General features: G+C 41.6%; 2 protein-coding genes across 11 annotated transcripts in view; one reads left to right on the top strand and one right to left on the bottom strand.

Annotated features, from left to right (window-relative positions):
- The first annotated feature begins 354 nt into the window (after positions 1-354).
- On the top strand, positions 355-26,383 carry tmem65 (transmembrane protein 65). 2 transcript variants are annotated; one of them, XM_017718398.2, is made up of 9 exons: positions 355-816; positions 3,828-4,130; positions 5,886-5,945; positions 15,549-15,593; positions 17,809-17,876; positions 20,226-20,280; positions 23,196-23,238; positions 24,278-24,383; positions 25,787-26,383. In XM_017718398.2, the coding sequence occupies exons 2-9, from the start codon at positions 3,869-3,871 to the stop codon at positions 25,907-25,909; spliced, it is 762 nt and encodes a 253-aa protein (XP_017573887.1). In that variant the 5' UTR covers positions 355-816; positions 3,828-3,868; the 3' UTR covers positions 25,910-26,383. The 2 variants fall into 2 exon arrangements, with proteins under 2 accessions (XP_017573887.1, XP_017573888.1); XM_017718399.2 differs by lacking the exon at positions 5,886-5,945 and having other exon boundaries at positions 356-816.
- Positions 26,384-32,250: 5,867 nt separating this feature from the next.
- Positions 32,251-60,948, bottom strand: part of syngap1a (synaptic Ras GTPase activating protein 1a) — a 168,980-nt gene continuing 140,282 nt past the window's right edge. For 6 of the 9 annotated variants that reach the window (XM_037542329.1, XM_037542332.1, XM_037542333.1 and 3 more), the window contains 10 exons: positions 57,938-58,174; positions 56,711-56,912; positions 55,231-55,412; positions 53,172-53,370; positions 51,081-51,677; positions 48,244-48,696; positions 47,099-47,272; positions 45,163-45,374; positions 42,649-42,721; positions 34,400-37,101 (listed from right to left, as the gene is read on the bottom strand). In XM_037542329.1, coding sequence (XP_037398226.1) covers positions 36,811-37,101; positions 42,649-42,721; positions 45,163-45,374; positions 47,099-47,272; positions 48,244-48,696; positions 51,081-51,677; positions 53,172-53,370; positions 55,231-55,412; positions 56,711-56,912; positions 57,938-58,174 — 2,620 coding nt within the window. In that variant the 3' untranslated portion in view covers positions 34,400-36,810. The other 3 variants (XR_005130896.1, XM_037542331.1, XR_005130897.1) reach the window with 3 other exon arrangements.

Raw genomic sequence — 60,948 nt, 5'->3', positions numbered from 1 at the left:
TTCACCATGCACAGAACCGTTTAAGCATGAAATGGTTCTATACAGAACTCTGATAGAACCGTCGTCTTGTACTTTGTTCTTTCCAACCACAAGGTGGGGGTATGTGACAAGCTCAAGCTGAGAGGAGGCTGTGTATTTTGTGTTTATCTGTATGACATTTAAAGTGCGTATCCTTCCATTTCCTCGCTGTCCGGTTAGCGTTTTACCACAAAGCCGTTCGTTCATTCATTCACTTGTTTATTTGTTTACTTTACTGAGGCGTTGTTCTTTGTGAACAACGGTACATGGGTAATGTAGTGCAGTGTGGAGCGTTTCCGTTGTTGCTGCTCGGGAAGCGTACTACATATCCCATGATGCAGTTTGCAGCGGGTGTGACGACACGCAAACGTCTGAGAAAGTCTCCGAACCAAAACACAAAATGTGAAGTGTTTCGGTTCGGCTTTTCGGCGTCCGTGTGTGTGTGGAAGCCTCGCGGACGGGCGAGGGCGTGACAGAGAGTGTTTTTATCGCGCGGGGATACGTGGGCTCGTGTTAAAAGGGGCCTGGGATAGTCATAATAATAGCCGCAGTGAAGGCGCAGCGTGCTTTCCACTTGAGTCACTGAGGGTTCAGGGAGTGAGCTGGGCTGAGATGGCGGACTGAGTGCCCCGAAGTCGGCCTGCTGGTTTGGTTTTAGGCCGTGTGCTCACGTTTAGCTCGGTGTCTGAGTTGTTTCTTAATGCTGTGCTGTTCACAAGAAGAGCTGGGCACACACTGGCTTTGGGAGAGCGGAGCAGCTGAGCAATGACGGGCTGACGAGCTCAGGAGCTCCTCGAGGTAAAGAGTGAGTTAAGGTTCCGAGAGAGGCAGAGAACCGGGACTGTAGCTCGTGTGACTCGGATCCCCGTCTCATTTTATAGCGTACCGATGTGTGAACGGCGGCAAAGTACAGGTGCAAAGTCCTTAGCTGCTCAGGTTAAAGTGGAAATAGCCGTAGTTTAAGGATTACTTGAGTAAAAGTGCAAAGAAGATGGTTCTTCAAGGGTTCTTCAGTAACGAAAACGGCGTAATGCAGAACTGTGGCCACTCAGAGAACCCTTTGCATGATTAAGTGGTTCTCTGCACCATGATTGATGTGGAATGTGTTGTATATGGTTCTCTGTAGCACCAAAAAAGGGCTCTGCTGATGTTGTGATGTCAAGCCTGTAGGAATAGAAGAACCCTTTTTGGTGCTAAATAGAACCTTTCCCCAAAAGGTTCTGTATAGGACTATATGCAATACGTTTTCCATCAGTCTGAAGAACCATTTCGCCATGCAGAGAACCCTTTAATCATGCAAAGCGTTCTTTGTGGTTCTATATAGAACCGTTTTCTTTACTGAAGAACCGTTGAAGAACCATATTTTATAAGTGTAAAAGAGTGAACAAAACTACTTGCTAAGGGTTCTTTAGTAAAGAAAATGTTTCTATGTAGAACCACAAACACACAACGATCCCTTTGCATGACTGAATGGTTCTGCAGATGGATGATGTGTTTTGTGTGAATATATATATATAGAACCTTTTTGAAAAGGGTTCTGTATAGCACCATAAAGGGTGCTTCTATTGTTACAGGCTTGATGCTTAACAATAGAAGAACCCTTTTTAGCACTATGTAGAACCCTTTTCGAAAAAGGTTCTATATAGAAGCATCTACAGCACATTCTCCATCAGTCTGAAGAACCGTTTAATTAGGCAAAGAACCCTTTAGTTGTGTAAAGCATTCTTTGAGTGTTTGTGGTTCTATACACCACAGTTTGCTTTCTAAAGAACCGTAATTTTTAGAGTGTAGAGTTCCGTATTTTTTAAACGCCCCACCATCAAGTCCCCCTTGCTTGTAGTTTTTCATAAGCTCCTCCCACCGTCAAGATGCATCATCAGAAGGGGGTTATTTTAGTTTTTTAATAGAATATTTCACTCTAGAACCTAGTGTGGCACCACTTTAGGGGGTGAGTAACCATGTTTGCAATCACAGTGTCACTTTATTAGAACATCGCACAAGGTCTGTTACTTGGGGTCCTTTTACTTTTGATACTTGCGTGCATTCAGAATGACTTACTCCTGTGCCTTTATTCACGTACACGCTTAAAAAAGACGGTTCTTCATGGGTTCTTTAGTAAAAAATGGTTCTATATAGAACCATAAACACTCGGTGAACCCTTTGTGTGATTAAAGGGTTCTTTGCATTGTGAAAGTGTTCTTCAGATTGACGGAGAATGTGCTGTAGATGGTTCTATATAGAACTTTTTAGAAAGGGGTTCTATGTAGCACCAAAAAAGGGCTCTGCTGATGTTGTGATGTCAAGCTTTGTAGCAATAGAAGAACCCTTTTTGGTGCTATATATATATATATAACCTCTCCCTAAAGTGTTCCTGGTTCTACATGGAACCATTTTCTTTACTTAAGAACCTTTGAAGAACCGTATTTTCTAAGTGTGAAAGAGTGTACAAGACTACTGGCTGGTGGATGTAGTTAAGAGTCAAGGCTGACGGTGATTTGAATGATTATAGATGTTCTACTAGATGTGTTCTGTTCTATTTTTCTGCTGGTCACCTTACAGGGACATTCTGCCCCACACTTATAAAGATGGTTCTTCAAGGGTTCTTTAGTGAAGAAAATGCTTTTATATAAAACCACAGACACTCAAAGATCCTTTTGCATGATAGGAGTTCTTCAGATCCAAAGAAAGTCTGATTTATGTGATGATATATAGAACCCTTTTCAAAAAGGTTCAATATAGAAGCATCTGCAGCATGTTCTCCATCAGTCTGAAGAACCATTAAATGATTCAGAGAATACGTTAGTCATGTAAAGGGTTCTTTAAGTGTTCATGGTTCTATACAGAACAGTTTGCTTTCTAAAGAACCTTAATTTTCTCTGCTACTCAATAACTTGGAGTGCTTTCACTTTTGATACTGTATTCAGAATCAGTTACTTCTGTGCTTTTATTCAGGTACACCCTTAAAGATGGTTCTTCAAGGGTTCTTTACTATTAATAAAAGTTCTATAGAATCATGAACACTTGGTTAACCCTTTGCCTGATTAAAGGGTTCTTTGCATTGTGAAAGGGTTCTTCAGATTAATGGTGAATGTGCTGTTCCACTGTTGTTACAAGCCAAAGAACCCTTTTTGGTACTATATAGAACCCTTTTTACTACAAGTTTAGAAATATGGACATAATTGTCGTGCTGTTATTCAGGAGAGTGTCTGATTTTACTCACGTAGAGAAGTATCGTCCGCCCCTGTGCTGAAACGTGAAGGTCGATTGTTGATCTTGAGCTGATTTATGGCCATTTTCTTGGGAAATGAGATGTTGACCACCTCAGAACCACTTGGTGGCTGAAGTTTGAGACGCAGTACCACAGTCTACCATCATTAATTCATTTTTTCCCTGGTTTTCTTTATTTTAACAGGAATCATCTCTGATATATTGGTCCACACTTTACACTCAAAAATGGCTTTTTTAAAAATACAAATCAAAGTAAATATAACCGAATGCTGTTTTCACTAATAAAACCTTTAATAATTCATGCATAAAGTGTTAAGTTCAATTGTTAACCCTCAATAATGTTGCCTCAGGGCAACCAACCCACATTCTTCGAATAAATTAAATGCTTTTACTTGGTAAATATATATTTATGTCCACTTAACGATGGGGTGACCAAGTAAAACCATTTTATTGGATTAGCTTTTCATATAACCCTTCACAGGAAATGTGTATCATGCCATTGTAAAATGAGTGAGTTTGTTGCCCTGAGGCAACATTATGCAGTGAAGGGTTAAAACACATGCTGCTTTTGTCTTTTCCAGTTTCAGGTTCTGCCCAAGGCCGACTCCTTTTTCCTTCCACAATGCTGAGGTCCTGTTTGCTCAGAGCTGTGCAGCCATGCATGCCGGGTCTGAGAGGGCCGTATGGGTGCACCAGTCCCAGGCATCCCGCCCTGCTGTCCCTCCTGCAAAGATGCTCCCTTGGAACCCACAAGCACAAAGAGAAACTAGAGCTGCTGAACTCTCCCAAAGGAGCCAAGGACTTTATCTATAGTCTTCACCCCACGGAGCGGAGCTGCTTACTCAAAGAGCTTCAGAGCTTTGAGTCCATGGCCATCGCTCAAGGTAATAACGGTGTAGCGCATTTAACACAACACACTTTACAGAGAGCTTCATTTTTGCTGAAATGATAATATAAGATAGATGGTTGGGCCAACAGGTAATGACTGACTGGCTTTCCTGGAGCCTACATGTCAAAGAACAGCTTATTGTTTTGGAGTAAACACAGGTGTTTGGTATTTCCACATTTATCAGTGGTTCCCAGCCCTGGTCTTGTAGTACCTGTGTCTTTCTGTGTTTCGCCACACACCCATTTCAGATGAGTCACAGAAAGAAATAAGGCTGAGATATGCAGAACACCACGTTAGGAATCCTTTGTCTTTACCAAGCAAGAGAGGTCAGAAGAACCTGATTGGAATTATGATTTTCTTTGAAGAGGCTCTGCCACCAAGCCCAGTCTGAACAGCTTTTTTTGTACATAGGCCTTTATATCCAGTGCCCCCCCTCTCCCTGCACCAGGAGGCTTCATACAGGTCATAAAGGACATATGTATGTATGTGGAGGATCTGATTCTGTTGTAAAAACTTTAGTTTGGTAAAAGAGCAGAGTCAGTGAGTGTGTTTTATATTTAATAAGCCTTAATAAGCCGGTAATTCCAGGGCTCTGTGAGTCAGACAGTGAGCAATTTTCTGCTTCGCAACCAGCCAATAAACTTGTGACATAAACATAAAGTAAAACTCAAACTTCATAACAATATTCAAGTCCTTTATTTGCTGTTTGGTTTCAGCGCCGCTCCAAAAGTCGCTGTCTGTTTCGGCACATGTGCAGACTGAGAAATCCGAGAGAAATCAGAGTAAGAGTTCACATGCTCTGAGAAATCTGATCACTGAGCTAAAATCCAGCTCGAACTATGGTGTTTACATGACTCTTTGAATAATCAGAGAAGTGCAGAAATCTGGTTATGATTGGATTAATGAGTGCATGTAAACATACTCACTGTCAAACTATGTTTATTAAGTTATTCACCTTGTTTAAGAAAAAACACATGTAAAGTACAGATACTCATTATTTATACAGTCACTCTACTGGAAAACAGTAGAGATAAAGAGGGCAAATTCACAGATTTACAGCAAACCAGCAAAATAGCAAACATGCAGGTCGATATCTTTTGTGTTGGTACATAAACACATTTTGGATCGAAGAATAGTGCTTGAAAATGTGCATCTAGCATCAAAAGGTTACAGGTAAAAGCAAAAAAAGGTAAAATCCTGGATTTAGAAATGGGTTTTGAAAGCTTATCTCTGAAGAAAATATGGTGCCCCATGTCACCTGAGTAAAAGAGTAATCACCATAACTACTCCTGCACTCGCTGCCCCTGCCACCCCTTCATGTCTTATCAATCATAAGCAGGTTAAGTGGTTGAGAGAGAACTTTAACCTCCGTCTGCTGAGACGGCTTTCAGGGTGGAGTGAAAAAGGGAATTTTTGTCAATGGATCCTGTTTTGCCACCTCCTCTCTGTTCACCCGTGAGTATGTCTTGTCCTGTCTGCTACCAGGGGTGTGCAGACTTTTGCGTTCTCGTGTCAAACACATGCGCTAGGCCTTCTTGTCTGTAGTGCAGCTGTGACACTGAATTACAGTTCATACAGATTCGTGTCTGTATTATGGAATGAATGTAGTTTTTCCCTTTTTTTTTTAGTTTTTCAGATGGCAAATTCCATCCATCCTTTTCTGTCTCTCTAACTTTACATCCCTCCCTCTCTTATTCCTTCCCACCCTTTTCCTTCTTTTAATCTCTCCGTCCTCCTCACCCTTGGCTAGAGAGCGCCCCCTTTAGGCGAGGGCTCAGCAGGGACAAGGTTCAGGCGGAGGTGACTGAGGGTACGTAGCTGAGGCTCAGGGCCCTGTTCCAGTCTACAGAGGGATTAAGCCTCCACTCTCTTCCCAGCTCACTTCCAAATCTGGTTCTTTTATTTTGAGTTTATTCATCAGCAGAAAGGTCCTGTTTAGCATTAGGAGTTATAGATTTAACACTGATCGTCTCCCTCAGTGTGGATTTCAGCAAAGCGAAGTGGCCCTGGGGAGTGAGCACAGGCTTAATGTTTGTGATTGGGAAAGGTGCCCGGGACTCTGCAGGTGCGTGTTTTGTGCTTTTGCTTCAGAGCTAATTCCTCCCGCTGTGCTTTTTATTCCGTTCCAGGCTGAGATTCACTGTACTGCTTCAACACATGCCCTTCACTAGGAAACAGGAATGGCTTCCTGTGTGACACAATTACTAGATTATGGGTAAATAAGCAACCAATAATTTCTGTGTTAGTGTCCTGATACTCATTAAGCACTTCAGAAAGCACAGAAGGCTCAGAAATCATCAAATTACAGAAATAGAGTGTAAATATAAGAGCTTTATTATATAATGCAAATAGATAAATAATAGAGAGCAAGTATAGAGTGTTTGGGCTTTTTTGCTCCACAGCCACAGCTGTAGCTGAAAGCATCCTCTGAGCTGAACGGCAGTAAAGCACGTGCTTAGCACCAGACGTACTGAGCACTTCTTTGTCTGCACTGTCGAATGCACGATTTGCAATAATGGAAAAACCAATAATGCTTAACTCGGACCGTAACCAGCACAGCTCTGCATGCTGCTAATGTTATAACGTTTGTGCCAACAAATCGCTTCTGTCACACTTCATATGTTTCAGCTCTGCAGGCCAAAATCTGTTCTCTGTGCTTGCTGTGGACGACTGGGGCTATCATGTCTCACATTTGCCCATTTTTGGCCCCTGCACTTTTTGCTCTTACCAGTTTTAAGGCCTTCATATGTAGCACTGTGTGCAAGTCTAGTAGCTGAAGCAACTAAGAAAACTGTTTATTTTCAATGGCTGTTTTGTGAAAAAACTAATTTTCCTTACTTTTTTAAAATAAGTGTTGGATGCAGTATGTAAAGATTGCTAAAGACTCTCAAGGTACTGTTCTCTCCTCAATCCTTGCAGTCTATAAACGGAAAGACAGCTGCAGAAACAGCCTGGTTTAAGTTCACTGTTCACTGTGATGTCATGAAAAGTGACACATATCTGCACATCCGCCTGTTCAGCCTGCAGCAGTTTAGCTCGTTCACACTGAAGTTATAAGAAGTGTTTTAGTCTGGAACGCTTTTAAGTGAAGTGCAATGCAGAGCAGCCAATCAGATCTCAGATCGGTCTTAAAGTCACAGGAATGGCCTGTTTACTTCTGAAAGTTACAGAGAGGTTGAAAATAGTCATGAAAAAAATTAATTATGACTGTTTGGAACATAAAACTACCCAAATGTCAAAAGTAGGAGAAAAAAATCTGATGCAGAATATTGGATATGGGTCTTTTAATGAAAATAAACATTAAAATATAATGCATGAAACAGTTTGTGAAACATTTTTTTAAATCTGCATTTATTTTGCTTCTGTTTTTGTTGTTAAAAGCTGCAGCCCAGATAAATGACTGTACAGATTCTCTGGTGCCCAAGACTTTTGCACAGCACTATCTGTATATTAAGGAAAGAATGAAAGGTTTACTGTCACAGCTCTTTCCCTGCTAAACACACACAGATTTATTGCTCTCTACATTCGTGTGAATGAAAAGTAAAGGGAGTGGTAGTGCTGCTCACTACCACAGTAAAGTAGACATGAGGTACCCGGCTGTGGCTGAACAGCTGAGATTTCTATTTTTAAGAAAACGGTACACAGACTTGGAACATCTGAATTCCCTCTTACAGGATAAGTGGGCTAATAAGGAGTAAACAAGAGCTCACTTACCACTCCCTGTGGGTGAGTGGGCTGTGTGCTCTCAGTTAAGGCCAGAGAACTCTGCACTGTGGAGAACTGGATGCTGTGAGATTTAGCTTAGTACTAGACTAAAATGTCTCTCGGAGAAGAATTCCCATTAGCGATGGAAAGCTTGCTTTTGACCCTTGTGTGGTGTTCAGGTCTGTGGGACCCATTTTCAATGTTTACCAAAAGAAAAAAGTTTTTCAACCTGAGATTCCTTGGTGCTCATTTTCTGTGAAGAACATATAAAATAACCTGTTTTCAGTGCTTAACTCTGTTCACCCCCCACACAATTATATTACACACGTGGTGTTGGGCTGAACCTGTGGGGAGTAAAAGTGTGGAGGTGCTGTGTCCTTCACTTTGTTCTCCTCCTACATGGCCTGCTGTTTGTGTGTGTGTGTTATGGCTGTATTGATTTAAAAAGCAATAATGTGGTGGGTAAACCAGACCACTGAGTAACAAACCCATCAACACCACACAAGGGTTAAACTAAGTGACATTCAGTCTGGAGAACTCTCCTTCTGTTGTTCTTTCTAGTTTGGGGGTGAGCAAGTGTGGCAGGAAGGAGTGTGCCCACTAAAGGTTAGAGGTCAGAATGTGTAGTGCTGGGGCTTTGGCTCTGAGATAAGGTCTGTTTCACTGCTGCAAACTCCGTGACATAAAGGTGGCCCGTATCATGAAAGGCTGAGGCAATTAGAGTCTGGTGTGAAATGCTCTGTTCTAGAGAAACTTAAGAGTCAGAACTGTTCACAGTGGTGCTCTTAGGAACCAGACGTCTGAAGGCAGAATAGCTCCAAAATAAAACTTATTTTCCAGATATGCTATTTTACCATAAAAACCCAGAAGACACATGTAGAGTCAATGGTAGTTTTGGACGTTAAATAAAATCGCTAGATATTCTTTATAAGCCTGCAAACGTCTCAGTTAATTCTCCCGACTAATTTTGCTGGGTTGTTTTGAAGTGTCAAACTGCAGGATCTAATCTATTAATAAACCTTCCGTCTCCAGTCAGGGCCTCTGTGCCTGTGTGATATCCCTGTACTGTATTATTTAATCTGTCCTGGCTCGACTCCTAGACATGACCACTGTGCTGAGACGCAGCCACATGAAGCCTCAAGGCTGGTTAACGGTCTATGGTATGATGTGTTGTTGGCTTCAGTGCAGCAGATAATTTCAGTGTGAAATTTAGTTGAAACTAAAGCACTCATTCTCACAGTAATGTAGTGAATACTAACGGGTCACTTCTGTTAATCAGTGAATTAAATCAAAGTACTTTTTTTTTTTATTAAAGAGATGTTAGAAAGGCGCTTTAAAATTAAACGATTCAGTGAAATAAAAGATGAGGTCATGTAGCTGAGCTAAAGAGAATCTTCCTTTTCTCTGGGAGAGATCGGTTTTAAGACGAGAAGTCTCACTGTGACAGTGGATTATATTGGCACTTCAGAACAGGCAGTATAAAGCGTGTGATTGTTTAAAACATTACCAAATATAGATTTTGCAACATGATACTTAAAAACAGTGCTAGAACACATCCCCTCCAGCCCTATTTTTAGGAGAAGGTGATTACTTTGACCACAGAGGCAAACGCTGTCTTGTTTTTCTTTTCGCTTACGCAGGAAATATCTGCACCTTGTATGTTTCTTAACAGATTAGTTGTCAGCATGTCAGGTTATATGACTTGTGCAAATTATTTTGTTGCCTGGCTGAGAGATAGACAGTGGTGAGGTGTGCAGTTGGAGTGACAAATGGTTTCAAGGTGAAGGTCGGGTTACATCAGGGATCAGCTTTGAGCCCCTTCTTGTTTGCAATGGTGATGGACAGGTTGACAGATGAGGTCAGGCAGGAGGCTCCATGGACCATGATGTTTGCAGATGACATTGTAATCTGTGGTGAGAGTAGAGAGCAGGTGGAAGAGAATCTGTAGAGGTGGAGGTTTGCACTGGAGAGGAGAGGAATGAAGGTCAGTAGAGACAAGACGGAATACATGTGTGTGAATGCGAGGGAGGCAGGTGGAAAGGTGAAGATGCAAGGAGTAGAGGTGGATGACTTCAAATATCTTGGGTCAACCATCCAGAGCAATGGACAGTGTAGAAAAGATGTGAAGAAGAGGAGATGAGGCACAGGAGGCTGAGCTGGAGGTGGCGGAGATGAAGATGCTGAGATTTTCGTTGGGAGTGACAAGGATGGACAAGATTAGAAATGAGCAGATCAGAGGGACGGTGAAGGTGGAGCAGTTTGGAGATAAAGCCAGAGAGGCCAGGTTGAGATGGTTTGGACATGTGTTGAGGAGGAATAGTGGATATATTGATCAACGAATGTTGGAGATGGAGCTGCCGGGTAGAAGGAGAAGAGGTAGACCTCAGAGAAGGTTTATGGATGTAGTGAAGGTGGACATGGAGATGGTTGGTGTGAAAGTAGAGGAGGCAGTGGATAGGGCAAGATGGAGGCAGATGATCCGCTGTGGCGACCCCTAAAGGGAGCAGCCGAAAGAAGAAGAAGCTGAGAGATAATGCTGTTGGTTTAAACTAAATATAAAAATATAGCTGAGCTTTTAATCAGGATCAGGTTTTTTTTTCTCTCACTATCAGTGTCAACACCATCCTACGAGGGCAAGTGTGTGAGCCAAGACTGCTGAAACGCTGGACTAGAGGTCTCATTAGCTGCAGGACCTGCCACAATAGCTTGCGGAACAGGACTAATTTTCAGTGTTGCTTGCAGGGGTGGGCGGGAAATCAGACTCCCTCAGGCGGGAGCGGCGGACGCACGGATATAGAGAAATCCTGCAAATGAATGAATAGCCTAAATAAAGTAGAACAATCACTTAGTTATATATGTAAACAATGTAACAATGAAACAGTTAAAAGGAATGAAGTCATTCTCAAGCATCCGAGCACCTGAAGAACACGCAAATTCTCATAGGTCTGATTCACGATGGCACGAGCGATATGGGAAGTCTCGCTTTTCATTTCAGTGCCCATGTTACGTGGTCAGTGCCCAACGAAACACTAGTTAAACATTCTGTGCTGCAGACAGATTTCCTGACTGGTCTAGGCGTGAAACGTCTGTCAGAATGCTGTCCAGGATAAACCGACATACTGTGTACATTTATTAATGATATTTCTTTTGAGCAGACCGACTGGCAAAGGAACTGTCTGTATAACTTGGTTGCTGCTCCACAGCACAAATGCTGTATGTATGAAAGACCAGCACGTCTGAGCTGTAGCACTCACGCTGCCCTGTTCCCCGCCCCACGAGTGAGGATACTAATCAAGGGCCATGTTCTCTATACTGGGATCAGTTATAGATAGTTTCCATGCCGACATAACCGCAATGATCAGAAATATCACTGGACTGCCCCCACTGGTGAACCATTAATACAGATAAGAGGGGTCCCAATCATAGTTCTCATGCAGTTCTTGGGCTAGGTCTCACACAACGCTTGAGGCATCGGAAATAGAATTGCAGCACTCATCTACCACCGCCTGGCAAACACCTCCTTTCTTTGCTGAGAGAAGATATAATGCAACACATTATTGCAGAGCTACTTCTTTTTATTTCATTCAATTCCATCTGCATAGCTTGTACTGCTTCAAAAGAGGCATTCATGTGGTTTTCTAAGACTCCAGAAAGTTCTTAGTTTAGTCACTTCTGTAAATACCACAACCAGAAAAATCACCCCAAATCTTTCAGCTTGTGCGAGGGTTCAGTTTTGCTTGAGCGTGACTTGAATGTCTTCACGCATCTAGAGAACAGGACCAATCTAGCTAAGTAACATGTACCAAAAGATTTTTGTGGAGACCACCAGTAGGCTTTAGAATTACACAAGAGAAGTTCCCTCTGGCAGCAAAGGAGGGTCGGTCAAATTGGCTGGGACTTCGTAAGAACAATCACTAGAATTAACAGGTACTTTGGTCGTACCCTGTGGCACAGTTAGCAAGAAATAATGTGGGACATTCAGTGTTTGAACCTTACATGGAGGTGGGGTTGACCGGTTTGGGTTGACCGGTTTGCGCTGGCAGGTGTTTTTTCAGTCATGAGCAGTCAAGCACAGCTCAGGAAAGTGAATTCATATATTCAGTATTCCTGTATATTCACCATGATGTGGAAAAATAATTTGTCACTACAAAGCAGAGAATCCTTGGCCTTAATGACGTAACACGTTTCATTCAGGCTATTCCGTCTGCTGTAAAGACACAACGCCATGGTACACATACTGGCACACACATTATTGATCAATATGGCATAAGCAAACTTGTTGAGTCCTTTAGACAGATGATATTTTTTAGCCTCTTTTTTGATATATAGAAAAACAGCAGTTTCCCCCTCTGAGGACGGCTTCTCTATGCCCAGAACTGGGTTCATCCTGCATCCAGTGCCATCATCAAATATCTCTGCTAAATTTAGCCAACTGATAGATCACCATTCATACAGTCTGAGTGGGATTGAGGCAAACACTGCTGCATTAGTGCTGCTGGGTAGCTGGTGACAGATCCACCAGTCAGAGCAACTCTTGAATTCGGTCATCAAGGTCACAGCGATATAATAAATAGTTCTTTTCTTTCTTTCTTTCTCTGTTCTTTTGCGCGAGAGGATCCCTTACATGAGCATGATCGTTAAAAGTGCAGAGATTAACTAACTAGCTGATCACATGGAAGGTCTAATAAGTGTTTTTACCTTTTGTACTCTTGTTTCAGCTCACTGAGTCACTGCAGTATGCAAGCGTCATGTGCTTCCTGTGTGAGCTTTCTATGTGTGGACCATAAACGGAAACCAGCTAGATGAAGAGAATTAACAAATAGCGCTGTCCTTGCAGTCACGCAGCTGAATTCTGCTTCAATTATCCCAGTGAAGGTTCAGGGAGTTTTGACTCTTGGATAGTAGACAGTTCTGGTAGAATTTGTTTCACTATGTGAAGTAAAAGTTCCTTCCTTTGTTCTAAGAAAGATACGGCAGATATAGGATCATTCAGTATTAGCTGTAGCTGTGCGGGTGTAAGTGGTCTTTTAGGGGGATAGTAATGCTGCACCTCAGCTTTCTTCACATTTTGCTTCATAAGGTCTTCTTGTCTGCATACATTATGACCACCTCCTTGTTTCTACATTCTTTGTCCTTGTTATCAGCTCCACTTACTCTATAGGTGCACTTTGTAGTTCTAGTTACAGACTCTAGTCCATCTGTTTCTCTGATACCTTGTTAGCCCCTTTTACCCTGTTCTTCAGTGGTCAGGACCCCCATGGACCCTCATAGAGCATGTACTATTTGGGTGGTGGATCATTCTCAGCACTGCAGTAACACTGATGTAGTGGTGGTGGTGTATTAGTCTGTGTTGTGCTTGTATGAGTGGATCAGACAGTTTTAAACACTGTCCACTCACTGTCCGCTCTGTTAGACACTCCTGCCTTGTCAGTCCACCTGGTAGATGTAAAGTGTAAAGACGACAGCTCATCTGCTGCTGCACAGGTTGTGTTGGTCATCCTTACTCCTTCATCAGTGGTCACAGGACGCTGTTGGCTGGATAGTTTTGGTTGGTGGACTATTCTCAGTCCAGCAACGACACTGAGGTGTTTAAAAACTCCAGCAGCACTGCTGTGTCTGATCCACTCAGATCAGCACAACACACACTAACACACCACCACCACGTCAGTGTTACTGCAGTGCTGAGAATGAGCCACCACCCAAATAGTACCTGCTCTATGAGGGTCCATGGGGGTCCTGACCACTGAAAAATCGCAACAAGAAACAGTGCCTGGATCCATGATAGTCCGATTTCAGCCATCACTTTAGGTAGTTTTTGCTTGATTGTCACTGGACAGATTCTTTGGAATGCCCTACTTTAGAATTCTTTTCCAAGGGAATTTCTTCCGTTTCACTTATTTTTACACCTACAGATAATGCATCTGCTTGTTCTCACACCTGCTAAGAGCTGAACTGGGCCTGACCCAGCTTTTGTGCTAGATGGCAGTTATTGGATTATGTTTATTTTGTTGTAGTCTGCTCTGAAAATGTAGGCGTTTCATGGTGGAAGAGGGACTCGTGCACTTCATAACACAGATGGCATCGTGAGAAAGAAGCATTGTCTAGGAACACGTTGGCACATCAACCAGAAAGTTAGAACATGGTCACTGCTGGCTCCAGTCGTATAGTGATCTTAAGCCTTCCTCCAGGAATTGTAGAAAACAAAGCAAAAGAATTGGAGTAACCATCAGAGCCTTGACTTGAATCCCGTACAAGATTTGTGGACTGAACTGAAACAGGATGCCTGAGCAAGGAGGCCGACAAACCTGCCAGTTCTGTCAGGAGGAAAGAGCAAAAACTCCAGTATCGTATTATAAGAAGCTTGTGAAAGGATACCGCAAGTGTTTGATGCACATTAAGCAATTTGATGGCAATTCCACCAAATTACAAACAAAAAACACTTTTGACCAACTGAAAGTCTGACATGGTGAATAAAACCTGAGCCTCTAGCTGTTATTTTCAAATATAGCACATACCTCAGTTGACTTAACACAGTAAAGGTATGGCAAGATAAAATGGGTGAAGTACATAACATTGACTTTTAATGTCTTTAGCCTAGGTCAGCCTCCCAGATGGTCCACATTTGTGCTCCAACCTAACTCACAATGCAGGGATGGAGGAAAAATGTGAACTATTTGAGGGGCCTTGTGAGTGGTTAGGGACACACTGGCCTAGGTGTCTGGGTACTTACGTTAAGCCTCATTGTTTTCAAAATTCACTTTACAGAGCATCGACAACAAGACAGACAATGAGGCACAAATATAGCACAAGGTTAACAAAAACAAGGGGGTGAATGGAAGAGAAATCAAAGCTTGCACAAAATAATCATGTGATGCACAAAATAAATAAACAACATATTATTACAAAAGGAAGAAGAAAAAACTAGAAGTAGCTCAAACGAAGTTACAGAAAGTTATGATCTATGATTGAAAGAGCTCGAAATGTTTCAAGTTTTTCCAAAGAGAAGGGTGGTCTACCCAGTGTCACAGTTTGCCTTGTCTTTTTGGAAGTTATTTTGTCTTTAAAACAGGAATACTGCCTATTTTTTTTTTCACAGAAATCTTGCGATATCCCAAAAAGCTGTCTTGCTAAATATTTTCATTTCATTTATTTGCATCATTTTCAGTGTTTAACAGCCTTCAGGTCACCATAGTTGTTTCTTAGCAACCAGTGGAATGATGCAGTTGTGGTGAGAAAATGTTCTGTCAGCAGATACAACATGCATACAACGCTGTTAAATACATGAAACTGCATCTGGAATAACTGTTGTATAACTTCAAATGTGAAGCAGCATCTAGTTTCCCAAGAGTTGCAATATTAGATTATAAGATCATCCTGGCTATTAGGCATGTTATCTAAACCTGTAATGTTCTTTGTGCTGTAAGCTTTTTTGGGAAGCTTTCTGGAAAGTTGTGTCGTCTTTACTGCATGTCAGTCCATTGTGTGGCTGAGCTTCAAGAGGAAACATTGTTTCTACTGTAAACAGGTGGGGTCAAATGTCTTGAGGTTCAGAGGGTTGATCTGGGGCCAGCTTTCCTGTTTATTAGATGTGAAAGACATTGAGAGATCACATTCTGACTCTGAAGTTCTGTAGGCAAGTGACCTCTATTACCGAAAAATGTTGATAAAGTGTTTCAACAATATCTTTTTTTTTTTTTCCCTCCACCAGAGAAACTAGAGGCATTGCCGCCAAACTCCAGCCAGCTGAGATATGGTGAGATGTGATGATTTCTCTCCCATCACCTGCATTTTTACCCACAGTTGTCTTAAAATATACATGAATGATGAAAAGATGTTAAAGTTGCACCTGTTAAAGTTGAAGTTGACGGTGAAACAGCTGAAATGTGCTGCTCACTGTAATTAGTTTCTATTATTTAAAAATATGCAAAGTTAATGTATATTTAACGTATATAATTCAACACATTAACATGATAAATTATTATTGCCGCTGTTTGTTGTAATGCTGTTAACTTATTTTTCTAGTTTGACTCTTCAAACCATCTGTAATAGTTCCAGGCCGAAGCACAGCTGCTCACGGGGTGTATTTTGCAAGATGATAATCTACAATTACAGCCTTTTCACTTAAAAACAGGCATTTAAATGCAGTATATTTCAGATTATATTCAGTCATATGAAGCCTAACAAATACTGGGACCTGCATTGGGACACAAATGGGACAAAGATGATATGTCTTATCAGCTACTTTGTTTTTTGTAAACATGAACATATTCTGAAATTGATGGCTGCAGCAATTTCCAAAAAAAGTTGTGACACTGGCAGTTTAAGACCAGGAACGTAGAAACACCCCAAACAGGTGACATAGTCATGTTTGGCTGTAAGAGGAGCATGCAGGAAAGGTCTCGTCCTTTATTTGCAAGAATGTCTTGAGGCCACTTTGAGAAAAGTACATTAACAAAAAAAAAATCAAGCATTTTAAGGGTAAACCTCAATAAACGTTTGTAAGTGTTTCACCCTCTACAGCGCTTAGTAACTTCAAACGTTTAATGTAATCTGCAAGTTGCGTTAGTGATGGATATCACCACATTGGCTTGGGAATATTTTGACAAGCCATTGGACTAAGTTTAGGGACATCGATGCATCAACAAATTCAAGTTAAGACTGTACTATTCACAGCGGAAGCCATATGTGGACAGCATCCAGAAACACTTCTGACTTCTCTGGGCCCGAGTTCATCTGAATTAACTGCTGCTCAGTGTAAGCATGTACTGTGGTCTGACGAGTCCACTTTTCACATTGTTACCAGCGTGAAGTTCATAAACCAGGGTCTGTCATGGTACGGTAGGGTATTAGTGGGTAACTTGAGCACATTTTGAGCAACATATTCTGCCTTTTCCAGAGACATATATGCTGATTTCAACTTATCTTATTTCAGCATCGCAGCACCAAGCCACGTTCTGCACATTACAGCAGCATGGCTGCTAATCAGAGAGTGCGGTTGCTAGATTGTCCTGCCTGCAGTCCAGACCTGTCACCAGTTGAACAAGTGTACGAAACAGAACAATGCAGGACCTGCACTGCACAGTTGAAGACATGTTCAACTGAAAAACAGCAAAAATGCTGCTTTCCTAACTGGATTAATAGGTGCTTTCAGTCCACAAGTGTTACAACACAGTGTTAAACATGATCCTGTCCCAACTTTTTTGGAAAGTGTTGTAAGCATTAAATTTGGAATGAGCATACATGCATTAAAAAATGTATGGTAAAACAAACAGGTCAAACAGAAATTACTAATCAATACTTTGTTTTTATTAGTATTTCACATACGGGCCCAGCCTTTCTGGAATTGGGTTTGGAAATTGTCACTGTCCAAAGTAAAAAAAGAGTACATCTTTTTGTTTGTTTGTTTGTTTTGTTTTATTTTTTTTACGTAATTTGAGAAAAACAATCTTTTTAATTTCTTTAGTTTTGAGGAAATGTTTTTGCCTTCTCCTGTTTTTTCTTTGGGCAGTAAAGTTTTTCTTTTCTAAAATACTGACCAATACTAAACTTTAGACCTGCTGACATAAATGTTGCCCTCTCAATCTGCAAATTTGGCAAAGCACCACTGAAACAGCCACAGATAGACGGTGATACTACAATAGCAGAACAGGTTGTCTGTGGTTTATTAAGATTTAAGGGGGAACAGCCTCCAGCTTCTTTTTTCAGCGGAATGCGTCATATGCAGAATGAATGAGTCACGAATGAATCACAAAGGATTAACAGCATGGAAAAGTAATTACTGCTCTCTCAGCTAACCAGTGTATTTTTGGAGAAATTTTCTCCAGTGTTTGTTTATATTTATGTATTTCTTGGTTGGCAGGTGTGTTGATTTGTTTCCCAGCAGGTTTTCTGTGAGAGGGTTTTATTATAATAAAATAAGCTGTGCCGTGTCATCTGACCTGCTGTTCTCTTTGCTCCCCTCATTTCAGTGCTCCTTCACAACGCCATCCCCTTCGTTGGCTTCGGGTTTCTGGACAACGCCATCATGATCGCTGCAGTAAGTGGTATGAACCTCTCCAGTGGTTCAGCGAAAGGTGCTTTACGTCTGGGAGTCGTTCATAAAGCAAGATTTCTCAGTAAACTGGAGGGTGGAAATTCAAAATATGCTGTATAAAATACTGAGTACAACATGCAAATGAGAGTCTAACTATCTGTAGCCAGCCGTTTTATTGTGTGCTTCAGCATCTTGACCAGTCACAGATGTTCTTTTGGTGTTTGGATGAATCGTGATATGAAGGAACAAATGTAGTTTTGGTCACAAAAAAGAAAGCCGGCTCATCTTTTATGTCATATCAAGGGTTCACCACTGTCTTTTCAGTATTGGAAGGTACATCGATCAGGCATAACTTTATGACCACCTCCTTGTTTCTGTGCTCATTGTCAATTTTATCAGCTCCACTTACTATACAGGTGCACTTTGTAGTTCTACAGTTACAGACTCCTGTCCACTCTATCAGACACTCCTACCTTGTCAGTCCACCTTGTAGATGTAAAGTCAGAGACGACAGCTCATCTGCTGCTGCACAGTTTGTGTTGGTCATCCTCTAGTCCTTCATCAGTGGTCACAGGACGCTGCCCACAGGACGCTGTTGGCTGGATATTTTTGGTTAGTGGACTATTCTCAGTCCAGCAGTGACACTGAGGTGTTTAAAAACTCACACCAGCACAACGCACACCAACGCACCACCACGTCAGTGTTACTGCAGTGCTGAGAATGACCCACCACCCAAATAGTACCTGCTCTGTGAGGGTCCATGGGGGCCCTGACCACTGAAGAACAGGGTAAAAGGGGACTAACAAAGTATCAGAGAAACATGGACTACAGTCTGTAACTGTAGAACTACAGAGTGGAGCTGATAAAATGGACAATGAGCATAGAAACAAGGAGGTGGTCATAATATTTTGCCTGATTGGTGAATTGGGATTGTGTACATCACAATTGTAAAATAGAATGGCACATATAAAGTCACAGTACTGTGCAAAAGTCAGAGAATACCATTCCTCCATTTACTTTCCAGTCAAAACAACAAAGTACAACTTACTCTTTTTAAGCTTCAGGAAAAGCAGGAAACAATTAACAAACGATTACACAGAAGCCTCATCAGCTAAATATATTTTTAGTATTTAGTATGTTCACTGTTTGCCTTTATTACAGCTTCCATTCTTTTCAGGGGACTTTCTTTCAGTTCCTCACAGAAAACCACAGGGATAATTAGGAATGTTTTTCCATACCTCCAGTCTTCCAGTCTTAGAAGTTGGTTTTCTGCGTTGGTCAGTCCTTTGTTGAATCCCACCAACCTCACTGTTTGATATGCAAATGAAAGAAGTATTGTTTGTGTCTGTCTCCTTTCCTCAGTGAGGTCTTGAACAGCTGCACATCCTTTCAGACCCATAGCACTGAGTGGTCTTCTCACAGTGGAAGGATGGACAGAAACAGCTGTGGATGTTTTCAGATCTGAAGCAGCTTGATTTTCTCCTCTCGCTCAGAGATGAAAGCTTAAAGTGCTGTTTATCTGATGGGGGCAGTGTTGGTGTCTACCAGGTCTTCCAGGTGGTTGTTAGGAGTCCCATTGTGTCTGAAGCTTTTAATAGTTTTTTGACCTTCAGTTTTATTTTGATTTTTTTTTGTACCATAATAATCTCCTGCAAGTGGATTATCTCATATCTGATCTTTCTAGAAATGTTCCCTGAAATCTACTTAATGACCATGTTGACTGGATTGATGGTCTCTGACTTCTGCGAAGTACTAGTACTATACATCATTTAAGCAGGATACTGGTCTACTATATTAATTCTACTTCTAAACACACCATTTCCACGGCTAGAAATAGCTTCATTTAGGAATAATATATTGGGGTAAATTGTTTACTCTTTTTTTTTTTCTTCTTCTTTCCAGTTATCGGAGTACTTCTTTGATTCAAACCATTTGTAATGTGATTTTTTTTTTTTTTTCTTTCCTCGCAGTATCATTCAGCCCTAGCCCAAAGTAAAGATTGCCCAATAATTATGCCTTAACTCTCTTTCTGTTAATCAGGGCTTGACTTTGGGCTTAAATATCTCACTAACTGAGAAATTGTGCTTTATAAAATACCTCCTGAATATAATCAGATGTGTCTTTTGGCCCATAGAGTATACACAGTAAAAGATGTGGGATCAGCTTCTTTAACTTAACACATGGTTACACTTCTGATTTTGGATCAGTGCTTAGAAAGATGCTCCCACTGAGGTGTTGGGATTGTGTAGATTCGTGTGTTGGTGCTAGAGTGACTGGAGTAGTAAGCCATGTTGTTTCACAGGCATGTGGAGCTCTTTGGTACTGACGGTTTTTGCTTGCATTCATTCACAGGGAACGCAGATTGAGCTGTCCATTGGAGTGACGTTCGGAATATCAACTATGGCAGGTAATGCAGAAGTTTGCATGTGAAGTTCATAAACACTTCTTACCTTATTCATAAACAATTCACCAAAAATGTATGAAATATTGATATTTTACATTAATATGGGTTACCGGCATTCATATTAAGCCACATGCCACCTGCATAAGCCATTAATGACAACTAGAAAAATATCCTCGCTATCAGAGGAGAACCTTTCCATTTTTGTGCCCCCCCTTCTTCTTCTTCTTCTTAACACCAGCTGGGCTTTACAGTGTGTAAACATTTCATGACGATCTGACCTGTAGAAATAGTCCAAAATGACTAAAATATCTTTACATTAACTTGAATTGCACAGAATGTTTTCCTTCTGTAAAGTTATTTTCAGGGAGTTGTGAGTTTGTGTTCTGACAGTGATGATATAAGATTGATAAAGGCTCATTCCAGCAAGAATCTGTGTATTACATTGAAAAGAGAACAAAAGCACAATTTTCTCATTGACACATTCCAAATTTGGTTCACTTTTCAACACCTAAGAATGGCTTGTGGACTGAAGACACCAATTCATCCTGTTTTGAAAGCAGATTTTATTTTTTGCCATTCTTCTGTTATATAAGTCTTCGAAGAGAAGTCTTAGTATTGGCCAACACGTCGATTCCTGGGCTTTAAAATCCAGCAACCAAGTCCTAATAGACTTTGATCACTAGCCATATTAAAGCCATCACCTAAACAGCCTCCTGAAATATAAAAAATATAGCCAGAAGGTTTGGTGTCACAACAAGACCCAGAGAAGCTCATCCGTGCTTTTAAAGTGCTGGTACTAGTCTGTAGATCTCTGCATGTTTTAGGCCCAGAATGCTTCTCTGATTGGTTTAAAGAATGTAAACCATGTGTTTCTTATATAGGACATGGATATATACGTAGTGGAGCCCAAAGTCTCGATAACCTGGACCCATCCTTGCTTATGGAGTCCTGGCCTGTTCTGGATGCTTTTTATCCCAAGCATAACAGCATCACCTGTTTAAAATGTTTTCTGTTTTTCTTCCTAGTCTTAGATTGTCCCTGTTCCAGATTTGTGTTACAGGCAGGAGTTTCAGAATGAACATATATTTTACCAAAAAAAAATGGTGATAAGATAAAATATTGTATATCTTGTTCTGTTCTTGTTCTGATTCAGGACAAAGTAGATTAATAAATCACTGCTTTCTGTGTGTATTGGCATTTCGCATACTGTCCCAACTGATTTTGGGTCTCTTAGTTAAAATGTAAAGTAGTCCAGTTCCATTCAGGTGGTGTTTCAGTATCTATATCTAGGGAAAGGATGAATATCGTAGGAGTGTAAAAAGCCTTCAAGAGACCTTAACTAGAGTTTATCTTTACAAGCCTGGGCTGATATGTTCAGCGAGTGTGGTGCATCAACACAGCAGTGCTTACTCACAGTAGGGAGTGGCACCATGTCAGCGAGGTACCTTGGAATCATATGACTCAAAAGTTTTGCACAGATTGTGTAACTTAAAAACTTCAATTTCCAAAATGAAACTACTCTAAGCATGTTTCCTCCTGTCTTCCCAGCAGTGTTCATATCTAATAACTGTTATGTTCAAGGACACCTGGTGGATAAACTGTGCACAGTCACAGGTTGGCCAGTATCAGAAGGTACAATAAGCTTAGGAGACGCTCCAATCAGAAAGTGCGTAGCTGGGTGTAATTCGCCGTGACCGCTTGGTTATATGTGTTTGTTCTGGTCTCCATAATATTCTAATTCGACAAGTAAACAACTATGTAAATTACAAGGACCACAGCTGTGATGTATACAAGGTCTTCGGCCTGTCACTGTTCAGTATAAAATACAGGAACACTGTATTTAAAATAATGTAAAAATGACTGTGCCCATCGCGCTCTGGTTCTCACGGTAAAACAATGGAAAAATATGCAAATAACCAACAAATCATTGAGTCACAGGAAAGGTGACGTTTTTTAATCAAGGTTAACCTCTTCAACTCCTTGAGACCAGCAGTGGTTCCAAAATGCACTTCGTGTTCTTCATAACTTGTATATTTCATAAGCTACATTGAGAAGCTGGGCGTCGTATGAGGCTGTAACTCTTCTTTCCAGTCAAACAGATGATGTCATCTTAAACCCTTATAATAAAGGAAGCTGAACTCACTATTTTTTTTTTTTCTACTGAAAAATTATTTTTATAAAATAATGTACAGAGTAAAAAAAATAAACAAAAATACAGACTGACTTTAGGTTTAGCCACTTTTCTTGCATCTCTGCCAGGAAACTTTTCCTTTAAAGTGAAAAAAGTCAAATGTCTCCCAACATTACATTTTTTATGAAGCTGAAGTCGCTTCTCATTTGTCAGCTTCTTGTTCCACCTTAAATGGTGCCTGAGGTGCTAGAATGTAACGGCTGCGTTGTTTAAGGTGGAACGGCAGACTTTGAATGAGAAGCTGGCGAATGAAAAACTGACTTCAGCTTCATGACTTTTTAGTGTTTGACCGTTTCTCACTGCAGATTAAACGTATCCAGAAACCAGATGGAGTGATTATAAACGCAAAGCCCATTAGTCTCCAAATTATCGAAGTTTGTCTTAAATCTTTCTCTTTATGTTAGCTACTGGCTAGGAGAGTGTTGTCTGCGTTGCTATGATGACCAACAGTCTGTACTCCAACCTTCAGGCTTAAAGGGTGAATTAGCAGCTCTACATTAACTCCAGTGTTTAAGACCATCTATTGTTAAACTGTGTTGAACGATCAGCAGAGCTTTATTTTACTGTAAAGGAGGATTCTTTTAGTTTTACCTACAAATCTAATTCTGCTGTGGAGCCGCAACAGGACGGTAAAAGAGCCGCATGTTGCCGGCCCCTGTTCCAGAGTTTCTGACTGTCTGCATTGCTCACATGTGTGCGAGTCACTAACATTGTTGTGTGGTTGCAGCGGCTGCTTTGGGAAACCTGGTGTCTGACCTGGCTGGACTCGGGTAAGTGGGCTTGCATGCGCCTCAGCTAACCAGGTCAATAGATGCTACTGTTCAGAAGTTCATTTGTCAGTATATCAGTATGACAGGTATCGTATGAGCAACAAGAAATTACTCAGTGATGAATAGTGTTCTGTAATTATATGTATTTACTGTGATTTTCCGGTTGATAGTACCGATTAATAGAGTGCCCTCAGTCTGGGTGGCTTTGAAATGTTTCTTATTCAAATTCAGGTCAAAGTAGGTTTATAAATCACTGCTTTCTGCTTTTATTGGCGTTTCACATACTGTCCCAGCTTTTTTGGAACTGGAGGTTTGTAATATTTTCAGACCCTCAATATTCAAACTTCCCTGTTAAAGAGAACAAAACAATCCAATCAAAAACAAGCTACACTCAGAAATAAAGCTACTGCACTGTCACTGGGCCAGTACCTCTGGGGCTCTCAAGGCTACATCTCAGTACCTTTAGTCAGGGAACATAACTGAACCATAATCCACTGAAATGATGCTGTTTTAAAACATTCGGTTATGAAAAGGAACAAATATGAACTTTTCACCTAGAAAAAGGTCACAGTTTACACTTTAAAACCACGGTAGTACCTTTGAGGGAACATTTTACATGTTTGTACCTTGATGAACACAAAATGTAGCTGCACAGAACCTTTATTTCTAACTTGCATCAGGTTTAAAAGACGTTCTTTAAGTATAAAGTACCTTGTACTTAAGATGAACGGTCTGATTTTAAAGGTAAAAGGTTCATTAATATAAATGTTAATGGAGATCATCTGATCCTGTGGTTTATTCAAGAAATATTACAGTATTGAATTTTATCAGTATTTCTCATCAGTTAATCTTTGTATTTTTTTTATTTTGTTAGCTTAATATAAACTGTTAGGAGCGTGATCATTATTCCTTTAGGAAACCATTGATTCAGAATTGTCTCATGGATGTGCATCTGTGCACTGTGTAACCACTGTGTAACCACTGTTTCTCTGTGTGTGTGTGTGTGTGTGTGTGTGTGTGTGTGTGTGTGTGTGTGTAGACTAGCAGGTTATGTGGAAGCTCTTGCTGCCAGGCTCGGGATGCAGATTCCTGATCTTACGCCCAAACAGGTCGACATGTGGCAGACCAGACTCAGCTCACACATGGTAAGGGGTGAGTGTGTGCGTGAGAGAGAGATAAAGAAAGCAAGTGAAAAGTTTCTGTTTAAGTTTTTCAGTCAAATTTAAAAATCGTCCACCTGACGACATCAAATTAAGTCGAGTAGCCGAGGCCTGTACTGAGACCTGTTTGGTGTGTGAAGTTTGCTTCTTTAGTTTGAAGCTGTGAACCATGTCGGGTTGGTCAGTGACATCAAACAGACTTGCATATGTGGTTTGACACTTTTTACAGCTGTTCTGACGGTACAATCTGATTGGATGAGAGGTGTTGTACCTGTTATTTGTACTACAACAGTTTTTTTTCCCCCACAATAACTGTGTTATTATGTGTTCCAGTTGCTAAGTAACGACCGAAGTAACGACACGGCTCAGAAATGCAGATCGCCGGCATGTTAGTCATTAAGGGACCATTTACAAACTATATAACGCAGACATCGTTTTATGTACCATGCATTTGGATAAAAGAAGGCCAAAATCACATTAAATAACTTGTAGCAGAGAGAGTGGCTTCACTAAAGCCTTCTAAACATCCCAGTTACAGGAAGTCACTTTCCTTACTACAAGTGTTTCAATGTGATTTTGCCTTATTTCAGCTAGTGACATGAGAAATATGGTCTGCACTGATTAGGCAGTCCCTTAATGACTAAAGCAATGACTTGTACAACAGATACCAACTGCTACCAGCATAATTAGGAACTGCAGTGGTATCAGCCAATTCTGAGGTTAAAATGTCCTTCTAGGCCTTCTGGAAGTTCTAGATATGTCACTGATCGTGAATACGAGTGGTAGTCTGGCCAGGTTTCAGTAAGCTGTCGGAAATGTAAAACAAACAGCTGCTTGTTCGAGCTTCAAATAACAAGCTTTAAATAAAACCTGCCATGTTTTCGACAAGCTTTGAATATCTCTTTAATCCAGAGTGGCCAAAATATGCTTACCACTGTTAGCTTAGTGCCAACATAACACTAGAAATCCAATAGGGTGCTACCAGAATTAGCACTAGTCTTAGAGTTAAGATCTTTAGGTCTCGTTTTTGGCCACGTTATGACATTTTGTGCCTCAGACTGAAGGTCTAGCTCTTCACCACTGGCATTTTGCCTATGCATTTGTCCTTTTTTGTAGTTAAGGTATAGACATGGTCACTTCGTAAACAGGTCTTTTTTCAGGCTACTCAACACGGTTTGAGGTAAGTGTGTGATGATGTGTTGCAAATTGGTGGCGTATGAGCTCCTGTTGCTTGTTCGGACACCAAACAGGCTTTGGTTGTTTGAAAATTGTGTGAATTAGGCTTTTTTGGGTCAAAGTACTCTTTTAATTCTTCCATGGGATTAGTTGGGTTTTTTAGAGGCTGTAACGAGAAAGCTTGTAACTCTAGCTGTGCTCTGGTGCTGCAGGGAAAGGCCATCGGCGTCACCATCGGTTGCCTTCTGGGGATGTTTCCTCTCTTTTTTCTCAGTGATGAAGATGAAGAGGAGACGATGGACACTCCACTTACTACACCCACAGACTCTAAGTAAATTTTATGTAGTGTGCAGTAGGCACGGCCTAATTAACACTATTGACGTTTATTAATTATGACGTTTTCTCAATATTTCACTAACTTATTGGGAGAAGGAAAGTCTCTCTATTAATTTGATTGCACTCAAGTTGTAGCGCCAAAATGTGGGCAGCCTATTGGTTTTTAGAGTATTTTAGTATTTTAAGGTATGAATTTGTACCCAAAAGAGATTTAGGTGTCTACGGATGCCAGTTAGCTAGTTGTTAGTTAAATAATCCCCAGACAGACATTTTAAGCCAGCAAGTGCAAAAATGGCACAAACCACAAATTTTTATGACTCAGTTGCAGAATTGAAACTTTTAATGAAGCTGTTTTCAAAAAGGAGTGCGGAGAATCAGGGTATCATGATAATGTATGAATATGACTAGTATGAACAAAAACTGCAATTAAAATGCAGAGGCTTGTTTTATTGGTCTCTTGGCAACATAATTTACCCAGAGTGTTTTCTTTTATGTCTTTATTTAACCCCTTAACATCTTTGTTAGTCACTTGTTGTTATTGCTGATTATTATTATTCAGCTATTAACCTTATGAATCATTATTCAGTAATTACTACAAATTCTTTAGTAACTTCTATGCAACTAGTATTTATGTCGTTCTGAGAGGAGATGGAGGAGCTGAGCTTACATAAAGGTTTGAGTTAACCTTTAAAGGAAAAACTACCAGTTCTATAGCTTTGACATGTTTACAGAACTCCCAGGACTGACTGGGAGTTTTTGGTTGGGCAGGGCACTAACCACCCCCCGGTGATGCTGTGCTGCTCCCAGTCTATGCATAGTTAGGGAGGAGGTCCAATCTATAGGATCAACAGCAATTATAACAAGCAAAAACATATGCAAGTCATACATAGAGCTTCCATAGCCATATTAAACTGGATACTATACAGACATTCGCTGTGTGGGATCAATACTCCAGAGTAGTGTGTAAAAGTCTGTATCTGTTAAGTAGAGCAGTAGAAGCGCAGGCTGATGCGAGTCTGCAGGTCGAGTTGTCGTCGGAGGTGAAGTGTAGTTGAGTTGGGTAGTTTCATTTGCCACAGATGCAGCTGTAGTGTTTGTGATTGCAGTCTGTGCTGCAGCGTTTTCTGAAATACAGGACTGGAATACAAGGTGCTGATGAACAAACTGAAAAAAAGTGCTTGAATTCAAATGTGTACATGAATAAAACATCAAGTTCTGCCAAAACGAAGTAAACTGAAAGACAAAATTGTGCTAAATGTGATGCATTTTATTGGAGTAGAAGTTATGTACACATTTCTATGAAGTAAATTCAATTCATTAGGTTTTTAGTGTTGTGATTTTTAAAAGCCCTGTAGTTTATATAAATATGTAATGTGTCCAAAAGTTTGTAGACACCTGCTTATTTAGCGTTTCTTCTGCAATCAAGGGTGTTAACGAGGTCTTTATTCCTACTTTGCTGCAGTAACAGCCTCTACTTCTGGGAAGGCTTTACTCTAGATGATGGAACATTGCTATGAGGATTTGATTAAGCATTAGTGAGGTCAGATACTAATGTTGGATGATCAGTTCTGGATCTCCAACTCATCCCAAAGGTACTGCGAGGAGCTCCATCACTCCAACAACAGCTTCACTGCTCTACAGCCCTGTGCTGGGGGGTCTTAATACCCCTCTAGCTGATGCATAGCATTGGGCATAGTGACTTTAGAATCATGTGCAGCTGCTCCGTAGCTTAAATTTTATTGGTCAGTGCTTACAAGCCGTCTGTGCGGTTGAACACTGGTGTCAGCAGTGGGTTCACCTTGAAGTCGCTGAATTCATGCTTTAGAAGGGCTGTCTAGATACTTTTGGGCATGTAAAATTGCGTTTCCAGAGTACAGATTAGGCTTTGCCACATAAGTCTATTTAAACTGCCTCTATCCTGATTTGTGTCTGGAAAACTCTTAGCTTTGAATGACGTCATCTCATGGTCTTTTCTGCATGTTCATATTTGACATCAGCAGGAATTTGCATATCCAAATTGCCATATTCACATAATGATGCGTGCATTTCCCAGCGCAGATTGGCCCTAATCTTCGAATGAACTGCGCTGCCAGTGGCAGTGCCCTGTTTGGGCATCTATTTTAGAAAAGGATTAGGCTTTATTTGTGTGGAAAAGCAGGCCAGACCCAAATGCCAATGCATTAGAACAACTCATTATGTTGTCCAATATTATCGTAAATGATTTTGAAGAAAATGTGTGCTTTGTTGTGTGTCTGATATTTAATGGGTTTGAAGGATTTTTCTTGCCATTCATCTGGTTTCAGTTGCTCTTCATCACGACACTGAAGTTCTTTTAGTGTTACTGATAATCAGTCCATGCTGCGTATCTGATCGTATTCCATCTATACCGTCTGAATTTCGTTGTCAGATATCAGTATGTTCAAGCTCTTTAGTCCATGAACAAAGAGGACCACACAGTGTTGTGTGACCATCAATGATCAAGTACAAGATTTTTATTATTCTGAATTACCAGTTTGTGGTTTAATAAATTAACTGATTGGGAAAAAAAAACTGTTTCAGATTGTTGTTTTTTTTTCGCTTTCGGACATTTCAGAGTACATTTCACTTCAATAAACTGGTTTCTGCAGGACCGTCTAGAGCAGAGCTGCCTAAAATTGACCCGTGAGGATTTACATTTTGCTGAAGCTCTTATCCAGAGCGACTTACAATTTCATCATTTTACACAGGTAGGCGAAGGTGGTGTTAGGAGTCTCGCCCAAGGACCCTTATTGGTATAGTGTAGGGTGCTTGCCCTGGTCGGGGATTGAACCCCAGTCTACAGCGTAGAAGGCAAAGGTGTTAACCACTACACTAACCAATCAGTGTGGCCCACCAGAGTGTTCCAGAGCCGCTCATCATTTGGCCAGTTCCGTTTTTATTTCTATGAGATAATCAGAAATAAGATCACTGCAACACCTTCCTGAAGAGTTGAAGCAAATCATCATTTACAGCAAATCAGTTTGGAAACGCTTGATTCTCCTGTCATTAACTTCTTCCACAGTAATGTTAACTTGCTAAATCAACAGTGAAATGTGGCATCATTGACGTTAGCTAACAGTTCGTACAGTTTAAAGTGATCGATGAAGTTTGACGGGAAAAAAAAAAACATTTTCTCGACTTCAAACAGCAAAAAGTGTCATTGTAAAAATGTTACTGCCAATCAAGATTTGCAACCTTATTTGCAAATTCTGGAGTTTAGCGATGGCACAGTTTAAATGCTTCTTCATGAAACATGATTTGTCAAAAATATCACAACTAATGACTAGTTTCCTCATGATTTCCAAACCGTTTCACTAGAGGAGAGAGGAGACCGTAGACTACTGAACTAAAGGATGTGCCAGGAGCCTTTCATGCCTTTGTCTGACACACACAGGCATGCTTTACCTTTAAAGCACAGCAATCTGCTTTACAAGGCTGACTTCATTGCTTTGCTTTTGAAACTTCTTTTAATGGATTTTAGTGTATTTTAGGAGTAAAGATAATGAAAGTTTCAGGCTTTGAGCTGCAATATTTGAAGATTGTACTGTATGAAAGTAGCTTAGGCGAAAAAGAACATGCTGAAATAACGGCGTGTCACCGCCGGCGCGTAAAGCCTGAAATATGGATTTATAAGTCAGAGGCGTCGGATGGGTTGTTTCAGACCGTCTTCGGCCTTTATGTATTTACTCAAATGCACAGCCTCAATAAGAAGGCCTGGCTCACTGTTTAGATCTCAAATGTGAAATCAGCTTTGTGCTGATGAAGATATGACATTTAATAGGTAACTCACTCGCATCCTGAGAAGACACGTCCTTCAAGTTTTAACTGAGTTCACTTTGAATTCTCTTTCAACGCACTCGCAATCATCGGATTCATCTGCTCGGGGAGTCCCACAGCCCACATAACAAAATGCCTTATTCACAATGCATGCAATTACACCTTCCCACCAGAGATCCGAATCCCCAAAGATTTACATAGTGCAACTTTAAGCTCTTTCAGCAGGGGTGTGTGTGTGTGTGTGTGTGTGTGTGTGTGTGTGTGTGTGTGTGTGTGTGTGTGTGTGTGTGCATGCGCAATCTTGAAAATTAATACAGCAAAAAAAAAAAAGGCATTTTACATTAGCATATATCTATTTATTAATTTGTCCAATTATTTAAACTTCTGGAATAATGTAAACTCATATTCACAAAAGGAAAGAAATTGCTGATCATTTATCAATCATATCAATAAAATGAAAGCAATGATAATTACAATAATAATCATATTTGAATATAATAATTGTCTTCTTAACAATATTAACATTCACAACATGTCTCCATACGCTGAGGTGTCCCACATTTTTAAACACTGAGTCTTTCCCTCGGTTCATAAGCATTTCTGTGGTTCTGTATAAATATGTACATTCCTACGCTCCTAAAGCCCGTAAGAAGGACAGGGTGTGTATGGCTTGTCCATGGCTATGGCTAAGTTTAAGGGTAGGATTCCCGCGCTGGGGACGTTTCATTCTTTAAGATTAGATACAACCTTTCATGACTGTAAAGAATAAATATAGCGCTACACAATGGGAGAAACGGTTCACTACCACTATCTTTCTTAGGAGGAACTTTTATACACAAAAAGGTGGCTGTAGAATATCAGAAGGTTCTGCTTCTCTTTACAGAGAAATCGGCTGTGTCTCAAATCGATCCCTATGTAGTGAAGGAGTATTTAGGGAGCTAAAAATGACTTCATGTAAGTACCTTTTGGACACTTTCAGGAAACCTGTGATGTCAATGATCCAAGCACTCGACTTTGATAAGGCAGCAATAAGCTACCTGCTAACTGGCTAGCAGGCTAAGAAATGGCTGACAGCATTTAAAGACATTGAAATTTATAGTGGACTTTCATCTCCAAAAAAGTCCTTTACACTGTTAAAATTTCTAAATGGACCAATAGAAATGTTTCAGAAGTACTTAGAATAAAATATGTTTACATTCTAATTAAGCAGTGATTTGGATACCAATAACTTTATATACGATTTTTATATACACTCACTGGCAGCTGTATTAGGTCCACCCGCTCGGACACTCACTTATGCAGTTATGCATTCAGCCAATCATGTGGAAGATGCGGATCAAGAGAGTTGGTTAGTTCACATCAAACATCAGAATGGGGAAAATATCATCCTACTAACTTTGACTGGTACGGTTGTTGGTGCCAGATGATTTGAAATATTTCAGAAACTACTGAACTTCCATGAATTCCATGGTCTCTCAAGTTTACACCGAATGATGCAAGCAACACATCCAGTAAGCAGCAGTGTGGCCATCTTGTTGATGATAGAGGTCACAGGGGAATGGCAAGGCTTGTCCCAGTTGAAAGCATCCTCTGGGTGAATGTCAGACCTTGAGGTGGATGGGCTTCAACAGCAGAAGACCATGTTGGGTTCCATTGTCAGCCAGGAACAGGAATCAGGGGGGATGGTGGGGAATATAAAACTGTCTCCAGTACTGAATCTCCATTTCTGCTGTGACGTCCTGATGACAGAATTTGGTGTAAACAGCATGAATCCATGGATCCAACCTGCCTTGCTGAAGCTGGTGATGGTGGTGTCATAGTGTAAGGAATGTTTCTTTGGCACACAGTGGACCCCCTAATACCTATAATTCGAATGCCACAGCCCATCTTAACCTATTTTTGCTGACCATCCCACAATTTACCATCTCCTAAGATGGTAGTGCAGGTGGTCTCAAACTGGTTCCAAGTTCATTGTACTTCAATGGCCTCCTTGGTCAGATCCGTACCCAAGAGAGCACCTTTGGTGTGTGGTAGATGTTGGCAGTCATGTCAACATGGATCAGAATGTTGACAATGTTGAAGGAATGTTTCCAGCACTTTGGTGAATCCATGCCACAAAGAATTCAGACTGTTCTGAGGGTAAAGAGTTCTACCCAGTGTCACCCAGCACTGGGGTTCCTAATCAAGTGGCCAGTGAGTGTGTTTTCCTGTGAATTTTGGAATGGATGGTGATCCAGTCACCACCTTGGAATTAGATGAAATGAATGTATGCAGGGTCAACTGGGGCGATTAGCAGTGCATTCTGGGATTCGCTCGATTTAAGACACGTTCACCCCCCCCACTGTTTTAGAGGGGACTACGATCATTTCTACGAAACTAAACTCGTAAAAATGTCTGAATCCCCTCTTCGTTTACTACACGTAGAAGGTGGGTTTGATTTGAGACGCAGCCTTTGTTATTATTGGTTCATTCATGTAGCTCTTCATTCGAAATTGCCTGAGCTCACCGAGCAAACAAGAGAATCTATGCAACCCAGAACTGAAACATATAGGCACGGGGAACGATTTGTTTAGGTTTTTTTTTTTTTTTTTTTTTCCTTCCATAAATAGTATCTGAAGTGCAGAGGAAATAAGCATCAATACTTTCAACCACAACAAAATAAAGGATTCAAAAATAAATAAATAAATAAATAAATAAAAAGGCAACCGACTAAAAACCTACCAGCAAAAAACCAACTAATGGTGTGTATATGTGTAATCATCTATCGAACATCAAGGAAGAATCATAAAAACAATAGGACTTGGTAAAATGAATAAAACTGTATAAATCAACAAGGTCTCTGATCCAAAGTCCTCAGGCTCTATTTACATTAAAATCCCGACAGAGGCTCGCGGCTAAAAATCAGCTACCGATCTCGGGAAAGGATCCCGATCTAACGGCAAGGAGAAGCGAACAGAAACGTCTGCGTGTGCGGCAGGTGCGTCTGCGTGGGGGTTTGCCTGAAGGAAAAGAAGGTAACAGTAGGACCGAATGAGGTATGGAACTGCTAGATTGATGCTGCTACTGTTCTCTTCTTCGATCTGTATGTGAAGGTGTGCATGTATCTCCACACCCAGGGGAGCATTATAGTACATTGCCACGATACAGTACATTGGTAATGGGTATATTTTGTGCTTAAATAGAGTTTTAACATTGAGTAGATGGGCTATAGTCCTAGGGTTACAAATACTACAGCTAGAGCTTTAAATACTAGACCGTAAGGTTTATCTCTCCAATTGCTGTTTCCTCTCGAAGCGAGTCCCTGCCGTTAGCTGATCTTGGTGTCCCCTATGTGATCGCAGTCCTGTTCAGTGGCTCTCTCTCTCTCTCTCTCACACACACACACACACACACACACACGTACAGACACATGCATGCACACGCTCACAAAGGAAAAAAAAACGAAACGAATCCATTCGTAATGTCGTATTGATGCACAGAATCACCTGTACGCAGAGCACATCCCATCAATTTTAGAGCGGACGAACGCCAAGAGCTACGAACGCACTCACTGAAGCAAACCAAGTAGGTTGTCTTTTCTATGAACACATCCCTTCTGATGCACACGTACTCTCACACAACCATTCACACGTGCTGATTCTTCGCTCTTTCGCTTGGTTTCGGTGTCCCGTCGATGAGATGAGGGGATGCGGATCCTTTTAAAAGTCCTCAAAAAGCAGCAAGTCCAGTCAGAGACGAAACATCATGTACTCTTCGCTCCTTTACAGGTAAACAAACTCCAGAGCGTGAAATAAAAAGAGTGTCCTGTGTGCTCCTGTTAGTGTAAAGTTCCTTTTTTTTTTGTTTGTTTTTCTTTGTTTTTCCCCTGTTTTTGTATAGAGCTCTTTAGGCACAGAGAAGAGGCTCCGCCCACCTGGCGGCAAGGGGAGGGGCTTCTGAGCAGTATGGCAACATCTGATTGGCTCAGAAAAGACCGCGCCTCCTTAAAAAGTTTGAAAAGGCTTGATATAAGAAAAGAAACCCCCCAAAAAGAAACCGAAAAAAAAACCCCCAAGTGTTATTGAGTCATTATTAGGAAGAGGAGGCTTGTGGGTTATGTAGTCAGTAATAGAGACCATAACCGCGCACACAGACAGACAAGAGACCAACACGCAGCCTCTCTACAACCGTCATGCTGAGAACAACGAGTGCTCCTGCTGAGAGAGAGAGAGAGAGAGAGAGAGATAGAGAGTGGACGAGGGGAGAGGGAAGAGAAGGATGAATGAATGAGGAGTCCCTCTCTCTCTCTGTGGATTTCGTTCGTTAATAAAGATTGCAAGTCGAAGGCCGGAGTCAGTCTCAGTACAAGAACGGCGGCTGTAAAACTGCACCCGGTGGCTAATTCGTTATTCCACTAACATAGAAAAGAGCTGATTGTCATTTGTTTTGGCTCAATATTGGAGAGGGAGAGAAAAAGAGCAGGAGAGAAAGGAAGAGAGAGACACAGAATGGCATGTGTTTTCTTTCTGTGTGTGCTTTCTTTTGTTTAATAGGGGTGTGATGCGTCAGAGCGATGCTTTTCTCAGGCTCTTCCTCTCTCTCTCCTCTCTCAGCCAATCAGACACAAGAGAGGTTCCTGGACTGACGCTGGATGTGTCCTTTCATGCTGCTGTGGTCAATCATGTTCCGGTGTGACCACCATAGATTGGCTGGGGGAGAGATAGACAGAGAGAGACAGAGAAAGAGAGAGAGTGCAGGAGGCAGCAGGTGACTTGGTGTCCAATCACAATCCACTAAAAGCCATTGATTGACAGTCAGACAAAATGTCTTAATTAGCAATTAACTTGGCTGTTTTTCCACTGCATAACATTATGGAACCTTTGGCATCAGAAAGCTGGAACTACTGTTTAGTTCCTGTTCAGGACTGTTACCAACACAAGCTTATGATTCTCCTTTGTCTTTGGAAACGCTGCTGAAAACAACAACTATTTATCAAATTCTTTACTGTTCCAGGTGAAGATAAAGTCACTAGACACTGTTACCTCACCAACTAGGCCGTCAACTCATCCTACAGTTTTCAACACCGTTCTAACTTCTAAATGTTCGGTCTGATCGGGAGTTCTGTGCTTGTACACAGCTTTTTGATCCAATTTACAATTTTCATAAATCTTTGTTAAATTCCAATTTTTTCCCCTCAGCTATGAATTGGGTAAAAATTGTATGTCCATCTCCTGACCGAAATACTCAGTTTCGCATGTAATATCTCAGGTACCTGAGCAACAAACTGCATGTACTCACTCCGGACAGGTTCCTCAAGCTCTAAACCACAGCCATACTGACCTGCACTCTTCTATGTATCACTTTTTCATCCCTTATTCCTCTCTTAGACTCCCATTCATTTTCAACAACATGTATCTACCACGTGGCAACTCCCTATGAATGACTTAATGAATGCCTCAAACACCAGTGCAACTGCTTAGTAACAATTTAGCAAATGCATGGAAAACCTTAGGAATTGCCTGGGATACTACAGTAGCCACCTAGCAACCCCTAAGCTACCACCTGGGATACCATGGCAACCGGCTAGCAAGCAACCTCAGGATACCATACCAAATTCTTAGCAACACCATATCAACCACCTGGGATACCATTGCAACCACCTAGTAACACTCTGGCCACCACCTGGAATACTACAGCAGCCACCTAGCAACACCTGGAATTCCACAGCAACTACCTAGCAACACCCTAGCAACAATATAAAATACCATAACACCTTAGAAACTGTGCAATCACTATTGCGCTATTCTAGTTTTAGAATTATTACTTTGTAAAGAGTTCACTAAGGAGATGCAAGTGTAATGCTAACACAAATAGCATTTATGCTAGCCTCAAGAGAACAAGTGTTTTTGCTCTTATTTTCACACTCAATAAAGAAATGTAAGCAATCTCTTATTCTACACACGATGCTGTCTAATTGCAGTCATCTCTGCGAGTGTTCAGCTAAGATTACTAGTGAGCAAGATAGACAATTAGCCATATTAAACACTTTAAATTTGTATGACTAAAATGACCAAACAGACAATTACAGCGCTAATCACTATTATAACAACACATCCCACTTGCCAGTCTCTAAGGTAGGTGGAAAACGAACTAGACTTAAAACCATAAGTTTTGTTGGTTCCTATTTCATTCAGTTCTTGTTTTTGAACGTGCAGTGGAAAAGCGCTCATGGTGATCAGCTAGACTTCATGATAGCAAATGGCATGAGAGTGTAATGAGCAGACACACACAGAAAACACTCGATAAATAAAACCGATAACATAGCTCTCTTGAAAATGCAATAAAACCTCTCTAGAACCAGTGAGAACATCCAGTTAATAGCCAGGGATGGAGAAGTTAACTTTACAGTTCATTCAGTTGTAATGAAAAATGTGTTTCTGGAACCCCTTACAACATCCCAAAGTCTCTTCTGGCATGTGCTTCACCTTGTATAACAAAAATCAAGTCATTTTTCTCCAGCTTAGGAGCTTTAGTGCCAGGGGACTAACCGTTCAAATATCTGGTCATTACTGGACCAGTGGAGCGAAAACTTAAATGCACAGTAAAACATCAAGACATTTAAAAAGTTATGAGCCTCAACATTTCTAAAACAGCCTTTTGTCTACAAGTGTGCTCTGTTGGCTATCCTTCTTGGGAAAGCTCCTTTAAAGTCAAGTTCAGCTACAGTTGCTGAAGTGCTAGCTTTCCTGGACTTGCTAGCTTCCACTTAGTGTTAGGTATATTAGGAATTTTGTCTGAACTATTTCTTAACTGAACAGATAAAGGAGGAAACAGACACATGGCTGTTAGGCTGAGCCTGTAGGTAAGCCATAAAACATATTGCCACTTTTACAAGAATACCTCATTATTTCATTATAAATGGACAGACCGAAATCTTGAAAAGCAAACAATCAGGATTTTTTATAAACAGATGTAAAGTTAAGATTTTTCCCCTTCTTCTAATGTTAGGATTTTGGGGAAGGTTTTCTTACAATGGTGACAGTATGCTGAGATGCGTGGATCAGTTATATCCATGTTATAAATAAAGCGTGTTTATGTTGACAGTAATGTCAATAAAGTCACATGACTAGACACCCCTCCCTCCCTCTGCACCCCAGCCTGCGGCCGGCCCCTCTGTTGGTGGGATGGCTATGTTGGGAATGCCAGCGGTGGAGCGGAGGTCGCCGTTCTGGCTGATGTGGAGCCGGGGGGGCAGCGGGGGTAGTGGGGGGAAAGGGGGCAGGGGTGGCAGTGCTCCATTCCATGGGGAACTGGATGGACCCAGAGAGGAGAGAGACGGGGCGGGGTTTAGCGCCAAAACCCCCTCTCTTGCAACCAAGGATGGATCGATCGAACCCATAGAAGAATATGGATCATCCTAACAGAGAGGGGCAGAAGAGGGATAGGGGAGGAGAGGAGAGGAGAGCAGAGCAGAGCAGTGAAGAGATAAGAAGGAGAGGAGATAAAGAAAAGCGAATGAGCGAAAGGGAAAAAGGGGTAGAGAAGAGGAGTAGAGGCAGTAAGATAAGAGAACACAGAAGAGATAAGGGAGAGGAGACATTTGAGGAGAGCAGAGTAAGAAGAAAGAAGGAGAAGGAATGAGATACAAAAGAGGAGTGAAGAGGTGAAAAGCAGTGCAACAGGTGCATAGGGTGCAACATAGGGTGAAAAACAAAGCCAAAGGGACAAAGAGAGTAGTACAGGGTTAGGAGGGGTTGGGAAGAATAAAAAAGACAAAAAAAAAAGTTATAAAGCAGAGAGAAAAATAGTCAGAAAACAGAGGAGAAAGACAGAGAAAGACAGAGTGAAAAGCAGAGGGTATAAAGAGGAACTGAGGTGAGAGAGAGCAGAGGTGGAGAAGACAGGTGGAATTTAAAGCAGAGGGGGGCCCAGAAGGTACCGTAGTCCAGCTGTACCAAAGAACACTTCGATACTTTTGGCTCATCCTCTACAGCAAACCATGTATACACCTCATATATCCTCTACCTGAGACCAAACAGGACTAACAACTTGCTCCAACATATTCTCGATACATATGACCTGTCCAACAGCTCACAAGACCTTACTGTTGGGGCTTCGGCCTGCAAAACCTGATCCAGCCACCTTCTCAACCCCGCTTGCCATACCCTTTGTTAAAGGAAACACCTTTAAACATAAACCTATTCAAATGTACGGCCTTAAAGAAAGCTAAGCCCCTTTACACAGTGGTGTCCCTCTACAAATCTATTCCCCTATAAAGGTCTATGTGCTTATACAAACTAGGACCCGACTTGGAACTGTAACCTTATATAAAGCTTATATAAATATATAAAGCACATGCATATAGAGGTTTGCTTCTGTTATAGAGCTGTACCCTTTTACAAAGCTGAAATACTCTATATAGCAGTACCACTATACAGGATTATATGATTATATATATATATATATATATATATATATATATATATATATATATATATATATATATATATATATATATATATATATATATATATTGTATTGTAAGTATTGTTTGTAGAGTTGTGTTACCCTATCATCCCATTGTTCGGTGTAATGCTGTCTTAGTCAGAAAGATTAACTTTACCTCTCACTCTGCCATTCAGTGTGATACTCTCTGAGTGGGAATGATGACTTCTTCCTCTATCATTTACAGTGATGCTGTCTGGGTAGGAAGGACAGCTTTGTTTCCCTCTCCCTTTATTGTTCAGTGTGCTACTCAATAGCTGATATGGATGGTCTTATTTTTCCTTTTCCCTGACTTTTGAGTGTGATCAATATCTTGGCTAAAAGGATGGCATCTCCCTCTATCATTCAGTGTGAGGTAGCTTGGCAGGTAGGAAGGATAGTCTTGTTTCCCTCTCCTTCGACTGTTAAGTGTGATGGTAAGAATGGTTTTGTTTTCCTCAATTGTTTATAATGATTTTCCCTTCGTGGGCAGGAGGATTTCTCTCTAATGTTCGGTGTGATGAACAGGTGGAAAGGATGGCCTTTGGAAAGGATGGGAAGGTTCTCTGTCATTTTGTGTGATGCCCTCTGGATGGCAGGGATGTCCTTGTTACCTTGCCCTCTATTGTTCAGTGTGATGGGAGGAATCACTTGGCTGGAAGGATGACTTCTTCCTTTATCTAGCTTGTAGCTTGTAAAGTAGGAAGGATGGTCTTGTTTCTCTCTGTTTAGTGTGATACTCTCTGAGTGGGAAGGATGACCTCTCTCTCTGTCCTTCAGTGCGATGCTCTCTAGATGGTAAAAATGACTTTGTTTCTCTCACAGGTTCATAATGATTCTCTCTTGATGGGCAGGATGACCTTCATCTCTACTGTTCAGTGTGATGAACAGATGGTAAGGATGGCCTGGTTTTACTCCCTCTGTCATTTTGTGTGATGTCCTCTGGGTGTCCTTGTTCCTTTCCCTAAAATGTTGGGTGTGATGATTCCTGAATGAGAGGAATCGTTTTGTTTCCTCAAACTTGATTGTTCAGTGTGATACTTTCTGAGTGGGATTGATGCACTTGTTCCCTCAATTGTTCAGTGTAATGATCTCTTGGTGAGAAGGATAACTTTGCTTCCCTCTCCCTTTATTGTTCAGAGGGATACTCTATAGATTGTGTGGATGGTCTTGTTTTTCCCTTTCCCTGACTGTTCAGTGTAATACTCTCTTGGCTGGAAAGATGACCCCTCCCTCTACCATTCAGTGTGAGGTAGGTGGGACGGTAAGAAGGATGGTCTTGTTTCCCTCTACCTCAATTATTTAGTGTAATGCTCTCTAGATGGAAAGAATGTTTTTTTTTTATCCCTCATAAGTTCATGTTTATTTTCTCTTGCTGGGCAGGATGACCTCTCTCTCTGCTGGTCAGTGATGAACAGGTGGGAAAGATGGTCTGGTATCACACTCCGTCTGTCAGTTTGTGAGAAGCCCTCTGGATGGCAAGGATGCCCTTGCTCTCTATTGTTCAGTGTGATGCTTAATGAGTGGAAGGAATCATCTTGTTTCCTTCTAACTCGATCAGTGAGTTTGATGCTCCCTGGGAGGTTTCCTTTCCCTCCACCATTCAGTGTGATACTCTCCGAGTGTGAATGACAGGCTTGTTTCCCTCAGTTGTTCAGTGTGGTGATCTCTTGGTTGGAAGGATGACTTCTCCCTCTATCATTTAGTGTGATGCTTGCTGGGTAGATTGGCTTTGTTTCCCTCTCCCTTTGTTGTTCAGAGTGCTTCTCTACAGATAATATGGATGGGCTTTTTTTACCCTTTCCCTGACTGTTCAGTGTGATACTCTCTTGGTAGGAAGGACGACCTCTCCCTCTACTATTCAGTGTGAGGTAGGTTGGAAGGTAGGAAGGATGGTCTTGTTTTCCTCTACCTTGACTTTTCAGGGTGATGCTCTTTTGGTGAGAAGGATGACCTCTCTCTTTTGCTCAGTTTGATGCTCTGTAGATGGTAAGAATGGTGTTGTTTCCCATAAATGACTCTCTCATTGTGGGCAGGATGACCTCCTTCTCTGCTGTTCGGTGTGATGAACAAGTGGGAAGGATGGCCTGGTTTCACTCTGCCTCTGTCATTCACTGAGATGCCTTTTGGATAGCAAGAATATCCTTGTTCTCTTGCCCTCTTTTGTTCAGTGTGATACTTTTTGAGTGGGACGAATCACCTTGTTTCCTTCTAACCCAACCACTGAGTTTAATGCTCTCCTTTCCCTCTTTCTGTATGACGCTTTCTTGGTGGGAAGTATGGCCTTGTTTTCCTCTCTCTATCGTTTAGTGTGCTGCTCTATATGGTACGAACAGTCTTGTGTCTCTCTCCTTCTCTTTGTGATGCTGTCTTGATGGGAAGGATGACTTTCCCCCTTGTTAGTTAGAGTGTTGCTCTCTGGGTATGAAGGAATGGTGGTCCTGTTTCCCTCAAGTTCTATCACTCAGTATGATGCTCTATGGGCCAGAGAGATGTCTTTATTTTCCTCTCCCTATATTGTTCAATTTGATGCTCTGTGGGTGGGGAGTATGGTCTTGTGTCCCTTTCCTTAAATCATTTGGTGTGTGTTCTCTACATGGGAAAGACGGCCTTGTTTCCTACTTCCTTTATCATCCAGCATTACTACATCATACAGAATTATGCACTCTAAAACTGATCTGCAGCACTGTATTTTTTCAGAGACTCATCTTGGCGCTTTGGATTAATGTAGCACCAAGCTGTTACCGTATCCGGCCTAAAGTCGCCTAACTGCATGCCGTGTTTACTCTGGCAAATTTACCTCTGTAGTTGCCTTTAGCACAACAGAAGCACAGAGAAAAGGCAAACACCACTCATAAAAATGGCTGCATTCAAACCTTCTTACACACACACACAGTGGTTGTATATTGTGAGATGGAAATGTTAAAACACTGAGTGTCTCTGCTAAGTGACACAATGTGGTCAAACTAATCACGGTATGATGTTAAGATGGAAAGGAACATCCAAATTCATAAACTTTGATAAATAACACATTTAAAACTGGCTATGTTTACATGCACATCAATATCCCCACAGTTTACATTGTAGTATAGTGACATTCAGACTAGAAGTAAACACTTCTAGCATATGAATAGTAAATGTTGTTCAGCAGGAATTACTATGGTGGTACCTTTCCCAGCACATTTCACACCATTTTATAACCATCAAGACTTTTGTATATCCTACAGGTATAATAAAACAGTCAAGATAAATAAAACTAGCAAAAACTCTGCAAACATTGCGAAACTTTTGAACAATGCACATTTTCACTGCTCTTACTCTCTGAGCTGTCATGTAGCCATGGAAATAATTTTCTGATTGGTTGAAATCTAATACAGATGATGTCTCATGTCTCTTCTGTTTACTGGTTAAGACAGTAAACTATTTTAATTGTAACATCATGAAAACAAGGTACTTCATCCTGTGCCATCCCCAAAGCAGTGTTTGCACCATCTTCAAAATTGATTTCATCTCGGCTTTGCTGCACTGCAAACGACTTAAAGAGTTGAAGCAATCTTCCAAATCCTCTTGGTAGCCGCATAACAGCAGCCAATTGTCAAACAAATGTCAGTTTTCTCTTGAAGTAATTTCCAATCATCAGTCTTTCCACTGCTGAAGTCCCACATGAGACTTAACAAATAAAATTGTTCTGTATAAAAACAAAATCATCCTTGGAACTTGAGCCTTTTGCACTACTAGTACTACTGTATTACCACCTAGATTCATTCAGACCTGTCCACAGTGGTATCCCTCGAAAAAGTTCTTCCCATTTACATTTACAGCATTTAGCAGATGCTCTTATCCAGAGCAACTTACAGCTTGATCTTTTTACCTAGGTAGGCAAAGGTAGTGATAGGCCTCTTGCCCAAGAACTTTTATTAGTATAGTGTAGGGTGCATACCCAGGCATTGACTGAACCTCAGTCTCCAGCGTAGAAAGCAGAGGTGTTACCCACTACACTACCCACTATTCTTCACAGCTAGAACCCTCTATGTTGCTATATCAGTACACAGAGGTCTATTATTGTTTAGCTGTACTGTTTATAGGGCTATGGTTTCATTGTCTGTTGCTCTCTGAGCGCGAAGGCCCTTGTTTTCTCTCCCTCTGTTATTCAGTATGCTGCTCTTTAGCTGCTCTCCCCCTTTTTTCCTTCGGTGTGATGTTTGCTGGATTGTAAATACAGCCAATTTGTATCTGTGGACCTTAATAGAAGCTGACACAGTTACTTCCCACTAATATCTAATAACAAGAGTGCTTTCATATTTAACTCATGGAAGCAATAATCCGCATACCGCATCAATTGAAATGCCATATGAAACCATACTTTGTACTTCAGGGACGTTCAGGCTGGTGTGTGCATGGAAACATAGTTATTTTTAAGTGTGTACAGCCAGTGGTCAGTGGTCAGCTCTGTGGGTTCGTATGTATGAAAGAGACCGACCTCTCCTGTAAATATTCGGGATTTGAGGTCGGGAATACCACTCCCTCTCAACTCATCCTCCACCGCCATCAGCCTGCAACACAACACACAACAACACAATCACACAACAACACAACGACGCAATGACACACAACACAACCCAATCACGCAACACAATCATACACCAAAGTCACACAACTCATCCTCCACCGCCATCAGCCTGCAGCACAACACCATGCAATCACGCAGCCATACAACAGTAACACATACACACACAACACGCCATTCACACACAACACCACAGTCATACAACAGCACAATCATGCAGAACACACATCAATCACACAACCGTGCACGTAAAACCAGTCACAGAAAACAGGATCACGCACAACACACCAGACCTTAATCACACAGTACCACAACCAGACAACACAATCACACAAAACATGACAACATGCAAGAACCCAGTCACACAACACACCATAGCACAAACACACAACACAATCACACCAAACAATTACAAAAAACACAACAGCACAAACACACAAAACAATTATGCAAACACAACAACCCAATTACGTAACATACCACAACCCAAAACCACAGCAAAATCACAGAAAACAATTACACAAAACATAAGCACCCAATCACACAACACCACACAATCCAACAAAACAAATCATACCACATACAACAACCCAATCACACAACACCACACAATCCAACAAAACAAATCATACCACATACAACAACCCAATCACACAACACCACACAATCCAACAAAACAAATCATACCACATACAACAACCCAATCACACAACACCACACAATCCAACAAAACAAATCATACCACATACAACAACCCAATCACACAACACACCACACAATCAAACAAAACAAATCATACCACATACAACAACCCAATCACACAACACCACACAATCCAACAAAACAAATCATACCACATACAACAACCCAATCACACAACACCACACAATCCAACAAAACAAATCATACCACATACAACAACCCAATCACACAACACACCACACAATCCAACAAATCATACCACATACAACAACCCAATCACACAACACCACACAATCCAACAAAACAAATCATACCACATACAACAACCCAATCACACAACACACCACACAATCCAACAAATCATACCACATACAACAACCCAATCACACAACACACCACACAATCAAACAAAACAAATCATACCACATACAACAACCCAATCACACAACACACCACACAATCCAACAAAACAAATCATACCACATACAACAACCCAATCACACAACACACCACACAATCAAACAAAACAAATCATACCACATACAACAACCCAAAACCACAACACAGCCCAACAAAACAATCACACAAACAACAGTCATTCAACACAAGCAGCACAGTCACACAAAGACACAAAATCGGTTACACAATACTGTCATACAATTCACATCATATGACCACAATCACAAAAAAAAACCATTCAGTAACTGAGTCACACAAAACAAGTGTATAATATGCAACAACATAATCACATAATAAAAAACAACCTAATAACTAAAAGTTCAGCGATTTCAGTTCAGAACTGAATTTATCTTCTTAGTCCCATTTTACTTGTGCTTTTGTCACATGTTGATGCTGATATTTCAGTTTTGGGGAGCTGAAAAAAAAAGACATTCCATATAAGGTCTTATAACACTGCTTTTCAGTGTTTGACATCATTTGAAAATACCTGTTGCCCTTTACATTGTATGGAAATTTCACAATGAATGACCCAAAATGACTTGGAAGAAAGTCGGACTCCACTGACTTACATTACACGTAAAGTAGGTTTTTTCCTTCTCCTGTAAAGTTACCACTTTGGAGATACGGGGTTTTGTTTTCTGACAACAGCGATATGAGGCGCTGTTCATAGCTCAGTTGTACTGCTCTATAAAATTACATTTCTGCAAAAAGACATGCTACTTTGCAATATTTTGTTTTGAAACATTTGAAACATAAATCCAGTTGTTATGGTTTAGAGCTCAGAAGAATCAAGACTTTTAAAAACATAAGATATCGAAGATCAACTTGAGTTTCGAACTCAGGATATGAAACTCATACGCATTGCTAGATGTCACATGTCAGTACTTTCCACCTTGCATTCTTCTCCACTTTCAACATGGCTAAATAATTTAACTCTGCTGAATCTATTATAGATAGATGGGCAGATAAATTCAACATCAAGTTTGAATAAGTTGAACTCAGCAACTTAAAGCAACAAATCAAAAAAAGAATAGATCAAGTAAAGTTCATATTTTACAGTAACTGTGTTCAGGTAGGCCCAGGAAATCAATGGTTTCAGTAAGCCCAGACCAAGACGCACATAACAGATTTAGACTAACAAAAGTTCTCAAGCCAACATAACAATACGTCAGGACATGGTCCTGTTCTCTGGTTTATGGCTGAGACTGATGAACTATCACACATATGCACAAACACACATACACTGGACTTCAGGGGGATTATGACCTGCTGATGATGTCTTTGATCTGTGTGTCCTTCTCCATCTGCTGCTGTCGCAGCCTCCTTTCACTGTCGTCCAGCCGGCTCTGGTACTGCAGCAGGATCTTGTTGGTCTGCTGTTCCTGCGAGTGCAGCCGCCGCTCGTACTCTTCTAGCTTACGGTGGGACATCATCAGGCGTTCCTTCAGAGAGTGGATCTCCTCCTCATACTCCCGCACCTGCATACACACAGTTAAAACAGTAAGTTTGTGTTTGAGAAAGACTCTGTACAAACTAATGTTGCTTCACAACGTTACACACAGGAGAACACACAAATCAACAATCCTCCACAGGCTTGGAAAAACTCGGTCAGCAGGAAGGAAAGTTCTTTAGCAGGTGGGAAAATGTTTCTCAGCCAGTGGAGAAAAAAACTCCTCAGTGACAGAACAAACTTATTTATTACTCTTTCAAATGGTCATGGAAGCTTATACCCACCAGTGGTCATGGAAGCTTATACCCACCAGTGGTCATGGAAGCTCATACCCACCAGTGGTCATGGAAGCTCATACCCACCATTGGTCATGGAAGCTTATACCCACCAGTGGTCATGGAAGCTCATACCCACCAGTGGTCATGGAAGCTCATACCCACCAGTGGTCATGGAAGCTCATACCCACCAGTGGTCATGGAAACTCATACCCACCAGTGGTCATGGAAGCTCATACCCACCAGTGGTCATGGAAGCTCATACCCACCAGTGGTAATGGAAGCTCATACCCACCAGTGGTCATGGAAGCTCATACCCACCAGTGGTCATGGAAGCTCATACCCACCAGTGGTCATGGAAGCTCATACCCACCAGTGGTCATGGAAGCTCATACCCACCAGTGGTCATGGAAGCTCATACCCACCAGTGGTCATGGAAGCTCATACCCACCAGTGGTCATGGAAGCTTATTTAAATAATAATGGAAGCTTATACCCACCAATAACAGTGGGAGCTCATACCCACCATTGTTAATGGAGGTTTATATAAAGGTTAATGGAAGCTTATAGCCACCAATGATAACGGAGGCTTATGCCCACCAGTGATAATGCAAGCTTATATAAATGGTAATGGAAGCTTACACCCACCAATGATGATGGAAGCTAATATTCACTAATTACAATGGAATTTACACCCATCAGATATAATGGAGCCTTATACCCACCAATAACAATGGAAGTTTATATCCACCATTGGTTAAAGAAGCTTACATAAATAATAATGGAAGCTTTTACCCACCAATAACTGTGGGAGCTCATACCCACCAGTGGTCATGGAAGCTTACATACATGGTATTGGAAACTTGTACCCATCAATAACAATGGAAGCTCATACCCACCCATAGTAATGGTAAAGGATGCTTATAACCAACCAATAACAACTGGAGCTTATACCCAGTAGTAGTAATGGAAATTTATATATGCCAATAATAATACAAGCTTACACAAACTGTATAACCACCAATGAGCTAATACTCTCTCATTATAATGGAATTTTTACTGACTAATGGTAACGGAAACTTATACCCAGCAATACCAGTGGGAGTTTATACTCCCCAGTAAGAATGGAAGCTTACCCCCACCAATTTGCTCTGGAAAACTACCTTTCTAAATCATCAGGACAAGAGTATGGACCCAATTCAGCCTTCAAGATGGCTAATACTGTTTCTGTGTGAGGCACTTTTGTACATTTAGAATGAAGTAAATTGGTGGAGTATGAGCTTCCATTGACTATGTAGCTCCAAAACTAAAGAAATAAACTTTGAACACCAAAATGTCTGGCTGGATGGTTAACTGAATTTGGGCCAAGGGAATCTGTGTAAATCTGATTACTTGCTGAACTGTACACATTCACATTTTAGGCATTAGACAGTACATCTGATGGTAGATGTACCATGTAATCAGTGAGAGCCACTCACCCGGTCCAGCCGAGACTCATCCATGCTTTTAGAGTGCTCCTTCAGTTTCAGGTCCTCTCTGTCCACACGCAGACTCTCGATGTCTGCAGATAGGTGGGGCATGTTGGATACCCAGGCCACTGTCCGCTCAGACGCAGGGGTTGGCGGGTTCAGTGTGGACGGAGACTTAGAGCCCTGATTGCAAGCATATAAATAAACAGATAACCAACTGAGCAAATGAATGATAAAGTTGCTTAAATGCTACTGCGTGTCTGTCCTAGTGAATGGAAGGTTCAGGTACATTAACTCTAATAAGTCACAGCTACAGCCAGCAATAACAAGAATATGTTGTAATTTGAATGGACTATTTCTCACTCATGGCTCAACGAAACAAGCAGAGAAATTCTGTGAATTCTAAACTTTCAATCCACACCACATCTATAAGTAGAGGAGGATGCATTTTATTATGACCTGATATGGATAAAGCTTTCTTTCTGACACTGGAATAAATGGGGAAAAGTCAGCAGTGCAGATTTGAATTTGTTGATACTGAATGTAAATCGAGTTTAAATGTCATTCACTTTGCAACCACCTTCGTAATAAATCATGTAGTTGTGCAAATACATTTAAATACATACAAAAGAACAAAACACCACCTATATACTTTTTAAGGTTTAAAAAGTATATTTGTGGAGGATGAATCAATTTTGCTGGGTACCATCTTGGGATAAGGCTTTATAAGGCTTTATAAAGGTTTCATGAATGGTTTAAAATGAGTTTATTAATGGTTATTAAGTATGTCATTAAAACCTCATAAATCATTAAGAAGCAGTTATAACACATTAATAAAAAGGACAAACGAGAGCTGTTCGATGAGATATATGAATATCTGATAAAACTGCCAGGTTACGTAAGATGAGTAACCAGCAAGATCAGAGCTCTAACAGTATAGAAGAACGTGGATTCACTATTAGACAAAACAACAGGCTACATAACACTTACCACTTATTTATGTGCTGTAACAGCTTCGTAATGATTTCCAAGGTGTGTGTGACTTATTTATCAACCATTAATAAAGTAATTTTAAACCACTCATAAACCCTTTCTAAGGGTGGTCTTATTCTAAAGTGGTACCCTTCACTGTGTATCAGGGCTTTTCCGCATACCTGTTTGTTAGTTGGTTTCAGTAGGTGCTGTTGGTTGGTTTGTGCAGCGGATTTAGCAGGCGTCTCACTCGGCGTATTCTCTGCGTTCTCAGTAGCGCCCCCCTGTGGCTGGCTATCACTAGCTGTGCTGGACTGATGCGGGAGGCCGGGCGCAGGGCTGTCCTTGACGGACAACTGTTGCCGCGGCAACGGCCTCGCCCCGAAACTCGACTCAGGTGACTGAAGGAGGTTTCCGCTCTGGGGGCGGGCCTTGGGAGGGGTGGAGTTAGCAGCTGAGCTGACTGACAGCTGATGGGAGGGCTGAGGCTTCACACGCTGCGGAGCGGGCGGGGCCATAGAGGCCTGACGGACAGGGTGGATGGTGGTGGGGGGTGTGGCGACTGAAGCTGGTGTGCCAGTGCCTGTAGCAGTCTGGGGGGCCATTCCCATCAACACCTGCTGCTGAAGGTTCTCCTAGGGGCAAGAAAAGACACAGAATATATATACATATAAAAAATATGTATTCACAAATAAATTCACCACAAATTATTACTGTACCAATGACAATCATTTGGTTAGACACCTCTTTTGTGTAATTTGTCACATTTGTCACTGGCCAAACTGCAAATGATGCTTCTGACAACTTCATTTACAGTCAGCTCCACAATTCTTGAGTAAGTCATTAGGCCAAATTGTCTTAGGGTGCTTTCAGACTTGGAAAGTTTGATTTAAATTGATTTAAATAACCCTGATGCACTTGTTCTGTTAATCCAATTCTCAGAAATAAAGGTACTAAACTGTCACTGGGGTGGTCCCCTCAAGGGTCCATCTCAGTACCTTTAGTCAGGGAACATAACTGAACCATAATCCACTGAAATGATGTGTTCTAAGCTGTACTGACTCCACACCCCGCCTCGCCTCCAGGCTTTTACTCTACTGTTCTGTTTTAAAACATTCGGTTATAATATTAAATATGGTTAAATATGAACTTTTCAACTGGATAAACTGATTTAAGGTTCACAATCAGACCTTAAACCCACTGCTGGAGCTTTGAGGGAACATTTACACAGTTTGTACCTTGATGAACGAAAAATGTACCAGCACAGAACCTTCATTTCTAATAGTCTACAGCTCATTAGCACAAGTGAGAATGTTGCCATCTGAACTCCAGCATGCACCACATAAGCAGGCTGAGATGCCCTAAGCAGGTCGGCCTCGGCCCTCTTTAAACAACTCTGGTACAGTTCGTTTGAAGCATGAACGCAATACAGAACAATACAGACTGCAATACACGCAAATACAGACATTTTTAACTGACCAAAAACTGAATGAACCTTTATCCCCTCTCTGCAGAACATTTGCGGTTACTGGAAAACATGTGTTTAATCATCTCTTCACAAGCTGTGAATCCTTAATGATCAGTTTCGGTTTTAAAAGGAGGCTGAGGCGCACACAAAGTATATCATGTGTTAGGGGCACTATGGTTTCTCTGTTTTGTAAAAGCAGTGAGCCACTCGAGACTCTTACAGGGATTTCGCCCTGCTTTGCATCATCTAAAATCCCAGTTTCATGTCTTATTGCTGCTATATTACAAGACACATAAACAAGACCTAAATAAACCCAATCAGGCCAGACAGAACAGAGAACAGCACAATTCAGAAAGTTCGATGGACATCATCTCAGATATTGTACGCCACTAAATCTGCCGTATCAGCTGTGACCATTTACTTGTATGACATTTTAAATCATTTGATTCTGTGTTAAGTATGTTAGTGTGACTTAACAAACCAGAACTTATGTTCAATGACGCAGTGAACTGCAAGTATAAATGCCTTATATTCTCAGATTCTTTGCTCGGTCTTCTCCAATTTCATCAAGGGTTATAGGAGAGGACTCTTAGCGACTAAGCTGACCAAGGGAGTTTTCTTGTTGTTATTTGAAAACAGAAGAAGTAGTTGTTCATTAGGGCTGCTGGTTTCTGAGACCACATTTACTTTGAAAGTTTTACCAAGTGTACCAGTGAGCTGATGAATCCTATTTTGGGACACAAACAATTATAAAAGGGACACAAAGAACCATAATAACAATGAAATCATGAAATCAGCTGTTCTAAATGATCTAATAGATGGACCGCAAGTCTGGACCCAAACGCTGTTCTATGCAGGTTTGGACTTACAACTGATAAACTACGGAGAATTCTTTAATTTCGATGGGGTGGACCTGTTCTAATCGGTGTTACTATTCTAGTATTTACGGTGGCTTTAGCGGCCCAGGAGACTCACAGGCCAATCACATGTGTTGTATAACATGTGACACTACTCGGCCAATCAGATCTGTGCATTATGATGAGCAGTGAGACTGAGTGAGTGGCACACACAGGGGAGGGCCGAGGCAAGACACAGCAGTCAGAGAAGAAAGTGAGTCAGAGGGAAGTTATTTCACATGCTGTGATCTTAAAAGAGAAAACTGCTGATAAATGTTGTTGAAATTGGACTGAATTGTACTTTATTTGATTTGATATTCAGTTGTTGACTGTATAAGATGTTGATGTAGCTGCTAGGCTACATCAGTAAACAGTACATGGCACTGAATCATGAGGCAAGTTAGACGTTATGATGTTCTGGACCTTTGCTTGAGGAAATTTTCTGTAACTGGACCTTATTAAAGTTTAATTAAAGACCACTGATCTAAATCATTATTTTTATGGTTAAATACAGGCTTATGAATGAACTGAATTCCTTTAATTAACAAAGTACATAAATCATCTACTAATTATAAAGTATTTAATTAAGTTTGAAGAGAATAATGAATTCATCTGTATTTAACCGATTAGTTCATCTTTAAAATGACTTGCTTACCTGCACCTGCAGCGAGAGCTGTCTGCGTGCGTAATCAGCCTGGTTGTGGCGGGTGAAGTCGTCGCTGTAGCTGTGCGAGTGGACGATGCTGGGCTGCACCAGGCTGTTCTGTGAGCGCAGGGCCGACAGGTCCTCGCTGCGGGAGAAGCCGCCATGGCCAAAGGCTGGCATACCAAAGCCCACGTGGCCATTTTCGGGCTCCGGGGCCAGCAGCAGAGGTGGTGGGGCATGCGGTGCATGGGGTGGAGTGTGGTACTGCGGTCCATCTGAGGCCAGGTGGAACAGAGGGTTCTGGAAGGAGAGCGGTACATGCATGGCCGCGGCAGCCGCTTGCTGCTGCTGGGAGAGCGAGTCTGTGGCCAAGCCACTTGGGTGACTCAGCCGCAGGCCGCCCGACATGCTGGACCCGCCAGAGCCGGCCGAGACACGCCCGCCGACCCGCAGAGGGGCTCCCCCCATTGGGCCGAAACTGCCCAAGCCTGCGATGGAGCCCTGTGAGGAGTTGAGCATGTCGTTGACTGAGTGCAGGTTAGAAATGCTGTTGATACGAGAGTCTTGCAGGTCCATCATGGATACACTCTTATTCACACTCAGCACCTGGAAAAGCACAAACATACCAGAATTAGTATCACCAGGACCAGATCACTGATCATTCACAGTCTTAAACTTTTTACAGGGCAAGGGGTCACCAAAAACTAATGTATTCCATAATCGTAAGTCATAAACAGCTGTGCTTTCAACTCTCAGGGACCCATATGTTGTAGGCTTAGTTTTTAAAATCATAGCACTACAGTTTTAAATTATAGCACTAAAATTTGAAAACATTTTTTTATTATTTGAAAATTGCTAAGAGAAATTTAGGTTTTCATGGCAGATAAGTCATGGATGCTGCCTCAGATGAGTTAATGAGCTGACACTAACCAGTACAACAGTGGCTTTTAAAGGAGACTTCTTGTACTCTACACAAAGCCTTCTGTCCTCAGTGTATAATGTTACGACATATTATACTGTCAGAGAAATGTATTTTTCACTGTTTCTAGACTTTCCCAGCTGTGCTGTCTCTGCCTTCTCAGCTACAACCTTGTGTCCCTGGCAACATGCTCACGTTCAGGCTCAAGTTTCGTAATAATGAAGTGTAATACCAAAATATACTCACAAATACAAACAAAACCGTCACATTTTACAGTCTTGTTAAAATACAAAAGTGGTGTTTGCCGTATTTATCAGCATATATATTCTTCACATGCTGAAATATAACAGCTCAACAGTATTTCAGTATTGCAATTTCACAGATCAATTTATCAAAAATCTAATCGAAGCTTTGTCACAAACAAAAACCTGACACTTTAATTAAAGACTACCTTAATAAAGTGATCATGAGTGGTTTGAAATAGGTTTCTTAAGGGTTATTAATTAGATTATCTTCTTCTTCTTTCGGCTGCTCCCTGGGTCGCCACAGTGGATCGTCTGCCTCCATCTTGCCCTATCCACTGCCTCCTCTACTTTTACACCAACCATCTCCATGTCCACCTTCACTACATCCATAAACCTTCTCTGAGGTCTACCTCTTCTCCTTCTACCTGGCAGCTCCATCTCCAACATTCTTTACCCAATATATCCACTATTCCTCCTCAACACATGTCCAAACCATCTCAACCTGGCCTCTCTGGCTTTATCTCCAAACTGCTCCACCTTCACTGTCCCTCTGATCTGCTCATTTCTAATCTTGTCCATCCTTGTCACTCCCAACGAAAATTAGATTATAAAAACCTTAAAATCACTAATAAGCATTTACTGAGTGTTTATGACTAACTAATAACTATGAATGAAACTGATTTTAAACAATTCATAAATCCTTTATAAGGTTAGTCTTATAAGGTTCCCTGTATTGAACTGTACTGAATCACAAAATTGTGATTTCCAGGTTGCAGCATCATGCATTCAAAGAACAGTCTCACTACTATCCTGTTATGCAAGTGAGCTGTTTGAGCATAACTTTATCCTGTATCTTGTAATCATGGTTTGATTTTTGTTGACCAGATCCATTATAATAGTTGTGCTTTAAAGCTTTTGTTTCCCTTCAGATGGTACCTTTGGGTCCGGCTCTGTGATGTCAGAACTGCTGGTGCAGTACGCTGGGCTTGAGCGGGCTAGCGGAGGACGTGTTACATAGAAGACATCTTTGTTGCCACGGTGATCTCTTTCAAAAGCAGCCATGCCTGGGTGGGAGAGAGCTCCGCTCCCGGTGAGACCAGCCGTGGGAGACGGCAAGCGGGAGATATCTATAGAACTGCAGAGGGAGAGATAAGTACAGAACTACAGACACAGCCTGCACTGTACAGAGATAAGTACAGAACTACAGACACAGCCTGCACCGTACAGAGATAAGTACAGAACTACAGACACAGCCTGCACCGTACAGAGATAAGTACAGGACTACAGACACAGCCTGCACCGTACAGAGATAAGTACAGGACTACAGACACAGCCTGCACTGTACAGAGATAAGTACAGGACTACAGACACAGCCTGCACCGTACAGAGATAAGTACAGAACTACAGACACAGCCTGCACCGTACAGAGATAAGTACAGAACTACAGACACAGCCTGCACCGTACAGAGATAAGTACAGAACTACAGACACAGCCTGCACTGTACAGAGATATCTACAGAACTACAGACACAGCCTGCACTGTACAGAGATATCTACAGAACTACAGACACAGCCTGCACTGTACAGAGATATCTACAGAACTACAGACACAGCCTGCACCGTACAGAAATATCTACAGAACTACAGACACAGCCTGCACCGTACAGATATCTACAGAACTACAGACACAGCCTGCACCGTACAGAGATAAGTACAGAACTACAGACACAGCCTGCACCGTACAGAGATAAGTACAGAACTACAGACACAGCCTGCACCGTACAGAGATAAGTACAGAACTACAGACACAGCCTGCACTGTACAGAGATATCTACAGAACTACAGACACAGCCTGCACTGTACAGAGATATCTACAGAACTACAGACACAGCCTGCACTGTACAGAGATATCTACAGAACTACAGACACAGCCTGCACCGTACAGAGATATCTACAGAACTACAGACACAGCCTGCACCGTACAGAGATATCTACAGAACTACAGACACAGCCTGCACTGTACAGAGATATCTACAGAACTACAGACACAGCCTGCACTGTACAGAGATATCTACAGAACTACAGACACAGCCTGCACTGTACAGAGATATCTACAGAACTACAGATACAGCCTGAACTGTACAGATGTCTACAGAACTACAGACACAGCCTGCACCGTACAGAGATAAGTACAGAACTACAGACACAGCCTGCACCGTACAGAGATAAGTACAGAACTACAGACACAGCCTACACCGTACAGAGATAAGTACAGAACTACAGACACAGCCTGCACCGTACAGAGATAAGTACAGAACTACAGACACAGCCTGCACCGTACAGAGATAAGTACAGAACTACAGACACAGCCTGCACTGTACAGAGATAAGTACAGAACTACAGACACAGCCTGCACTGTACAGAGATATCTACAGAACTACAGACACAGCCTGCACTGTACAGAGATATCTACAGAACTACAGACACAGCCTGCACTGTACAGAGATATCTACAGAACTACAGACACAGCCTGCACCGTACAGAGATATCTACAGAACTACAGACACAGCCTGCACTGTACAGAGATATCTACAGAACTACAGACACAGCCTGAACTGTACAGATGTCTACAGAACTACAGACACAGCCTGCACTGCACAGATATCTACAGGACTACAGACACAGCCTGCACTGTACAGAGATATCTACAGAACTACACACACAGCCTGCACTGTACAGAGATATCTACAGAACTACAGACACAGCCTGCACTGTACAGAGATATCTACAGAACTACAGACACAGACAGAACTAAAGATAAATTACAAACAACAGTATAACCTTAATAACGAAGTCAATTTTGGGACATTTATATCCTATATAATTATAAAGCTTAGTATAAAGCAAGACCCTGAGGTAAAGATTCTGTCTTCATGTATTCTGTACAGTTTCCGCTTCTGTTTGGTAATTAAGCAGTAGGGCTATTTTCTCATACCTGTTCAGCTCCCTCATCATCAGACTCTGGAAGTCATTGGTGGATGGGCGACTGAAGGGTGGGCGGGTGAGTTGTCGTTCGGGCGGTTGGTGGCTGGCCTGGCGGTGCAGCTGGGGGTTCCGCAGGGCCACACTGATGTCATTCAGCAATCGCGGCAAAGGCCCCAGCTTTAAAATCGCATCCTGGCACAGAATTGAAATAGACCCAAAAACATGAACACAGCACATATAAAACCACAAATAGAGAAGAGTTGATTTTGCATTCTTAATTCATAGTTGAGTGTAATGCATATATTTATTTTTTTGCAAATGAAAGACAAAATGTATTTATTACAATTAAATGTGATTTTCTTGATTGTGGCTAACAAGCCACTGTTAGCTAATGTAGCTAGAAAATTCCATTTATGTCCTTTAGCTTCAAAGCACTGACATTTCTCAGAAACTGTCCAATGAAATAACAAAGACTAACCCTCTAAGGGCTTTCTCTGGACTTTTGCATACAATCTTATATTCACCTCTAAAGACACTCGCATAGAAGACACAGCATATATCAAAATGTCTCATAATCATAATGTCTCTATAATGAGGTTCCATTTGGCCTAGAGCACTGTGTGAAGACATCAACTGAACCCAAAGCTGAGTCTGGTGTTAGAAATTCTTAATATAGTGCTTCACAAAAGTAGTGCAATGTATGAATAAAATAGTGGATAAATGTTCTCTTCATTACTGCTTTCCAAAACCACTGCAGCATAGAGGCGGTAAGGTGTTACACACAATTTCACATCCAAGGCAACTGAATGAAAACAGGAGTACTAGTTAAGAGGAACTGACAATGTCCTGTGGTGGGCAGCACCTTTAACCTGCTAACTTAGCTAGAGTTATCTAACTTAGCTAGAGTTAACAGCTCAAAATATACATGTTCAATGTAATACACATGTTGGATTTCTAGTACTCTAACTCTAAATCAGAGCACCAGCTAGTCAATCCAAACTGTACTGTGGGGTGCCACAGTTTTGAGTTGTAGGCCACTGGCTATGCTAACTCAGAGTGCTGCTAAACAGGAGAGAGGAGCCAGCTAGCATTAGCCTAGCGAGGGCACTACAGGATCAAACACCATGCAATAGGTTTCACTTCAGCTTTCTGGCCCCTAACACCAACCAATCAACTACACTTCCTCTGATTTGAGTCGTTACCATTTAAACTGCTGCAGTGTAGCTTCTGTTAGCCAGACTACAACCCATTCAGCTCCTCTCCCCCAGTTTGCAGCCCCGTTTTGTTGTTAGATTGATGGCTTGACTTTTGTTGAATGGCGGACTGAAAATTGTGCACAATGTCGAGGAAATTGCGCTGGGCATGGTTTGTAAGCGTATCCCATAAAACCGTGTCCGTGTGGAAATGCTCAGAACCATTTGGCTCTACAGTGGAAAAGAGGCCTTTGATGTGGATTCAAATTAGGCCAATGGCAGCACTGTGGCCATTACCTTGCTCAGCTGAGCCATGACCTCCCAGAGCAGACTGTGCAGGATGGACAGCTCACGGCCCAGGTCGATGTAACCTTCGAACGCCGGGGCGTTACTGCCACACTCCACATTACTGATCTCGTAGAGGAACTGCTGCATGGAGCCCCACTCCATCTCCAGAAACTCGTTCATAAACGTCATATGTTCCTCCTTACCGCTAAACCTACAGAATACACAGAGCAGAGAGGAGTGTGGGAGAGAGAGAAAGGAACAGAGAGAGAGGTGGAGCAACAGAAAGAGAGAAGGCAGAGGAGGTAAAGAAACAAAGAGGAAAGGAGTGACAGAGAGACGAAGGAGAGAGAGTGACAGGAGGAGACAAACATGACAGAATAGAGAAAGTAAAAAGACAGAAAAATGATGAGGGGAAAAGAGGGTCGAGTGGTCGATGGGTGACAGAGAAAAGGAGGGATTAAAGAGAAAGAGAGACAGATGATGAGCGCGATGCTGACACAGACGGGACAGCGAGAGAGCAGAAGTTAAACTCCTCACCGCACCCACACGCATACACAAAACACAGATGCACACTTGTCAGTGCTTGAGAGCAAAGCTAAATGAGAGTGTATCTGAAAGTGTGATGGACAGCGTGGACACGTGTGGAAGCCTAAACTGTAGCACAAGTCGATGTGGAAAAGTCTGGGACAAGCATGAAGTGGGCTACAGCGGGTCAATTCTGGATAGTGAGCATAAGGGACAGACCCTTACACACTGTGTCTAGTGAATGACTTGGAGAAGCTGGCCAGGCTCTGATTATAGTTTAAAGGACCAAACTAGTGACCCTTTAAAGTCTGGGACAGCCATGAAGTGGGCTAGGATGATGCTGTATAGAGTAAGAGTGGGATGCAAGCAAACACTAAAAATGAGACTTGTGTATAGGTTTACTGAGAGGGAGGGGTTTTAATGAGTATGGCTCAGATCAGGTGGGTCTAAATAGTAGTGGACACTGCATGGCTCAGGCCTGAACGGTAAGCATGGGTTGGGTTCGGCTGGAGTGTAGCGATTATAGTTTGGGCCTTCACAGTGTAATGATGTAATGGTGAAATGGTGATGAATGCTTGTGACAATTGTTTGGGTCTGGATGGTGATTGTTGACATTCATGATTGTTATTTGCAACTAGATGGGTAGTATGGTTCGGGCCTGAATGGTTGGAATGGGTCGGGCCTGGATGGCGGTGGACTCTAGTGACTGACTTGGAGAAGCTGGCCAGGCTCTGCACCACCTTGGCGATGAGCGTGAGGGTGCGGGAAGTGCGCTCGGATGGGTACTCCTGCGTCAGGTTAAACAGCGATGGAGACATGATGGCAGGGCACAGGAAGCGCAGGAACAATGAGGAACTGATGAGCCGGTCCGCAATATCCTCACGACCTCGTTCGGCGCAACGCACGCGCCATGAAGCAAACACCTCTTTCAGCTCACGTGGAAATACACTGCGGATATAAAGAGAGAGAAAATAATTACATATGAGGAATTAAAAACAGAAGGCAACTTCTTCCCAGGATTTCAAGCACCTAAAACACCCAGGACTAATGGGTGATGTATCTGAAAACAGCCCTGCTCATCCTGTACCACAATGTTCACCTTCATATCCATTTTTCAAAATGTACAGTAGTTTAGAATTTCAGGGCACTGAATCCCGATTGTCCAAACCAATCTGTTTTTGCTGATCGGCTCCTCAGATTATTGTATTTGTATGCTCAGTATAATACCCAGAAATGTACTTAGAGATGCTATCAGAAATAGTCTCCATCTCAGCTTTGGCTCTTAATTTGTCATGAAAACCCAACCAAATTTCAAAACCAAATAAAAACCTACAATGAACTGTCTTGGTGTGTAAAGTGGACAATTTATAATGGCTCCCATCCATGGCTACTGTGCCTAATAAAAGGTGCCTTGAATTACAATCTCAGCTGGACACTTTGAGCTTTGTCCTCCCCAGATGGTCTATAGCTATAGCTGACTTGCTTGTTACATCATTTTCGAGCTGTAAACCTAAGGAACGGACTATTAAACTGGACACCCTCCCTCACCTACAAGACAAGATCCTGATGTCCTTGGGTTTACTAAGACTGTGCAAGGGAGCTTTCTAATGCCTATGAATCCTTCCCTTGCACTCTCAGTCTAGCATAACAGTGAGTGCACTAGTGACCTTGAGAGAAACCAGTTGTTGTGGCCTAAAGATCATGCTCAAAGTAGATACTTGTATGGTCTCTCTGGTGGTTTACAAATGAGAACCTATGCTTCTAAGGCATAAAATGCAGGCACTCAGAAAATGTCCATGTTGAGGGATTGCTGCACATCTGAGATGCATAATAAAGTAAGCTTTTTGTGCTAGTTATACTTTATTCTTTACTCCAATCTGCTTATATGTAGCGAGTTAACAAGGAATTCCTTGACACTTTATGCATTGAGTATATCCAAGAAACCTTTTGACTTCTCTGGACTTCAACTCAATCCTGGATTTACGGTGCTTAAGGTGAGCAGTGAAACCCTGAGTTGTCTACCTGCAGAACCTGACAACTGCTATCATGGCTAATTAAGCCAAGTTTTCATCAGCTAGCAGCTCTGCCGGCCAGCAATGCACTTGTATAACACACTCTATGACACAGTTATAGCCAGGACTCTGGGCAAAACTCTTTTCCTCCTCAACAGAGGTGCCCTTGATGTAAAATAATAACACAGACCCTGTTGTTCAGTCCAAAAAGATTATTTTTAGGTCCCTAAGAAAAGCAGGGCATTCCATATTCGATCTTCAATAATTCCCTCAGCTCATTTCTAAAACTGTGCTACCAGCAAGTTGTTCATTTTGATACATTTTAATGAAGATTATTAATCTCCATCACAAACAATTCACCTCAGTCACCAACAGCTACCAACAATTCCTTTGCTTTTCCTACCAAGGTCAGACATGCCAGTGGAAAACTACTCTGCTAACCAACCAATTGCTCAGAGGGTATTCACTAGATGTATGTGGGCTACATTGTTGCAAGGAGCATCAACCACCTTCCCTACATTTAACATTTGGTTGGTATTTGCCTCCACAGCCAGTCAAGCTGTGTTGAGTACATGTCAAGCTAGGGACTGACCAAGAAGCAGGACAGGAGCTGGCCATAGTTCCCTTGCTGCTGTTCCTCCTGAAAGGGCTATGATAGCAGCTCCAATTCAGGGAGGATCTCATGTCCCAGCAGGGGTCAAGCGTGGTGCCAGCATCCGGTTAGCCTTCAGTCATGGCTGTCACTGCAAAGTTGGAGCCGCAGCAGATGGCCTGTGAGCTGGCTGTCAAGAAGACTATTCGGCACATGAAAGCCATGTCAACTGAGGCCGTGTATGCCTGCGATTGGTAAATATTTTCTGTCGGGTGTGCAAATAGTGGAAGATGAATACTGGAAAATAGCCTAACCCCGTCCAAGTTTGAAGTGGCTACTATTTCTTATCACAAATGTGCGGGTGAGCTTTTCCCTGCTTGTGCATAATCTGGCCAGTGCCTTGTTGAGGGGTATGTGGCATCTTCTCCCTATGTGCTCACTGAGAATTCTGCCATGGGACTAGCCTTTTTTGGGCAGTGTACCCTTTGAGCCAACACTGATTTCAAGTGAATTTTACTGAAGATTACCTGGCTATTGTAGAAGATTACTTCAGCCAAATGTGTGGGAGACTTGTATTCATTCTGTGTGAGCAGGATATGTCCATAATGGAATCACTCCTGGGGTAAGATAATCCCTTTAATACAAGTTTAACTGGCATACTTTATAGACAAGCACGAGACTTTAAATTCTCTTTTATTTTCAGTCTGTGCGCTGAGGCATTATGTGACCTGCTGCCAATTCTTTGTTTGCTGCAGTGGGGCTACTTTGTCAAAACAGAGGAGATTTCTATGGTTAGGTCCACTCAGCAGCTGCCACTGAGTCTGGTGTCTTGTCATTCTGCCTGAGGTATCTGTAGACCTGGGGCAGTGTTGGAAGTCTCACCGGTGGGTATCCTCATTTCTCCTGGTTCTGCACAGTGAGCTCCATCAGATTCACTTGGAATGAGTCCCATTCCTCATTACTTTGGTGTTGTTTCTCACCTACTGTGCTTCATACTGCCTCTGGCAGTCAGTAGGATCAAAACGTAAAACTAGTTACAAATGTGAGTGTGATTCTATGAGTACCGGGAAATGTCAATCACTTCACAACTACGGGAAGATTCCTTGAGGGCATCTGTG

Source organism: Pygocentrus nattereri, chromosome 11, assembly GCF_015220715.1.
Source record: "Pygocentrus nattereri isolate fPygNat1 chromosome 11, fPygNat1.pri, whole genome shotgun sequence".
Classification (NCBI taxonomy): Eukaryota; Metazoa; Chordata; class Actinopteri; order Characiformes; family Serrasalmidae; genus Pygocentrus; species Pygocentrus nattereri.
Note: the sequence above shows the minus strand (reverse complement) of the source record. Positions and strands in the feature narration are given on the sequence as shown.

Coding starts and splice junctions, on each gene's coding strand:
- tmem65 (XM_017718398.2), top strand. CDS start 3,869: ATGCTGAGGTCCTGTTTGCTCAGAGCTGTGCAGCCATGCATGCCGGGT. Junction 4,131..5,885: donor GTCCATGGCCATCGCTCAAG/GTAATAACGGTG, acceptor ACCCTTGGCTAG/AGAGCGCCCCCTTTAGGCGA. Junction 15,594..17,808: donor CTCCAGCCAGCTGAGATATG/GTGAGATGTGAT, acceptor CCCTCATTTCAG/TGCTCCTTCACAACGCCATC.